The sequence below is a fragment of the Rosa chinensis genome, chromosome 1, assembly GCF_002994745.2.
Source record: "Rosa chinensis cultivar Old Blush chromosome 1, RchiOBHm-V2, whole genome shotgun sequence".
In the NCBI taxonomy this organism is placed as follows: domain Eukaryota; kingdom Viridiplantae; phylum Streptophyta; class Magnoliopsida; order Rosales; family Rosaceae; genus Rosa; species Rosa chinensis.
Window position 1 is genome coordinate 8,070,728 of NC_037088.1, and position 72,089 is coordinate 8,142,816.

General features: G+C 42.3%; 1 protein-coding gene, 3 long non-coding RNA genes and 1 pseudogene across 12 annotated transcripts in view; all 5 read right to left on the reverse strand.

Annotated features, from left to right (window-relative positions):
- Window positions 1-6,411: 6,411 nt before the first annotated feature.
- Window positions 6,412-17,499, reverse strand: LOC121050245. Of its 2 annotated transcripts, none has more exons than XR_005802464.1 (3): window positions 15,885-17,499; window positions 15,671-15,758; window positions 6,412-7,376 (listed from the first exon to the last, which is right to left on the reverse strand). It is a non-coding gene; the product is annotated as an uncharacterized LOC121050245 (long non-coding RNA). The 2 variants fall into 2 exon arrangements; XR_005802461.1 differs by lacking the exon at window positions 6,412-7,376 and adding an exon at window positions 15,037-15,520.
- A 610-nt stretch (window positions 17,500-18,109) lies between these two features.
- On the reverse strand, window positions 18,110-26,489 carry LOC112195258 (putative disease resistance RPP13-like protein 1). 8 transcript variants are annotated; one of them, XM_040509101.1, is made up of 9 exons: window positions 26,015-26,489; window positions 25,130-25,248; window positions 24,837-24,953; window positions 20,460-24,526; window positions 20,306-20,375; window positions 19,961-20,107; window positions 19,435-19,507; window positions 19,176-19,318; window positions 18,110-18,374 (listed from the first exon to the last, which is right to left on the reverse strand). In XM_040509101.1, exon 4 carries the CDS (start codon window positions 24,375-24,377, stop codon window positions 21,870-21,872), a length of 2,508 nt encoding a protein of 835 aa, XP_040365035.1. In that variant the 5' UTR covers window positions 24,378-24,526; window positions 24,837-24,953; window positions 25,130-25,248; window positions 26,015-26,489; the 3' UTR covers window positions 18,110-18,374; window positions 19,176-19,318; window positions 19,435-19,507; window positions 19,961-20,107; window positions 20,306-20,375; window positions 20,460-21,869. The 8 variants fall into 8 exon arrangements, with proteins under 8 accessions (XP_040365035.1, XP_040365031.1, XP_040365037.1 ...); XM_040509097.1 differs by lacking the exon at window positions 24,837-24,953; XM_040509103.1 differs by having other exon boundaries at window positions 19,453-19,507; window positions 24,837-25,248.
- A 1,432-nt stretch (window positions 26,490-27,921) lies between these two features.
- On the reverse strand, window positions 27,922-28,838 carry LOC121050114. Its single transcript, XR_005801972.1, has 2 exons — window positions 28,756-28,838; window positions 27,922-28,151 (listed from the first exon to the last, which is right to left on the reverse strand). It is a non-coding gene; the product is annotated as an uncharacterized LOC121050114 (long non-coding RNA).
- Window positions 28,839-42,366: 13,528 nt separating this feature from the next.
- On the reverse strand, window positions 42,367-45,358 carry LOC112199744 (annotated as a pseudogene).
- Window positions 45,359-64,082: 18,724 nt separating this feature from the next.
- The window catches only part of LOC112182685, a 9,534-nt gene continuing 1,527 nt past the window's right edge, over window positions 64,083-72,089 (reverse strand). Inside the window, exon 5 of the long non-coding RNA XR_002929523.2 lies at window positions 64,083-64,463. This is a non-coding gene — a long non-coding RNA (uncharacterized LOC112182685). The remainder of the gene's footprint in view (window positions 64,464-72,089) is intronic.

Genomic DNA, 72,089 nt, shown 5'->3' on the forward strand with positions numbered 1-72,089 from the left:
ACAAACATCTCGCAATGCATTTGTTCATACACTCTGAATGGAGAAAAACACACAGAGCTAAATTACATTGCTACCAACTAGGATCGAACTGCTAGCAAACCAACCCAGCCCACGTAAGACTTGTAAAGATTTTCATAGAAATTGGATATAAAACACAGATGCAAACATAACCATAACAGAGGATTAAAATGCTAAAAGCAAAGCTAGATATATATATTATTCTATTTTTGGTTACATGGATTGGAGAATTGAACTACCGATCTAGCCTAATCCTAACCGACTTGTTTTGCATCATAAAGAGAAAAACCCGCCAAAATAAAACTTGATCAGACCCACAATGACCGAGAGAACACAAAATTGAAACCATATTATTGATGGTACAATGACAACCTTTACTTGCACAATACACTCAGAACGTCACCGTAGCACCGAAGTTGTCAAGTTGTCAACTCTTTTCTATTCTATTTTTACTCTCAATTAAACATACAACTGATAAGGAGCATGAAGACTTGCAAGAACACACTGAGAAATGATATCAGTATCTGTATAAACACCAAACATGCTGGGTAACATATCAGAGGTCTGTGATATTATGCGCCCCCGTTAGTGCATGATACTATAAAACTGTTTGTACCCACATTTTCATGGCCACTAGGACATAACTAATGTGCATATAGTCATTTCTAATTACAATGAGCCGCTCTACAAGTAATTTGGGCCGATAGCTAGAAATGTTGGCCGATGAATAAGTGGACACTTCAGTTGGTCCAAGATGAGTCAGACGAAGCTAGGCCTTTGGTTATCGGTTGGCCCGTGGTCATTGGTTTATTGTCTAAAAGCCCATTGGCCAATACTCTAATTGGTTTCCAATCCGAACTCAACTTAGAAAGATAGTGGCCGATTGTCAGAAAGGCCGATAAGCGATAAAGATGAAATTTGATCAAGTAGTATTTCAATCGACTTGAAGTTCATGTCAGCCAACGATAAGTATCAAAGCCAATCCGGATAGAGTCCAGCGTCAAGTCAGCCGACGATAAGTATTGAAGCCGAATCAAGATAGAGTCACTGAGCCAAGAGGAGGCCGAATTCCACTCAACTTCAAAGAGTCAAGAGATCAGTTCAAGTCACAAAGCAGCCGATATAAATAGAAGCATCGACAGAAGACAAAACACACACAACTCCAGAAACTCAAGCCATCAAGCTTTTCTTATTTCGTTTTACCTTTTGCTTAGGTAGAATTTCCGTCTGCTTCCTTAGTTTATTTGCTCTGCTAGTTACAATCTCTGTTACTTTACCTTTCTTGTAGCCTAGTATCGATTTTGAATTGTTCTCTTTGAAGCAATAGTCGATAATTTTCAGCCATTCCAGATTTCAGTTTCGTTGTTATTATCTTTTATTTGCTCCTTATTGTCTTTATGCTTTACTTGTTTGACCGTGCTATTTACTGTTCGTAGTCTCATAGTAGCTATTAATCTTATATTTACTCATACTCTCACAACAACACCTAACTCACCCGACCTTCAGCCACCAAGTCCTTAATCTAGAGGCATCGAACCGCAGCCGAGAATAAGTTCCTTCCTCGGCTAACAATTGCTGGATAAGTCAGATCTACATCCACTACACCTACAGTTGCACACTTGGCCTTCTGGCCGTGTGCTGGCATGCTCCGCATCTATTCATTGAGAAGGACTTTTGTTCCTTAATTCCTCAGCTGTATAGGCCGAGGTGATTTTTAGAGGCAACATCTTTTGGCACGCCCAGTGGGACCCAAGATTACTATTTTCTTAATAAGGTTGAATGCAAGGGAAGGAGGTTAGTCAACAAAAACAAGACAACCCATACAATGTAAACAGGGGAAAGAAGTGTCTTCGGTGTGGAGAGTCAGGACATAATTCAACTTTTTGTCCATCACGGCCGAAGCTCGATCTTACTCCAATCAGAATGTCACTTGAGTCAAGTGGGAATGGGACTTCAGACGCTTCGTCGGCAGAGCAATCATCCGATGAACGTAGAGCTTCAGAAGCAGCAAAGATTGCAGCAGCCGAACTAGCCGCAAGACAAGAGGCTACATAAACAGCGGCAGCCGACGCCGCTGCAAGGCAAGAAGACATGAGACGAGCGGCCGTTGACGCAGCCTTGGCCAGGCAATCTACTGAAAGTTCGTCTAAAGGCTCGCCACTTAATGCTTTTCAGAGTGCCTCGAATAGTGCAACCACTCCCGGCGCTATCATCTATGCAGCACGAGATGGTAGAGTTAGAGATACTGTGGAAGGTGATTATTTAGGACCGGCCGGAGTGTCAGCCGAGTATATGTACAAAGCATTGAATGAGGTTTTTAAATTGCAGAAGAATGAACTCGCTATCCGAGGAGAAATCAACAATAGAACGTTGGTAGATCATTTAGCTACTGTTTTGGGAGAGAATACTAACCGATCAATCGGAGGATTGCAAACGTCTCTTGAGCAACTGAACCAAACAATGGCGGCTATGGTGAATGGTCAGAACACTTTGCAAACCTTGCTGATACAAAATCAACAAGGCTAACTCAACCAAGCACTTCAACCTCTATGGCAGCAAGCTCATGCTTATATTCCACAGCCACAGGCTCAGTTTCCTATTGGTGGACAGCCGTTTCAAGCTCAACCCCAATTTGGAATGGCCAATAATTATGTGCAACAGCCGATAAATAACAACAACGGTTTAGGAGGACAAAATCCACCCAGGAATGGGTTGACAGTCGAAGAAATAAGGAGAATTTGAGAAGAGACTGTAGGGCCGGCTCCCAAAAGAACGGCTAGGCCGAGATATACCAAACCATACTCGGAAAGGGTTGAAAACAGAGACTATCCGAGGGGATTCAAATTTCCCGACTTTCCTTTATTCAGTGGAGATGATTACCAATCAACTATAGCACATATTTCCCGGTTCACAGCGCGATGTGCTGAGCATTCTAGAGATGATGATTTGAAGTTGAAGTGGTTTGAGAACTCACTGACCGGCCCTGCTCATGCTTGGTATGTCAACTTGGCTCCTAATTCTATTCAAAACTGGGCCGACATGGAAAGAGCTTTCCATGAGCAATTCTACATAGCCGAACCAGAAGTCACAATCGCTGATTTAGCAAAAATGTATCAAGAAGCACACGAGTCGGCACAAGATTTTTTAGATAGATTTAAAGCCGCAAGAAATAAGTGCAGAGTCAATCTGGGAGAGCTAGAGTTTGTTCGAATAGCTCAGCAAGGTCTAAATTATGAATTGCGCAAGAAATATGAGGGAGTTGATATTAGAGACATCTTTGAATTAACCACTAGCGTGGCTAGATATGAGGCAATCATTAGAGAAGAGACTCAAGCTAGATCAGCTTCAAAGGGAACTTATTTTAAGAATCCTACTGTTCATGCTATGGAGGCCAATTTCAAAGGTTTGAAGGTCGAGGAAGAAGGTTCGGCTGATATCAATGCTGCCGAATTGTTTATAAGCAAACCAGTGGTTTGTAAAGCTCTTGCAAAGCCAACAAACCCAATCAAGGATAAACCTCAGCCGATAACCTACCATACCAAAGATGGCACACCCTTAAGATTGACACCTACCCGCACTTACACTTTTGATATCACAAAGGCTGACATAATTTTTGATCAACTTCTTGCTGAGAAAGTAATTAAATTGCCAAACGGCCATGTTATACCTAAGGCCGATGAAACTAGAAATAAGTCTTATTGTAAATTTCACAATTCATGGAAGCATTCTACTAACAATTGTGTGGTTTACCGTGATACTTTGCAGGATCTCATCGAAAAAGGAAAGCTGAAGTTTCCAGAGACGAGCAAACCAGCTCAGCTTGTCGATACCGACCCTTTTCCAGTCAACATGGTGTACGTCAACTTCCCAAGAGGTCACAGGAGGAATTGGCCAAATATGAACTTGTCTGATCCTAGGGCCCGAATGAGGTATATGTTTCGTGACCAGAGGAGGGAACCAGTTTATGACAGTCAGGATGAGGATGCATACGATATGACAATGCCACCGGCTTTGAAGGCCTCATCGTCATCTACTTCAAAAGTACCACCGGCCAGCGCTGTGATTCTGTGCAGCCGTTGCAACTGTGAGGTAACCCTCAATAATCTTCTGCAAATCAAGAACCAAGAGTTAGCTACTGATAGACAGGTAAAGCCTGGGTTAAAAGCCCCAATTAATTGTGAAGAAAGTAAGAAGAAAGACTCATGAGCGAAACATGCTAGCAATGAATTGAGGACTCCCACGGCCAATATGGCCGAGGATGAAGTACTTAAGCTCTTTGGCCCTCACAGTCCCAAGGGATGTTATCAGGGACAACAAACTTCCCAAAGTGTGTTTAAGAGGATAAAGGAATCTGAAAACGCCGAAAGCGGACGACTTTCGGTGAAGAGAAGGTTGACTTTTGAGGATGATGATCTTGAAGGAAATTTTGCTGATGGTTTCAATGGCCGATGACGATAAGGTTTTGACCAAGATGATCGATTTTATGACCAAGATTATTTTGCTAGAAATAGAGGCCGAAGACCTTATAGGACATATCGGCCACCAGTTACTCATGATAATAGGTGGTATGGCCGAGCGGCCAGAGATCAGCCATTTTCCCCTTTGACAAAAACTCAAAAGAGACGTATGCAAAGGGAAGTGGCGGCCGCAAGGCAGCAAGGGTCAGAAGGGCAGGAAGTCAGATGCTTTACTGAAGCAGATAACAAAGAAGCCCCTATAATAAGAGAGGACTTTCATAAGGATTCAGGAGAACCTATGGAACTTGAGACCATTGGTGACCATTTTGAAAATGTCCTTAGCTTCTCAAAGCTACCCCATCTGCGGTTTACTGAAGGAGGGGTTAAGGTCTTCAAACATCTCAACCCTCCATTTAAGTTGGCTGAATTAGAAACAATGAGAAAGTTTCACCATAAACATTCAGCCCTTGCAATTTATGGGCTTCCAAGGAGTCAAGACTATATTCTCAATACAATAGTAGCAAATTCTGATGCCGATCATGCTCTGATTCGGCAGGGTTTCCATAGCCGATTCATTACACCTGGTTTAAAAGCTTTGTATCAAGCACATCGCAAAGGAATCCAAAAGAAGGATATAGTCGCTCAAATTCCAGTTTCAGAAGCCGACTTTCATTTCCTTAGATGTTTTCATAGAAGTCACTCGGATGAGGAAACCTATGGCATAACGCCAGAAGAGGTCCAGCTCGCAAGGGAACTTGATGATTATTTAGAAAAGAAAGACTTCGCTACTGAAGAGCAAGCGAAAGCCGATGCCAAAGCTAAAGATATTGAACAACAGAAGGAAGTACAGAAGGTGGCTATGGATAAGACGCCAAATGGAAAAGTCCCTACCATAAGAGTATTGAGAGGACAGGATCCGCCGTTCTCAAATCAAGATCTGGGGATGATGAAAAAATATCATAGGATGTATTCAGCATTGGCCACTTATGGCCTAACTGAGGAGGAAAGCGCGATGATGAAAATGTTGGAAAAGGATCTGTCTTCAGAGTCATACCTCATCACTGAGGATTCTAGCATCGGCTTAAAAATCAGTTATCAAGCAATGATGGAGAATTGTGAGATGGAAGCCAATACTGATAACTTACCTATTTCTGATGCTGACCTGACTTACCTCCGCACCTACCATAAACAACATCCTGCTGCTGAGATTTATGGATTCACGTCCGCCGAGAGCAAATTACTAGATAATTTGTCCAAATACCTGCGGGCTCATGCAATCGAGTGGCAAGCAGAGACAGAGAAGGCATCCACCAAGCTAACAACTGGGGCCATTGAAGAATTGAAGAAAGAGCAAGCCAGTCTCAATCAGCAGTTGAAGGATGAAGAAATGGTAGAAGGTGCTACCACGAACAATGGTAAGCAAGACGATTATGGAGACGAGGGTGATGAGGAAGTCGATTATGGGGAAGAAGAGGAACAAGGTGACTATGATAATGAAGCTAGAATCGACTACGACATAGGAGATGACACAGCTTTTGACATGGAAACCTTATCCCCATTTTACAAGGGCGAGGCCGCCTTTGGAAAAGGAGAAGGTAATACAATGGACATCAACATGGTTTATGTCCTACATTCAGAACTCAAAGCTCAACCAGGTCAGTCAAATGAACTGATCGGCGACTTTGTTGCCGATCAGCAACCTCGATTTGAGATTGATAAAGCCGTTGCCCAGTTGAAGGATGAAGACGGCCGTGTGGTACTCACAAAACCAAAGGCCAAAATCGCTCAACATTTGAAGCCGTTATACATCACGGCTTACATAGAGGGATATCCAATAATGAAAGTTTTGGTGGACAACGGTGCAGCAGTTAATGTGTTACCTACAGCCGTTATGAAGAAATTACGCAGAACTGAATCCGATTTGCTACCTTCGGACATCACAGTGAGCAACTTCTCTGGCGGGAAGAGCAGGCCAAGAGGTATCCTCGCACTCGATGTCACAGTGGGGGAAAAGACAAACATGACAGCTTTCTTTGTGATCGATTCATCTGCTCATTACAATGCGTTGCTTGGCCGCGATTGGATTCACCAGAACTTATGTGTGCCTTCTTCCCTGCATCAAGTTTTGATCTTCTGGCATGGAGACAAAATTGAAGTCATTCCATTTCAAGCATCCACCAATGTAGTAGAAGCAAGGTTTTATGAGGACGATATTGGTTATTTCACTTTCAGTGGACGAGATAGCAAGGGCCGACCTACCCAAGTTACGGCCCAGAAAATTGTCAACCTAGGGAGTGAGGATGTTTTGCAAGATGCAGAACGTCCAACCCTGGTTGACCTCTTCAAGGACAATATCAATGTCTAGAGACCCAAGGTCTCTAGAAAGAAAGGCCGCAGTTCGATCTATTTTAGGACGTTTGCTGGCCTATTGGGTCGACAGGATTACCAAGTCTAACTCGGCCATCAACTTGATGGAATATATTGCAGAACAACAGGAAGAAGAGTTACAGTTGGAAGATATCGGCCCAGCCCCGGCCGAATTAGAAGATACTGAAGCCGAAACTCAAGATCCTGTAGACCAAATCAACTTGGGAGATGAAGATAACCCTCGGCTGATCTCTATTAGTAGACTTCTCGATCCAGAACTATGAGCAGCGATGGAGGCTTTATTACTAGAATATAAGGATTGTTTTGCATGGGAGTACCACGAAATGCCCGGGCTTGATAGAAGCCTAGTAGAACATGGATTACCTCTTAGAGATGATTGTAAACCTTACAAACAAGCTCCTCGGCGATGTTCCGCCGAGGTACAAACTGAAATGAAAGAGGAAATTGAACAATTACTACATGCTAAATTTATTAGACCTGCTAGATATGTGGAATGGGTTTCCAACGCTGTACCTGTAAGAAAGAAAAATGGCAAGATGAGAGTATGCGTTGACTTCAGAAACTTAAATTTAGCAACTCCAAAAGATGAATATCCTATGCCAATGGCCGATCTCTTAATTGATGGAGCGGCCAAACATGAAATATTATCTTTCATGGATGGTCATGCCGGCTATAATCAAATATTTGTAGCCGAAGAGGATGTCCATAAAACCGCCTTCAGGTGCCCAGGCTTTGTTGGAACCTTTGAATGGATAGTGCTGCCTTTCGGCTTAAAGAATGCTGGAGCAACTTACCAAAGGGCCATGAATGCCATTTTTCACGATTTAATTGGCAAAACCGTAGAGGTGTACATAGATGACGTGGTTGTTAAATCAAAAACCCGATCAGGACATCTAGCTGATCTTGAGCAAACATTCAAACGTATGCGAAAACATAAACTTAAAATGAACCCCAAGAAGTGTGTTTTCAGAGTATCAGCGGGGAATTTTCTAGGTTTTCTCATTCACCAGCGGGGAATTGAGGTCGACAAGAATAAGGCTAAAGCCATTATCGGTGTACCCGCTCCTTCTAACAAAAAACAGCTACAATCATTCCTTGGTCAAGTTAATTTTCTCAGATGATTCATCTCTAACTTGGCCGATAAACTTCGGCCTTTCTCTTCTCTACTTAAGTTGAAAATTGGAGATGAATACAAGTGGGAGCCAGAGCACCAACAAGCTTTTGACGAACTCAAGAAGTATTTAACACAACCCCCAGTGTTAGTACCTCCACAGAAAGGAAAACCGTTGAAGCTCTACATAGCGGCCACAACTGAATCAATTGGGAGCATGTTGGCTCAAGACAATGATCAAGGAAAAGAGTAAGTCATCCATTATTTGAGCAGAATCCTCACACCCGTTGAGATAAGATATTCGCCGATTGAAAAACTATGCCTCGTGCTCTACTTTTCGGTGATTAAATTACGACATTATATGTTACCATCAGTTGTTCATATAATTTCACAAACGGATTTAATTAAATATATGTTGACTCGGCCGATCATCAAAGGCCGAATTGGAAAATGGACAATGGCGCTTTCTGAATTTACTTTCAAATACGTGGCCCAGAAGTCAGTCAAAGGCCAGGCATTGGCTCAATTTCTTGCTGACCACCCTTCTGTTGGAATTGAAGATATGGAGAACGTTGAAATAGATACTGCACAAGTTGGCCAGATGTATCACGAGCCTTGGCTACTATATTTTGATGGCTCAAGCACCAGTGGCTCAGCCGGGGCAGGAATAGTGATTGAATCTCCAACAGGCCAAAAGCATCAATATGCCTTCAAACTGGACTTTAACTGCACAAACAATCAGGCCGAATATGAAGCCTTAATAATTGGCCTGGAAGTATTAGTGGAACTTGGAGCGACAAGAGTTAAGGTGTTTGGGGACTCACTATTAGTCATCAATCAAATGCTCCAGGTTTTTAGATGTTCAAATCTCTCGTTGGCCACTTATTATGCCGCCGCACAACAACTGCTTAGTTGTTTTCATGATGTGGAATTTCACCATCTTCCGCGAGAACTCAGTCGTGAAGCGAATGAAATGGCTCAAATTGCTTCCGGCGTCAGCATTCCAGTAGGCCAGACTAACAAAATCATCACAATTGAGAGAAAATCGTTGCCATCTTTGGCCGAGAGAGGTATGCCGGCCGATGTCTTTGAGCTTGACGTGCCACTTGGTGATTTCACATAATCCAACACCTTTTGATGAAAACTGATGGCGGTGGGAGCCGAAAAATTAGAATGTTGTCTAGCAAGTTCACAATTAAAAATGGTGAACTGCTAAGGAAAAGTCCTGATGATGACCTTCTTCTTCGTTGCCTCGGCTCCGAAGATGCCCAGCTAATAATGGCTGAAGTTCATGAGGGTATTTGCGGAGCACACCAGGCTGGGATAAAAATGAGATGGTTAATTAGGAGACATGGCTACTACTGGCCAACTATTCTTAAAGACTGTATTGAGTATGCTCGAGGCTGTGCTCCATGCCAACTTCACGGATCCATTCAGAGAGTTCCTGCTTTCCCCATGAATCCAATAGTGAAGCCATGGCCAAATCTCTCCCCCATCTTTCCAAACAGCACAGATGGATACTAGTAGCCACATACTACTTTACAAAATGGGTTGAAGCCGTTCCATTCACCTCCATAAGTAGTGCCGAGGTGATCACATTCATTGAGCAAAACATCATTCACCGCTTCGGTATTCCAGAAACTATAACAACTGACCGAGGATCGGTATTCATAGCTGAAGCCGTCATCAAAAGGATGGCCGAATATAAGATTACAATGCAGCAATCGACACCCTATTATGCTCAGGCTAATAGACAAGCTGAGACCACAAACAAGGTCCTCATCCAAATTGTGGAAAAGATGATTCAGGAAAATCCGCGTGATTGGCACAATCTTCTATCAGAAACTTTATGGGCTTATCGGACCTGCAAACGCTCGGCTACAGGGACAACTCCCTTTGCTCTGACTTATGGACATGATGCAATTTTACCGATGGAAATGACAGTCAGATCATTGAGAGTCGCAATGCAAAACAATCTCACAGCCGACGAATATAGTCAGGCAATGTTGCAAGAACTAGAGGATCTTGACCAGGCGCGGTTGGATGCATATGATCAGCTTCAAGCTCAAAAGAAGGCTGTCGCTCGTGCTTACAATAAAAAAACCAAATATAAGAGTTTTGGCGAAGGCGAGTTGGTTTGGAAAGCAGTGTTACCCATCGGCACAAAGGATCCCAAATTTGGAAAATGGTCACCAAATTGGGAGGGTCTGTTTATTATTGACAAAGTTCTTGGAAAATGAGCATATCATTTGCGAGATAAAGATGGCGAACGACACGCAATGCCCATTAATGGCCAGTACCTAAAGAAATATTATCCCACAATGTGGGAAGCGCGAGCTACTGAATAATGGTATAATCAAAAGATGGCCACTAGTTTATAATGTATAATGTATATATGTTTAGGCCATCTTGATTCTGGCCAATGCAATTAAGACGAAAAGATTATTTTTATCAGATTTCCAGTTTGTTTGCTTGACCATTATACTTCACTTATATTTACTACTATAAGATATTATCTATCTATGACCCAACAATGTTTATGATAATCTACCGGCAAGCAAATAATTAATTAAGTTTTTCGTCGGCCCATAACTTTCAAATGTTTACAAACACCGGCCAATGGCCGACAAAAGAGCCACATACATCAATCATCATTCCTCGGCTAATAAAGCTTTAAGAGCTCCCAAGGTACAACCAGTGTCCTGAAGATCACTCTCAAGTTGCATACACCTAGGCTCGGAATTTTTCAATTCGGCCTCTATTTTTTTCAGTTGTCCTTGGCTTTGGAAACACTGCTTACTCCTTTGAAGGAGCTTTTCCCCCACTTCTTGTCTCTCTTGTTTCAAGGACGCCAATTGTCTTTCCAACCCATTTATCTTGCCTTCAAGAGACTCCACAACCCGTTTTTGTTCCATACACCACCCAAACTCGGGAACCAAGGCTTTCTTCATTTGCTCACAAGCCAAGATTTGTTGTCTCCTTTTTTCTATTTCTTGGTATGAACCAGCTACACGGGATATTTGTTGGGTCAACACTTCTAGCTTCTCACCAATGAGAGCTACCTTGGGAGGGGCAAAGTATTTGGCTCCAAGTAACAAATCCATGGCCACTTTCACTTTTGATAGTTGGCTTGTTTCCACAAATTCTTTTAATGGCTGTGCTAACGTTTCCTTTACCACCTTCAGAGCCCCATCAACTTCCTCCCTTGATGTTAATTGAGCGGTTGGTAACTGCGAAATGGCCGAGCAGCATTCTAGTTGGATTAGAGCATCGGCCGAAAATGCCCTCATGAAGCCTGAAGTTCGGCTTCAAACCCTTGATTACCTTCCTACAATGTCAGCCACTAACAATCAGTTCTACGGCATAATAGAAGGGAAGTAATCACAAAACATGTTTGGTGCATACTTACTAGTTCGTTAGCCAACACCAGCTGTTACTCACTCAGCGACGAGGAGGGAATACTGGCTTGCGTTGAAGTTTGGGTGAGCACAAGTGTCTCCTCCATATTCATTGCCACAACTTCGCTTTCGGCCATTCTTTCAGGAGATATTATCTCCCCCACAGGTTCGTCACTACTTGGTTGGCCATCTTTATCAGTGGTTAGTTCCACGGATTCCTCTGTTTCACTAGGAATGGCATTTTGGACGTTGGCCTTCTGCAAATTCATCATATAAAGTATTTCATATTTATGCTCAAGCTAATAGCCAATTATTCACTCTGCTGCTATGTCATACCTTGAATGTCTCTAGGCAACTTCGTTTGGCCACACACAATTGTTCTTCACTCTCAGAAGATTGCTCGTCTTGTTTTGCCGATTGTTTCACTGGAGGAGATTGAGACGTTGAAGACATGGTGGCACCATCTGTTATTCAAAGGAGACAAAACCGAAATGCCATTAGCCATCGACCATGATTCCTTACATAATGGCCGACTGCAATTCAAATTGATTTCGGCCTACCTTTGGCCGCCTCAGTGGCCGCACTATGAGTGGCATTTCTCTTTGTTCTACCTTTAGCACACTTCTTCAAAGACTCTTGGCCACCTACAATCAACAAACCCCAAGTTGGTGAACAAACTAACAACATGTGTATAAATGAAAGTACACTTGGGGTGGGGGGGGGGGGGGGGGGGGGGGGGGCAACAACTTACTTATAGTTGGGATTGCTTTAGCTACTTTGCTTGTTATTTTACCACGCCTTACAGCTTTCGGCTTCTATTGTGCCCATGGATTTCCTGCAAAAGCCGATCGCCTAGCCGACACCAACCCATCTTTAAAACGGCTACCTACTCGTCTCGCCCACCACTCTCTGAACTAAGAGGAACTCTTGCTAGTTGCTACTCTTGTCTTCATGGGAAAGCTCATGTTGTACACAAACGCCTTATTATTCTGCTCAATGTCGTCCTCGTTGGAAAAAACAGCTCGCAATGAACTATATCGGTTTGACGATTCTGGAACCGGAGCAGGTATGGCTTGATAATATCCCAACTGACGACTGAAATAGGATGGTGCATATAACTCCACTCCACACTTGAGTGTTTTACCAGACAAAGCACCCCAGAAGAGATCCCTCATACCTATTGCACTCTTCCACGCCGAACACGCAGTCTCCTCTCTCGTCTTGCTTTCTGAGGCATGTTGGCTGATATCCACGGCAAGATAGGGTGGATACTTCCTGTTGACACAAACGGCATACTGTTCTGCAGAAAATTCTGGACACCTGAACAAAATCTCAAAACACTCTTCTGCCGAATGAGGTAATAACTCAAGCGGAGCCAACTGTTGTCCAAGAGTGGTGTCTGCGGCCAATGCTATACCTGGCTGTCTGAACGCAGAGAAATAAGTGTGCAGCCACAATTGAAAAATCCACAATGGCCCAGGCCAATTTGGGTTCACTCCTTCAGTCACACAATGGTGAAGACATCTGTACAAGTGGGCTAACACAAATGGACCAAGAGCTAATGGCTGATCACTCTCTTGCACTTCTTTGCTTGCTAATGCTTCAGCCAACTTGTAGTATTCCATATTCACTTTTTTAGAAGTTGTGCACACTAAGAACTTACATATCCAAAAGGCAAGAAACGCCGCATGCTCTACAGGAGTAACTACCATCGTCTCCTGTTGGCTTTCCTCTTTCTCCTTCGGGCTGCCATCACTCTCAGGTGACTTCCTCACCAAGCCGCTGTTAAACACCTCAATCCATGTATTATAATTGGCAACGGCTAGTCTGCCCTTACTTCGATCTCTTAGCTCACCACCAAGATCAATGTCAAACTTTCCTTTTGCAAATACAATGTCCACCACTTGCCCATGTGGCGGCAGGCCTATAATGGCCGCTATATCAATCAAGGTCGGACTAAGTGCACCAAACCGAAGCTCTAGAGAGTTTGTTTGAGAACTCTAAAAACACATAGCGGCAGCCAGCAAAGGACGGTCACAAGGAATGGTAATGGTGTAAAGCTTAATGGCGTCGTAGATCCCAAGCCGTCTCCATACATCCCCAAAACGCTTCTCGACTCGTTCTACCCAAGGAATCCAATTGGCCGTTTCACTAGGCCATTTTCCTGGTTTTGCTCCCCATGCTCCCCATGCTTTTCCTTCACAGAAGTAGCTAGACTCATCTACTTCATGCTGGCTCAAAACTTTTTCCACATCGGCCGGTATCTCACTATGGAAACTTGGGCCAAGTTGACGTACCCCACCTTCATTCGGGACTCGTTGTGTTATTCTATTCATGACGGCCGAGGCATTCTTTTCAGTGGCTTGACTTAGTGCTTCCGCGAATGCAAATGAGCGCCTGGTAATACTTTTCTGTTTGCCTTCATAATTTTCTTCTCCGGTTCCTTTCGAAGCCATTGCTTGGCCGATCCAATCCTACAAGATATAGAGCATCATTAGTTAGCACATCATGTTTCTCGGTGTATTTCAAGTTTCAAGTTATTCGGTGCTATTCGCCGAAAACCACGAAACTTGGGGGGGGGGGGGGGGGGGGGGGGGGCAAAGGCATATCACATGCATATGACCACGACTTTCTCGATATATATAATATATATATATATATATATATATATATATATATATGGCCAATTGCACATGGGAAAGAAAATTTGTGTGTGACTAATTGTATTAAAGAAAGTCTGGGCAAAGTTAGACAAAAGATGCCATGTTCACAAATTGGCATTAATTATACTTCATAGGTTCATGATAATTATGAAGTTGTGTCTGACTACATTATTTGACTATGGGTCTTAAAAACAAAGTCAAAAGTCATCTTTGATTAATGAAAAAAAACTGGGAACTTGGCAACAATGCAGCATATATTAATTGCATGTGGTAGGGGCCTCATATAATTGCTGCACATTTTATAATTGCAATTGCAATTAATTGACAGCAATTGCATCAAAATAAAGCTAGGACAATTGACAACAATGCAACATATATTAATGGGTTAATTACATATAAGTGCATATTTGAATGTTCTTTTAGCCATAAGGCCACTATTTTTTTCCCTCATAAGGCCACTAGAATAAAAAAGGTATTAAATTTTGGATATAAAAATTAATATATTTACATAAATGCCACTAGAGTAAAAAGTTAACAATCATCATTTATACCCTATATACCCTAAACCCTAAAATAAAACCCTAAACCCTACCCTAAACCCTAAACCCTAAAACCCTAAACCCTAAACCCTAAATTAATATATTTACATAAATGCCACTAGAGTAAAAAGTTAACAATCATCCTTTATACCCTATATACCCTAAACCCTAAAATAAAACCCTAAACCCTACCCTAAACCCTAAACCCTAAACCCTAAAACCCTAAACCCTAAACCCTGTGCTTGGAACGATGAGACCTCTCGCCGTTCAGGTCGTACGTTAGGTTGATAAAGAAACCAAGTGGTTAGTTTTCTTAGGTAAAAGGGTAAAATGGACAGAGAAAAAATAATTTAAAGAGGCAAGTGGCCTTATGTGCACAAAACAATTTAGGTGGCCTTATGGCTAATATAAGTCTCAAAATGACACTTGTTTGTAATTTTCTATATATTAATTGCATGTGGGGGGGGGGGGGGGGGGGGGGGGGGGGGTGGTGGGCGTTTGCTAACTAATGTTGCAACAAATAGCTCATATAATTGCTGTTCGTTAGTAACTAATGTTGGGGTTTGACTGGGCATCAAAGCCTCAATTGCAAGCTGAGGATTCACGGCCATGAATAAAAAAAAAAAGTTCCCTGGTGGGCATTAATGGCCTACTTCACTTTCCTTGATGCCACTCAACTTCATCTGGTCATATAATTATGAATTAAGTAATGAAAGATAAAGTTGGTTAGTTGAAACAATTGATACAGTGCTGCAATTATTGATCTTGCGAGAAAACAATGAAAACAATTCTCCCATAATTGCAGTCATGGTACATTAAACAAATTGCTGGGAACTTGAAAGAAGCGCAGCGCATATAATTGCATGGTGGGTTTCATGTAATCGCAACATATAATTGAATATTGCTTAGACATGTTGCTCTGAAGTGATTATGCGCAGAAAACAAGCTGTTGTGGGTCAATGAAAGCTTAATTACAATTATGAACTTGTTCATTTAGCAGATTTCTGGGAAATTGAGAAACAATTGCAGAACGGCATAATCACATATAATGCAACGCCCAAAATATGCACTTGCATTTAAGAACCAAGAGCCGTACCTGCAATCAAGGGATACCCAGCTTCCAAACAACTCTACTAAAGCGGGATTTGCTGAAAATCAAGGGATTCCCAGCTATGATTTCAGCTCTGGAACAATAGGAGAGGTGATTACGCAAAGCCAAATTCGAAATATACAAGGGAGATTCATCAAATTCGTCAGATCTGAGTTTTCTAATTTACAAACTCAAATACAAAATTCAAAATGTGTAGTACCTTTCGTGGTCACGAGGATCCGCTCGACTTCATACCCAGATCACTATTAAGTGGAGGAATTGACGAATTTGAGGATGTGGGAGGTGCAAGATTCAATTACAAGCTTTGACAAAGGGTAGCTCATGTTTTACTAGAAATGGAAGAGAGTTCTCTGTTTGTGGTCATAGTTGTAGATGAAGGGATAAAATGATAAAAGGGAAAAGTGAAAATCACAGATGGGTCGACCCGTAGAAAAATGGGTGCACAGCCAACCCGAAAAAAAAGAGAGAAAGAAAGACGAAGGGAGTAATTGGCTGCCAAGTTTTCCTTGTGTTGGCTACCTATTCTTTCAATTGGCTGCCAAGCTTTTGTCTTTGCGTTGGCCAACTTGAAATTTTCTTTTGTGTTGGCTGACCCTCTCTCTTTGTTGGCCAACTCAAAATTTGTTCTTGTTGGCCAACTCAAAATTTGTTCTTGTTGGCTTGCTTTCTTTTAGTTGGCCAATTTAAAATTTGAACTCTTGAGTTGGCTGCCACTTTCAATTTGGGTTGGCTGCCATTTTCTTTTGTGTTGGCTGACTTGAGTTTCCTCATGCCTTTGGCCAACTTAAAATTTGAAGTCCTTTGTTGGCCTACTCTCCCTCACTTGAACTCATTGGCCAACTTGAACTTTTTCATGTGTTGGCTTCCATGGGCCACTCTCACTTGTTGGCCAGCTCTAGTTCTATCCATCGGCCACGCTCGAGTAACTTAATTGTTGGCTTTCGTTAGCCGATTTGCTTATTTATTTTTCTGTTGGCCGATTTGAATATTATTATTCATTGGCTTCCTTGTGTCTATTGACTTGTTGGCCACCATAAGCTACATTCACATGTTGTCCTACTCAGATTGGTTTGTTCGTTGGCGTACTCACGAACAACTCATTCAACACTCAAGTTGATGTCCCGAAAGCTCATTCGACAAAGAAAATATATTCCAGTCATCGGGGAGGTCAAAAAGGAACATATACTCATGAGTTTTCAGAAGTCGATTCGGGGGCCAAGTTGACTCAAATTTCTCAACCACTCGACGAATGCCGCCGATGCTTAAGAAACTTGGGGGGGCAATGTTTGTACCCACATTTGCATGGCCACTAGGACATAACTAATGTGCATATAGTCATTTCTAATTACAATGAGCCACTCTACAAGTAATTTGGGCCAATAGCTAGAAATGTTGGCCGATGAATAAGTGGACACTTCAGTTGGTCCAAGATGAGTCAGACGAAGCTAGGCCTTTAGTTATCGGCTGGCCCGTGGTCATTGGTTTATTGTCTAAAAGCCCATTGGCCAATACTCTAATTGGTTTCCAATCCGAACTCAACTTAGAAAGATAGTGGCCGATTGTCAGAGAGGCCGATAAGCGATAAAGATGAAATTTGATCAAGTAGTATTTCAATCGACTTGAAGTTCATGTCAGCCGACGATAAGTATCAAAGCCAATCCGAATAGAGTCCAGCGTCAAGTCAGCCGACGATAAGTATTGAAGCCGAATCAAGATAGAGTCACTGAGCCAAGAGGAGGCCGAATTCCACTCAACTTCAAAGAGTCAAGAGATCAGTTCAAGTCACAAAGCAGCCGATATAAATAGAAGCATCAACAGAAGACAAAACACACACAACTCCAGAAACTCAAGCCATCAAGCTTTTCTTATTTCATTTTACCTTTTGCTTAGGTAGAATTTCCGTCTGCTTCCCTAGTTTATTTGCTCTGCTAGTTACAATCTCAGTTACTTTACCTTTCTTGTAGCCTAGTATCAATTTTGAATTGTTCTCTTTAAAACAATAGTCGATAATTTTCAGCCATTCCAGATTTCAGTTTCGTTGTTATTATCTTTTATTTGCTCCTTATTGTCTTTATGCTTTACTTGTTTGACCGTGCTATGTACTGTTCGTAGTCTCATAGTAGCTATTAATCTTATATTTACTCATACTCTCACAACAACACCTAACTCACCCGACCTTCAGCCACCAAGTCCTTAATCTAGAGGCATCGAACCGCAGCCGAGAATAAGTTCCTTCCTCAGCTAACAATTGCTGGATAAGTCAGATCTACATCCACTACACCTACAGTTGCACACTTGGCCTTCTGGCCGTGTGCTGGCACGCTCCGCATCTATTCATTGAGAAGGACTTTTGTTCCTTGATTCCTCGGCTGTATAGGCCGAGGTGATTTTCAGAGGCAACATCTTTTGGCACGACTTTCTCGATATATATAAAATATATATATATATATATATATGGCCAATTGCACATGGGAAAGAAAATTTCAAGTTGGCCAACGCAAAGACAAAAGCTTGGCAGCCAATTGAAAGAATAGGTAGCCAACACAAGGAAAACTTGGCAGCCAATTACTCCCTTCGTCTTTCTTTCTCTCTTTTTTTTCAGGTTGGCTGTGCACCCATTTTTCTACGAAACCCGCCGACCAGTCGTCACAGAAAAACACAGCCAAAGGTATAAACAGGAATTGCTCTCCTGCAGTAAGAATTCCACATTATTCACTGAAAGTGAAGAAAGTAAAGGCCAAACTGGGGTTTGCATGTGAATTCTTTATGATGATTGTTCAATGATACTTAAGTTAAGTTGTTCTTTTTTTTTTTTTCCTGATATGAGTGCCAATTAAGTTAGTATGTAAGCGGTACTACTGATCTCAGACCAAAAAAAAAAAAAAAGTTAGTATGTAAGCGGTACTACTGATCTTAGTAACATGTTTTTTTATTTTTCAAGAAGAATCTTGCAAAAGTTTAGGTAAAGTAATCAAGACACAGCAAGCAATCTTTCACACTAACTACTATAAATAGACATGACTTATGTTAAGCAGATTTTGTCTATGAAAAGATAAACAATTTGTGATTAGATAAAACTTCTATCATATCTTCAGTAAAGTAGCTTACTGGGCACGTCATAAACCACACACAAAGCACAAAAATAAATGCAGTAGTACTCAGTTATGAACTTATGATTACTAAAGAAAAACAGAACATCCCAATGGGGTCACCTTAAGGGCAAATCAATAAATTGATTGGCTTTAAACTTTTTTGTACAAGAAAGAATAAGCTCGGAGTAGAAAAGGACTTTTGCAAAGCATTTTGTGGACTGCAATATGTACATTTTTTTTTTAACTCCATTTTACATCAATGACAAAGGACCTTTCAGGTTTGTTTTAAGATTTGGATAGACACACCAATAGGAATAAACATATGCATGTCCTGATATTCTATTGTGACAGTGTTACTATTGGTACTGTAAACAAAAAGCACAGAACATGCGACTCACCAGGCACCAGCGATCAATGATTTTATGCTAGCATGACCCTCTTGTACCTCAGCTTTTGAACAACTGCACATACATTCTTTGGCTTTTCAGTATTGAACAACATTTTTTGACAGAATATAAGCTGAGGATACTGTCATGCTTTCCTGCGGTAAAGAAGTGACAATTTCACATCATTTATTTGACATAAGCTGTCCAAAAATTTCAAAAACATAAGTTCCTCATATGATACACCAACAGAAAAAGGAAAACAGTAAAGAACCTGAACAACTGCACATACATCCTTCTGCTTTAACGCCATTGAAGAGTTCCAGTGGGCCCGACAGCTCCAGCACCTGGTTTTCATATGCAACAGACCATCTTAAGAATATATAAGAAAGGAAATGTTAGCTTGGAATTTGCATATGAAGTCGGTAAAAGTTTGTATTGATGATAATGATGACTAAAAACAGTGTTAATTAGTGCGTATAATTTTTCTTGGATGAGTATAAGAAGAGAGATTGGCTACCGGAATAACACAGTGCACTATAGCCTTAAAATAGAAACCAGATCTTGAGGTGGTCCATTGCCTAATACTTATACAGGCAGCTGTTGCCCAGAAATGTTTAAAACATCCTAAAACATTCAATTGGTTGAAAATAGACAGTGGATCCTGGGCACTAAACAAAAGGTGCACTATGCCTAAGATTGACTAACCAGCTCATAAAGTCATAAGTTATAGTTCAATTATTTTCTTTTTAAGATGGTCAAATTTATCTGATGATGACAAGACTATTAAATGGACTCACTTGAGGACCAAAAACTGCAGAAAGTAGAATGGTTGATTGGCCTAGGGATTTTAGATCAAAGTGGAACATCTGTGTAATGAATGATTTAGACTGCATGTTGGGATCTTTGAACTTCTGTCATTCCCTACTTCCTCCTTCCTTTTGTCCCTACATGTCACCAATTGGTTAATTCTCAATCGACTAAATGTCATCTAAGAATTTCTAGGGTTCTCTGACAACCTATTAATTAATCATACAAGAGAAAAAGGAACACTCAGCAACATGTAATTACTTATATATGAATGATCGATCATCCCATATCATATTCAACTGATTAGAAATTATGAAAATTGATAGAAAAATTACCCAATGTGTTCAGCATAATCTGGAATGGGTTGTAATCTTCGAACATCTTATCCATATCCTTTAGCTCTATCTATACAAGGTTAGAAACAAGGTAAAAACAGGTAATACATTTGTAGTCAAAGTAAATAAAAATGGTTTGAATTGAAGTAAGTACCTTGAAGGGCCAGGGATGTTAACTGTGAGTCTTCAGTGGGCTCAAATACTCATCTCCAACATGTACGCAAGGGATGTGAGCTATTTTGGACCAGTATGTTGTGTTGCAAGTGTATCTATCTTTTAGCTTCGGACATGCATATATGTGAAGTTTTGCAAGTGAAAGAGGCAGATACTTCTCGGGAATGGATGCTAGCTTTTGACAATCAGCAATCTCAAGATATTCAAGAGAGGTGAGGGACTGAAGGGCCTTCCTGGATAGGCGCCTCAGACTTGGGAAGTTTGCAATGTCGAGTCTACTGAGGGATTTAGGGAGCATCAACTCTATATCCTTTGGTGGAAAGGACACCAGATATGGATCTACACCAGAGATCCACAACTCTTTTAGAGAGGTGAGTTTCTCCAACTGCAAGCCCCACTCAGAGAGTGGCTTACAACTCTTGGGATCCACAATTTTAAGTATTGTTAGGTTTGAGGGAAAACCCTCTTCTAGAATGGACACCAAACCTTTACAGTAAGCGATTGTTAATCTCTGAAGAGAGCTGAGGTTGTGCTTGACCATGCCTTCAGGGAGGGCTGTCAATTTCAAGTCCCAGATACAGATGGTTGTTAGGTTGGAGGCTGTATTTGGCCTCTAGGGAAGGAAACAAGACTTCCACACTGAAAAATATATAACTTTTGAAGATTGGTGAGGTAGCACATGCGCTCTGGTAATGATTTAAGATTTGGACAACGCCGTATATCAACACATTCAAGACAAGTTTTGTCCTGGAACTTATCAGTTATTGACTCCAGTTGTTCACAATCCCACAAGAAAAGCTGTTCAAGTGCCCTGGGCAGTTGGCTTCTGTCCAATAAGGAAGTCAAAGATGGACACTTCCATATCTTCAAGTACTCAAGAGAGGATGCCTCCTCATTCATCAAACAAGAAGAAGAGGACGACGAAGACGCTTCTCCCTCCACTAATGATTTAAGTTCCAAGCAATCTCCAATCTCTATTCTTCTTAGCGTTAGGGGCATATGAGATCTAGTAAAATATACAAGGGAACTGCATGACTCAATCTTCAAGTGTTTAAGAAAAGGTGGCAAATCAACCTCTGGAAAAGAAATTAGAGTTGAGCATCCAATGATGTGTAGTTGTTGAAGTGACACCAGCTCTTGAACAAAGTGAGACTGAGAGTTGCCAATGTGATGTTGCAGCCATCTATTCCTACTTTTCCATAAAGATGTCAGCTCTTCACAACCAGTAGTCTTTAAATTTTTAAGCTGTGTAAATCTTTTCAGGAATTCTTCTGTTTCAAATCCGAACTCTGAAATACTTGAAAGCTCCATGGCCTCTAATAACTCAAACTTTACCCCACTCCTATCCACCGCCCATTTACAACCCCATATATTTAACTCGTGAATCAGTTTATAATATATTGGTAGTTGAAACAACCAACTGCTCACATCCATCAATCCCAAGCTTTGTTAATAAATGAATATTCTTGGGTAAGCTACCTTTCAATTTGGGGCATGTGGAGATGGAAAGCATTTTTAGGCAGGGGAAAACTCCATTTCCTTGACTTTGTTCCCAAGGAAACCACTCCTTCCAATCTTCCATATTCTTGAACTCAAGAGTTTCTAATACTGGAAAAGGCACCCCAGCCTTCCCATAAAACTCAGGACCCACACTTTCAACACTAGACATTCCTTTTATAAAGAGTTGTTTCAGAGAATGTAATTGGCCGAGTGCTGGCAAGAATCGACATTTGTTACAATTCTCTAACACCACAAGGGTCATTTCAGAGAACAAAGGATGCTGAATCCATGTTGGAAATTCCAAACCGTTATAACCCTTGATGATGAGCTCTTTAAGGTTTATGTGTGGTTTTAGCACTTCAAGAATTTCTGATTCCTTTCCATCAGTGCCACTCCATTCTAGTTGTAGTGCATCAAGCCCTTGCTTGCTCAATAAGTTTGCCCTTGTTGCATCCTCAACATTAGTCACATTTTCCAATCTTTTGAGGCACAATGTCCAGCGAAGCGATAGAGGCCCTATCTCTCCTACCCTTGACACATTTCCTTTGCCCACCACAAAATTAGATAATGTTTGGAGATTAGTCAATTGACTTAGCTGAGGAGGCATTCCTTCCAATGAAGGCACACATGAGTTGTTCAGATGACGTAATTTTGCCAAATTCTTCAGTTTTCCAGGTAGTGCCTTCAATTGAGAACAATTTTCTAATATCAATGTCTGCAAGTTGTAAAGGGTGGTTGTTGATTTAGGCAAACTCGTTATGAGTGTGTGAGACAGATCAAGGTACCGTAGATGCTTCAGATGACCAATTGATTCCGGCAACAGAGTTACTTGATAGCCATTCAAAGAAAGTACTCGTAAACACTCCAACTTTGGCAACTTCTCAAAAGTAACCTTACAAGTTAGATAATTCTCATGACCATGTGAGATTGAAAGTGGTAGGAAAGTTCGCAGACTCTTTGCTTCAGAGAATGCCTTTTCAAATTTGGTGACCCCATCAAACTTACCGGAAATGTAAGAAGAATGACGAGTCTTTGAAGAGCATTTGCCATCCACCTTATCCTCCAATCTGAAATATGTATCTCCAGAAGCCCACCGTGCCAAATCACCAACAAGGTCATGCATTACATAAAGTGAATTACTTTTGCTTGACTTTTGAAATAATGACCTCGATAACAGCTCCTCAAAAGAGTTGCCACCAATATCTTCCATCTGGTTACTTCCTTCTGGCTGCTGAAGAAAACCCTCTGCCATCCATAGAAGGATTAATTGCTTCTTCCCAAATTCATAGTTATTGGGAAATATTGAGCAATAGGCAAAGCACCTCTTCAAAGTTGAAGGAAGATAATGATAACTCAGCTTCAAAACTGGGAGTCTGTTGCTCTCGTTATTTGATATACTCCACAACTTGTCATCCAATACTTCATTCCATCTGTCAACTTCTTCACAACGTAAAATACCACCAAGAGTTTTTGCCGCCAATGGCAGTCCATTGCATTTTTCAACAATTTTCTTGGCAAATACTGCATCAAAATTTGGTGGTCTGTGATTGTTAATATGTTGCATAAATACATTCAGACACTCTTCATCTGAAAGAACCTTCAAATTGTACACTTCAGTGGCTCCAATCAATTTTGCAACTTTTTCTTCACGTGTTGTGACAAGTATTGTACTTCCTGGTGCTCCAACACGGAAGTGGGACTGCATTGTTGTCCATGACTCGCAGTCACATGTGCTCCAGACATCATCTAAAACAATCAAAAATCTTTTACCTGCTATTGCCCTGTTCAAATCATCTTGCACTTCACTGAAATCATTCTGATCACATGGCTGGGATGTGACTTTCCTACAAATAGCTCTCGTCACTCTTTCAAGATTGAAGTTATGAGACACAGATACCCACACCTTTGGGTAAAACTGTTCCATAGCGTCAGCAATGAAGACATGTGCTGCAACTGTTGTCTTGCCAACTCCTGGCATTCCAACAATGGCAACTGAATGAAAATTGGTGGTACGAGAAGACTCATAGTCTCTTGACAATAATCCAACAATCTTTCTTATTTCCCCATCTCTTCCAGCCACAGGTGTATTCAACACAATAGAACTTGGTGACCTTTGCAATGCTGGTAAGGAAGTAGCCTCAGTGTTTGAGCTTACATTCTTCAATAGCTCCTTTTGTTTTGTGGATAATTTCCGTAATCGATGAGAAATGCCCTCCATTTCAGAGTTATTAAAGTACAACTTAGCTTTGGGAATGAAGCTTTGTACCTTACTTGAGCCAGCTCTAGTTTCATCCATTCCTGTCAGCATCTGAGTGGACAACTTGTCGAGTGTGTCATTCACATCATAGGCCAAATGCGTGAGCTCAATCAACCAATGGTGCATTGCCTCATTGATCATCAGTTGCTTCTCCTCTGCATCACTGAGAAGCTGCTCAATTTCAGACACCGTCTCGCTCCATTTCTGAAGCTTTTTGGCAACTCCTTTCTGCCGTGCATAGTTGAGGAAGTCACGAGAGGTCAATCTCTCCAACAACACCTTAAGGAATGCTGCAAGAAAGATTTCTCCCATTGTCATAGTGATTCTTTCGTCGTGAGGAAGCAATCAAAGTGAAAACAGCCAAGATGATAGAGAACAAAATCAATGAAATATGACGAGATTCAAGGATGAGTTTTCTTTTGTTACATGGGGGTCAAAACAAAAAACCTACACCAGGACAGACCTGGACCGAGAAAAGCCTTCACGATCAAACTTATATATATATACATGCAGTGTCATCCCAAGAATCAGTATTTAATATGCACAAAAGTCAAACAAACAGGTGCAGATGCTATGATCATTGCCAGTTGATTAGTATACCTTTCCATTGAACTCAAACTTAATTGTTTTTTTCCGGCCAGTTGTTAGTGGTGAGCTCACATTCATATAATAGTGTGAAAAAGTCACCGCCTGTCCTTTTGAGAGTTGAGACTTCTTCTTCATCATCATCATCATCATCATCATCATCATCGTCATATGTAGATAATAAATAAATGAATAAATCTGTCTTGAAGTGTATAGTTCTAATTATAGCCTCCAGTTCCGATTCCGATTCCAATTCCAAACCCAAACCCAAATAAAATTGTAAACTTTTTACCGGACGAAAAATTTACCTCAGAAGATTGAGGCTCCTCTGTATTCTCTATTGTTTGCCACTTGATCTCCAGTTGGTGTTGCGCGCTCTACCGTTGCAGTTTTGAATGAAAAGCAGCACCCTCGTCTGGTCTTGGACCTAAGGACCAATTGCAACAATGCACTAGGGTCAATTGCCAATATGTCACGTAAATTTGTAATTGTCAATTCACTATTCATCCAAAACTAGAATCTCGGTTTGTCACTGGACTCGCTGCAACAATCATAGATTGAGGTTTGTTTAGGATTTTATACTACTAGATTTGCAAGTGAATCAAAAGGTATACCCTCCTCTGCCCATATTTGAGTAACTCAAAGAGACATATATCTAAAAATATACATAATCTGATTAATCTCTAATCCCACAATCCATCAAATGCAAAGCAATTAAAGATAAAACACAAACACGCCTACACAAACTCAAATTGGAAAGGGAAAAATAAAATAGAAAGCTGCATAAGAATATCACAGTGACATCTCTTTTGTCCTCCTGTTCTTCAATAGAGAACACCAAGTACACTTAATCTCAATCTCACTCTCACTCTGAAGCAAACGCAGATAATTAATCTGACTTACTCGAGAGAAGAAATAACACAAGATTGATTCTACCAAAATGTTTGCTCTTAAGTTCAGAAGCCCTGTAAGAACATGCATGTGATGAATAATGATCACCAATTCACCATGTTCAATTGCGAGTTCCAGTATTTCACTTGCAAGAAAAAGTTACCGCGACTTGATCAAAGTAGATGACAGGGTTCCAATCAGGCATTTAGTAATAATTTAACCTTAAGTCTGGAATCCCTCACCCAACAACATCCATTTTTTTGAAACCTCAATCTAGTATGAACTTATCGAAAAGAAATTACCTTGTGAAACTCGGCCTGAATGTGCCGATTGATTGTCTTTGCTGGCTTTTGACTCAGAATACGAAGAGGCCCAATTTGAGCTGTCGACTGGTGGATCTCCCGCCCTCACTATCTGTCTCAAGTTGGTGCTTCGCGCTTACTCGAACATTGATTTTACTGGTCTTGTGGTGGGTTCTATAATTAGCAGAAGGGGAAATAAAGGAATTAAACTTGATTCATTGCATAGATGGCTCGACTGAGCAGTAGCATACATATGTAGGGGTGTCCAATACAACAGAAAGAGGACACGTGGCACAGGACCGCCACTACTAGCAAGAGAACAAGATGCAGCTAATGCATACAAGGAGCAAGGGGCAATCTGCAGAATTGCAGATGCAAGTTGTGTGACCTAGCTGGTACTATTGTACTAAGATGCAGGTGTTGTCTGATGCCTAATATGGTAGTGGGCTTTAGTGCTTAACTAGCAAACTTGCCCGCACTTTGCTGCGGGAATTACTGTTATATGTTATTGGGATAATTGAAGTTTATTTAGCTAATGTTATTGGGATAATTGAAGTTTATTTAGCTAAAGTTATTGGTGGAGGTTGTTGAAAAGAGGAATTGCTTTAATAGATGATAATACAATTGATCTTATAACATTACATAGCAGAATGTATGTTAATCAACTAAGAAAGCAACTGATGTAGAAGACTCCGTCAGTAGAATTACTTATACGTTGTAGCTGCACATAAATATATGAAAACAGGTCTTGGTAAAAGGAAGAGAAACCAAAAACCAAAAGTTATATGGCGGTTGTGAAAAAAAGTAATAAACCAGACATGTCTATCCTAATTATATCGAAAAAGAAAAAATTTTAGCTACTATGATTCATTCTCTATTGTTGTCCCCAGTTAACAAAGTAATTTGCTTTTTGGATTTTTGCAAGCTTCACTTGCTTCAAATACAAAGACATTGAATAATCATTAAACTCATGTATTTCAGGTCTTTCTCTAGTTATAACTTCTCAAAGTTTAGGTACTTTTCAACATCCCTAAACAGCAACAACATGTAATACATTAACAAAAAGTACAGTTGTTGTACATGCTTTTCTCAATTTACTCTATTCAACCCTAAACCCAAAAGTAAAGAATAAGCAGAATGTCTCTTTATTCACAATTGAGAGAAGTAGGCTTTTCAAGGCGTAGAATTTACTGAGATCTTCTTATTCACATTTGAACTTTGATTTATTCATTCACAGCTCTACCTCAAACACAAAAACAAATATAGTATCATTATTCGAATTTTTATTCATCATCTATAATACAGTGACAAATGTAGACCAATAAACTCTTAGTTAAAGACAGACAAACTCTATTAAATTGGAATGTCAGTATAGATAGGTTTTCATCAAGTCTGCTGTTCTTCAATCCTAAGATAACTACGACCTTAAAGATATGAGGAAATGACCCTGAAGCTCTTTATGAGTTTCGCTTGTCGATGCGCAGCTCTGGCAAGAATATGTAATTCTGCTCTAAAGTTTTATACTTTGATTTTGGCATCTGAAACCCCATTTTGACCAGTGATAAAATAGACTCAGTTGCCAAGCGTGTCTGCAAGCTATAGTGGCACATGAAGTTCCAGTGATCCAGAATTCTTTATCCCAGAATTTAACACAACATGAAATCATTGAAATGCTTATGTCATATTTTTATCAATATCCACCTAACTGGAGGTAAATATACTTTCAATGAAAACTAACAAAGTTAGATACATGATCACATACTTTTAATGTGAAGAAAGTGGAGAAGTAAAAGAGAAAATATTTTTACTAATCAAAGGGGCAAAATAGTTTGGAGAGAAAACTCACCAGTTGAAATTCACAGATTTAGTTTGAGGGCAAAGTCCAGAAAATATCCTAAACTCAAAACTAAAACCAAAATTGCAGAAATAGCTTCCTTTCAAATTTTATCTTTTTCAATACTAAATGTTTAAAGTTCAAACAATTTTGACATCTTCTTTCATGTTACCAAAGATATACCCAAATTAAACACACAACTCTTCGAAAACCCAGCAACCTCTTCGAAGACAAACCCAAACCTTCCTCCAAAAGTCGACCAAAATCTTCAATCTCTCCTCTTCTTTTTCTTATCCCAACGATCTACCATCAAAATCAAAAACCTTACATCAAATCCATAACTCAAAATCCCAAATTTCAACCAAATACTCTCAATCAATTGCATTTTCCTGCAGGACATGTTTACTCATTCTTCTATTTCTTATTTTAAGAACAGACATCACCATTACATGTTGCTATTTAGACTCTTTGGTGAAAGAGATCGAACACATATACTAATATATATGGGTAGAAGGGAGACTACCATATTATTATCCAAAAAAAAAAAAGGACACGGCCATATTACAAAACTTCACTTCAATTACCATTTCAATTAATCATATTAGCCAACTCTTCATTTAAGCATAAACACAGCAAAGCGACAAAACTCAATTCCCAGCTTTTCAGCAAACTCGGAATCGAAACTCTAAAATTAGAAGTCAAATTCAATCACCCAAGAAAACCCCCAATTCAGTAACCCTAACCGTAAAAGCTAATCAAACAAAATCAAGGCCCCAACCACAACCCAACCCAACCCAGCATAACTCAATTCCCAATTTCCGAAACCCACAATCAATAACCCGAATCAGAACAGAACAACAAAAAATCCAATCAAAACGAAAAAACAAAAAAATTTGGGAAACAATACCTTCGATAGCGAAGCTTTCAAGATCGATCCAAACAAAATGCAGACTCTCCCGATTCCAACAGTATATTATCGCCTTCCACTGCCAGTCTCTTCTATTCTAAAACACCACCATCAGACTAAAAAAAACGGTCGCGTAAGAAGCGAGTGGAAGAATGGCAAACTTGTAATTGAGTGAAACAGCAAGGGCAAAAGTGCCACTTCATTTTGCACAGCGATGAACAGTTAACCGGGCTTTAGATATATGTATAATTGGGCTAGGTATGGGCTTGATCCCAACAAGTCCTCCCCACCTGAGAACGAGCTTGCCCTCAAGCTTGGAAGTGAGGAAATTTGCGAACAATCGAGTGGGCCTCCTCCCACGTAGTATCCTCAAGAGGCAGACATGTCCAAGCGACGAGCCACTTAGTGATGGTCTTTTTGTTCTTAGTGCAGATGGCCATATCCAACACTCTCTCTAGAGTCCACTCGATGATGCCATTATCGTCAAACTGAGGTAGAGTGGTGGCCACAGGCGCGTTATCCCCAATCCTGCGTTTAAGCAGAGAGACATGAAAGATCGGGTGCAGTTTGCACTTGGCAGGGAGATGGAGCTTGTAGGCAACGCGGCCAATCTTTGCAGCGATCTGGAATGGGCCATAGAAGCGTGGAACGAGCTTCTGAGATGGGCGGCGCACCAGGGACTTTTGGCAATAAGGGTGGAGTTTGAGGAATACCCAATCTCCCTCTTCAAATTCACGCTCGGTTTGGTGTTGATCAGAGTGCTGCTTCATCCGGTTTTGTGCCATATGCAGGTGATCTTTGAGTGTTAGAAGCAAGGAATCACGATCTTGCAAGGCCACGTCCACCGCATTGTTAGAGGTGGTGCCGGGTAGGTACTGTGTGATCGACGGTGGTGGGTAACCGTAAACAGCCTGGAATGGGGTCATCCTTATGGCTGAGTGGAAGGTTGAATTGTACCACCATTCAGCCCAGTGAAGGAGATGTGACCAGTTGTGCGGTTTGTCCAGGATGAAACAGAGGAGGTAGTGCTCGAGGGTGCGATTGAGGACCTCCGATTGCCCATCGGATTGTGGGTGATAGGCGGAACTCCAACAAAGTTTCGTGCCCTGCAATTTGAAGAAGTGTTCCCAGAAGTGAGAGATGAAAATCCGATCACAATCACTCACAATTGATTTGGGCATGCCATGAAGTCTAAAAATCTCCCTAGTGAATATTTCTGCGATCTGAATTGCGGAGTAAGGATGGGTCACAGGGATGAAATGGCTGTATTTGGACAGACGATCAACCACCACTAGAATTGATGTTTTTCCATCTGAGGGGGGAAGACCATCAATGAAGTCCATGGCGATATCCATCCATATGTTTTCCGGCACCGGAAGGGGTTGTAGTAAGCCGGATGGGTGAATGGATTCATAATTGTTGCGCTGACACTGATCACAAGAGGCGACATATCACTTGACATCACGGCGCATCCCCGGCCAGGCAAAATTTTGAGATAACCGTTTGAAGGTACGAAGGAACCCGGAGTGGCCGGCTGTGAGAGTGGAGTGGAATTCATGCAGTATCTTGCAGCGCCAATCCGAGCTCTGGGGTACAAAGATGCGGTCTTTGTAGAGAAGTTTGCCATCTTGGAGACGAAAGCCCTTTTTGACAGCTTGACCCGTTTCCAACGCGGATATGAGCTCGCTAGCCTCTATGTCAGTTAGACAAGCTCGAGAGATAGCGGCTATGCTGTCGAAGATCGGGGAGGATACACTCTGGATGCTGAGGAACTCATGCTTGCGTGAAAGAGTATCAGGTACAGTATTGAGATGGCCTGCCCGGTATTGCACTGTATAATCATAGCCTAATAACTTAGAAACCCATTTTATGCTGTGCTGGTGTACTGATTCTCTGGGTTAACATGTGTTGCAATGGCTTATGGTCTGTGATGATGGTGAAGTGATGACCCAAAAGGTATGGGCGCCACTTGTCGACCGCTTGAAGTACCGCAAGCATCTCCTTTTCATAGGTGGACAAGTCGTGATTCCTTTGGGAGAGAGTTTTACTGAGGAATTCAATTGGGTGGTGGTTTTGAGTGAGCACGACCCCAATTCCTTCACCACTTGCATCGGTCTCGATGAAGAACTTTGCAGAAAAGTTGGGCAAGGCAAGCACAGGGGCGGAGGTGATAGCGGCCTTGAGGTCAGAGAATGCTTTCTCAGCCATGGGTGTCCAAAGGAAATTGTTGTTCTTAAGCATGTTGTTGAGTGGCCGTGCAATGAGGCCGTAGTGTTTCACAAAGCGGCGGTAGTAGCCAGCAAGACCGAGAAAACCGCGCAGGGCTTTAGGTGTTTGTGGTTTGGGCCATTGCAAGATGCTCTGCACTTTATCAGGGTCCATAGAAACACCGTGGGTTGAGAGGATGTGACCCAAATATGTAACACTGTTCTGGGCTAGGGAGCATTTAGAAAGCTTGACATGTAGCTTGTGAGCTTGCAAGATGTGTAAAACTTCTTTCAAATGTAGCAAATGGGAGTCCCAATCTTTACTATACACCAAGATGTCATCAAAAAATACAAGCACATATTTGCGAAGTAGATCATGGAAAATATGATTCATGAGTGCTTGAAAAGTAGATGGTGCATTAGAGAGGCCAAAAGGCATTACCACAAATTCGTAATGGCCTTCATGCGTCCGAAAGGCGGTTTTATGGATGTCCTCCTCGCACATGCGTATTTGATGGTATCCGGAACGGAGGTCAAGTTTGGAATAGATGGAGGAGCCATGTAGTTCATCGAATAACTCATCCACTACGGGTATCGGAAAATGGTCTTTAATGGTAACCGCGTTCAATTCCCGATAGTCAACGCAAAACCGCCAAGTGCCTTCTTTTTTGCGGACAAGTAAAACTGGGGAGGAGAATGGGCTAGAGCTAGGCTGTATAATCCCTTGGTGTAACATCTCGGCCACTTGAGCTTCAAGCTCGGTTTTTTGAGAGTGGGCATATCTATAGGGACGAACATTGATTGGGCCTTTATTGGGCAGTAAGGGGATTTTATGGTCAACAGGCAGGGGTGGTGGAAGGCCTAAAGGTGGTTCAAAAAGAGGTCCAAATTGTTGGATGATGGTGGTGATAGAAGGGTGATGGGTGGAGGTGGGGTCGTCGGGTAGAATAGAGCACAGTGGGGTGGTTGGAGCAATTTGGTCAGATAGGATGAGGTCAAGGAATTCAATTTCATCAAGGGTTTTGCTGGGTTTTGAGTTGATACCACGTAGGATGTGGTGCTGCCCATTGACTGAGAAGATCATGATTTTGTCAAGGAAGTGCCAGCCAATAAAGCCTAGAGTGTCAAGCCATTGAGCACCAAGCACCAAGTCACAGCTGGCAACAGGGAGGAGCAAGAAAGAATCGGTGAAGCTGTAATTTTGGACAAAGACTGTGATGTTATGGGCGATACCCGAGGGGGTGAGGGTGTGACCAGAAGCAGCTGTGAACTGAAGAGCCTCAGGTGGAGAAATGGGTAGACCAAGTTTGGTGACCACAGCTGGGTTGAGGAAGTTCATGGAGGCGCTGCAATCGATGAAGATATCAATCGGGATATCGCCGATAGTACCTCTCAAGCGCATCATGTCACCAAGTTTGGTGTGGGTTATTGTGTGGAGTGGGTAAATGGGTGTTTCATCCGGCGGTGGTTCGTCATTGTCCGAGGGAGTGTGGTTATCCTCAGATGGCTCATCAGGCAGATCCTGGTAATCAAGAATGGCTAGGAAAGGGCGTTTGCATACGTGGGTGGGGGTGTATTGCTCATCGCAATTAAAGCAGAGGCCCTTTGCTCGTCGCTCTCTCTGTTCTGGGTTAGAAAGATGGCGAAATGGGGGTTGTCGCTGTGGTGTGTTGGTTTGGGTATTGGTGGGTAATGGACGGATGGGTGTGGGATTAGTGGTTGTGGGGTTGGTGGTCTGGTAATTGGTGGGTAGATGGGTTGGGAAATTGGGTTTGGGAGAATAGGAGTAGTGTGGTGGTCGGGGTCTGTATGGTGGTGGGTATCGAAATTCATTGTTTCTGGTTTCAAAGCATTTGGCCAAGCGTTGTGCCTCCAGCAAGTCAGTGGGCTTCAAGGCCTTAACGTCATGCCTCAACTCTGGTTTCAGTCCGGCGATAAACATGGGCAGTAACTCACTATCCGGCCAATCCGGAGCTTGACACGACAGTTTGGAGAAGGTGGATATAAACTCCTCGACTGTACTAGTCTGTTGAAGGTGTGACAACATACCCTTGAAGTCGGAGTTGCTGCCGGCGCCAAAGCGAGTGAGAAAGGCGGTGACAAACTCCTCCCACGGTAGGTTGGGGTGGCGGAGTTCATACGCGCTCATCCAAATCGAAGCGTCGGGGCCGAAATGGTTGGCGATGAGTTATACACGGTCATGGGGAGGGACATGATGGGAACGCAAGTAACGCTCCGCCATGGTCATCCATCCAATCACATCGTCACCGTTGAAACGGGGGAGTTCGATTTTGGGGGTACGGTAATGGTCGTGGTCAGGTAGAAAGTGGTTGGGTGGACGGTGGTTCTGTGGTGGTGGTGGATGGAACTGCTGAGGTTGGGGGGTAGGTGGCTGCTGTGGTGTGGAAGTGATGGTTGAGAAGAGTGGAGTAGTACTTAGAGGGGGTTGTGAAACAAAATGGGAGGTTGGTGGAGATGATTGTGGAAGTGGAGGTAGTGATCCGAAGGTGAGCTGGGCCGTGTGAGGTGTGGAGGGAAATTGGGGTTCGGGGTTGTGAGTTGGTGGTGGGTAGGGCGGTGTGAGGTAGCCCAGAGAGGCGGTGGTGTTGCTTGGACCCGGAGTAGTTGTGTGGGTGGTGGTGGTTTGAGGTTGGCCATGGCCAATATTGGAGAGCATGTGGTTCTGGAATGCTGCAAACTGGTGTGTTAACAAGGTTTGGCTTCGGGCAATTGCTTCCAAGGTGGTATGGATGTCTTCATGTTGAGATTGGAGGGACTCATGTTGTGATTGCAGGGTGTCTACCGCAGCCTGAAAGGTGGTTAGGCAGTCTGTTGCGATGGGAGTGGTGGCGGAAGTGGGAGGTGGTGGGGTGTGGGTGGGTGGAATTGGCGGGACTGCTCCGCCGGTGACAGCCGTGGAAGGCTGTTGGACTTGGTTGCCACGCATCGGTGGCTTTGATACCAGATGGTGGGTTCTATAATTAGCAGAAAGGGAAATAAAGGAATTAAACTTGATTCATTGCATAGATGGCTCGACTGAGCAGTAGCATACATATGTAGGGGTGTCCAATACAACAGAAAGAGAACACGTGGCACAGGATCGCCACTTCTAGCAAGAGAACAAGATGCAGCTAATGCATACAAGGAGCAAGGGGCAATCTGCAGAATTGCATATGCAAGTTGTGTGACCTGGTACTATTGTACTAAGATGCAGGTGTTGTCTGATGCCTAATATGGTAGTGGCCTTTAGTGCTTAATTGGGCTAGGTATGGGCTTGATCCCAACATTTTGTCCCATTTTCATCGCAGATATAACTTTTTTTTTTTTTAAATAACAAAAATTGACTGAAGTTACTGGGTATTTTTGGCCAAGACCAACTTTTGGATGTGGAGGATATAACTTTTTTTTTTTTTTAAATAACAAAAATTGACTGAAGTAACTTTTGGTCTTGGCCAATTTTCGGATGTGGAGAATTTTCATGCCTATTTAATGTGGGCAAGAAGAGATTAGGTGCTTGCAGCCCATTTAAATGTGGACAAAAAGAGATTAGGTGTGTGTGGGTGCGTAAAATATCATAATGGGTTCCTAATCAAGAAGTAGGTGATTGGAGGAAAAGCAACCTGATCTATTCTAGAATTTCCCTCAAGAACAAATCTATTCAAACTCAATCTGAGTAAGGAAGAATTGGTAAGTTCGAGGTGAAATCCCTCTAAGGCAGATCTGGATAAGGCGAAATCGAGTTTTAGTCTAGAAATGAGCAGAGAGAGAGGCGGCCCGACCTATTTGATAAATTGCTTGAGGCGAAATCTTTTCGAGATGAATCTAGATACCGCAGAATCGGTTAGCTCGATTGAATTCGTAGCAAGCAAGAAACCTTCCCCAACGTCATCTTAAGAATGGAGTCATGGACTCACTAACGCGTGGCTTGAGGAAGTTACACACCACTACGCGCCCTAGTGTACTATGATATCCGCTCAGGCTCATTTATAAATACTTAGTAATGTGAACAATCGAGGTAAGCAATGAATTACCTAGTTAGACACTCGAGCTACCTCGCCATAGTGGAGATAAGAGGGTATCTTGCAGGGAGGCCGGCCACATTCCCATGCTCTCTAAAATTCTTCAAGACAAGCAATTCTACTCTACATATCCCACATCGGAAACATGTAATGGAGAGGAGACTTCCCTTATCTATAAAAGAGACCCTCTCCCTCTCATCTAGGGGGCTTGACCCATGATCTCCCCATACTTGTAGCACTACAATGGTTACTTATTATAGTGAAACATTCTAAGTGGACGTAACATCTCTTCAGGAGCGAGGTGAACCACTATACATTTTGTCTCTCTATCTCTCTCAGGCATTTTACCTAGTCTCAGTGTTATGACAGCCGTCTGTGGGATCCCATACATGAAGTCATCTTGCTTGCCTAAGCTCTCTTCGTCACCATAACATGACACCATGGCACCTATGCATGATCTCAAGGCCTCCTTTGCAAGATCTCAGTGCCTACCATACGGGATTCAAGGCCTATGTCTGATCTCAAGCTCTCCTTTGCGAAATCTCAGTGCCTCCCGTACGGAATTCAAGTCTCCTCTGCATGATCTCATGACCTCCTGTTCGAGATCTCATTGCTTCCCAGTAAAATTCATTGTCGATCTCTAGGGCAAGATTGATGGTGTCACGCCCTAAATTTTGAATAACAATGAATTCAATTCCGAAACATGAATACAACAAAAACAAATAAAGTCTTGAATTTTTTTCTCATAAACAAACCACACCACACGCCACTCAAAATTCCAAATCCTGTAATCCTCGAGTTAAAATCTACAACTCCTACTCGCAAGGTAAAATTGTAAAGCTCTAAATGAGCATGACAAATCTCACAAAAGAAATGAGAATAAATTGAATGCTGCGACCCTAGACAGCTCGATCATCGCCCTGATTCTCCTGACCTGCAGGAATAACCGCTACACCATAGAATAATACACCGGGATTGCAAACAACAAACCCGGTAAGCTTTTTAAGTCATATGAGTAAACTCAAATAAAGTGACTCACGTCACGCATGCTTATAATTTCTCAACTCGTGAGATAAATTAAAGCAACAATAATCAACTCCACAAAACACATCTGAATTTAAAATCAAATAAGATAAAAATCAGTAATACCTGCGTAGAAAATTAGTTCAGGAGATTACATTAAAAATCACCTCCACAATTCATTCGAAATCAAGTCCCACAAGAATGACAAAGGAAAGGACACCGACACTTTCTTGTAACACAAATATACCCATGGGCACACGATAACTCAAAATTATCCCCCATGCAGTATATTGGCTGACAAACTAGAGCTCTAACTGAATCGTAACATGTCAGCCCTGTCGGGGTTCAGCCTTACGATAATAATTGCCTCGTTACCAATGTGATAAAAGGTCCTTAGACCAAAACATTCAATGTACAATTTCATCAATCACTCACATGATGGATCGTACCCCGATATTCAAGTACAATTTCATCAATCACTCACATGATGAATCGTATACCGATATTCAAGTACAATTTCATCAATCACTCACATGATGAATGGTACAATGTCATCAACACCATAAAATCAACACTTCCCCAAATACCACACCATTCAATATATATTTCACTTAAATATATATATATACACACACACACACATAGTCACCCTCACAGGAATGACCACTAATACTAACTATAGTTCACATGCGTTCAAAATCGGGAAATTCATTTTTATAAGAAAAACTTGTGTTTACTTACCCATGGTTCGTAGGGATCAAGTCCATTTTATTTAAAAACAAATATTTATTTTCATAAAATAATTTCCACAATTTATTGAATAAATAGTAAAAAATAGTAAGATTCGGTTCGTAAATGAACCATGTGAGATTTACTCACCTCTAACTCCTGCTGTGTCTTCTATCAACCAAATCACAATATCCCAATCGCTCGTCAACTCAAACCTTCAAGCACCTAATCAAATGCGGTCTTAACTTAGCAAACGATTCATAAAATATACTTAAACGATGATCCAACGGTCTGATCCTCACCCATGACCACACAAAGTCATCTGGACAGTCATCCGATCATCATATCAAAACTACAAGTCGATCAGACGGCCCGATCCTCACGGATCACAAACCGAATGATCGAAATCGTAAAATTCAAAACTTAATAATACGATCTCCAAAAATTAAGTGTTGTATGTTGAAATGATCGTATCGACATGTAGAACATAAAAATGGGCAGAAACTGCCCTTGAGGTGGCCGAAAGTGGTCGCCGGGATTATAGGCAGAGCCGCCACCGACCACCGCTAATGGTGTCGGGGCCAGGTTTCTCCTCTTAGTTTCATCGAATTGAACAACTTTCCTAACTAGCTTGAAGTCTGAAAATGAAAGGAAGTGGTCGAAAATTACCAAAATAGTCGTGTGTGGCCGGAATTTTTTCAGAAACCGACGATGCTCCGACGAACATGAAAACCTTCACTTCAGGTGTTGTCCTTCTTGGAGCTTGATTAGGAGGTTTAGGCGAGTTCAACAAGCCAAGAAACTCTAGTTTTGGTGGCCGGTAACTCGAGATATCGCCGTCGACCTCAAATCGGACCAAAACCAAAACAAGCTTCCCACCGCCGCTACAGGTCGTGCCGCGGCGCAAGGCTGCCACTGGCAGCTGCGCAAGGTCAAGGCGAAGCTAAGGGAAGAAGTTTGGTGAGGATTGGTGGTCGGAGGAAACGTGCCCTTTTTTTGGCTCGGGGAGAGGAGAGAGAGAGAGAATAGGGCCGGCTGCCAAAAATGGAAACTGACCCTTTTGGAAAATTTCCAAAAATAGTTAGGTATTTATACCCGAAATGGAAACTTTTCCAAATGCGATAACTTCTTCATACGAACTCCGATTCTTGCGTTCCGCTTATGCATGCACTCGTATTGACGGGATCTACGACTTTCGTGAAGGAAGTTTTCCCAAATTCCGTACGTGTAAAAAGTCGACTTCGTAACCCCCCCTAAAATGTGCATTTCGAATAATTATTCGTCCGAAATATAATTTCACTTCACCCTCGAACCATGAAATCATACTAACGAACACTTTATTAATTCAAAGAAATTCCAAGACATTAATAACGAATTTCCGGGGTCTTACAGATGGCCTCGTGACCACCTTTACATGATCTCATTGTCTTTTCAGTCGAGATTTCATAGCGTCTTGGTCAAGATTTAAGGCCTCCTTGACATGATCTCTGAGCTTCCTTGTCAAGATTGATGGTCATATGGTCACCCTTCGTAAAATCTCATTGCCTTATTGGCGAGATTGGCCTCCCGTTCAACATTCATGGCCTTATGGCCACCTTTACATGATCCCATGGTCTTCCGTGTGAGATTTATTGTCTCCTGCTTGAGATCCTCTCAGCGAGATTCATGGCCTCCTGGGTGAGATTTATAGCCTCGTGGCCACATTTGCATGATCTTATTGCCTTCCCAATGAGATTCATTGCCTCCTCGTCGAGATGTAAGGCCTCTTTTGCATGATCTCATGACCTACTTGGCATGATCTCAAGGCCTCCCTGTCGAGATTCATGATCTCATGCTGGGATTGAATAACAACTATTTGTTTCAAAGCAAGGTAATTACGCTACCCCTTATTTTCTCACACCACCAAATAAAGCTTCTCAAGTTCCTAATATGGTAAAGGAATCGCATTTTCTAAGATATAGGTACCTAATTGAATAATTTTGCTTCAGAAATGCCAAATTTCATGCCTATATTAGCAAAATCAGAGCAAAGCATAAATAAATTGACAACATTTTATCTCGTTAAACTTCACACAAAATCTTTGTATCTCTACCCTAATGCGACTCTGAAGCCGCTCCCAAACCCTATTCCTCCTCCCCACGGCGGTACACTTTATGGCCCCTGATTACTGCAAAATGACGTCCATTGACGATGTTACAGCGAGTTTCGCTACATCCCTCGCCTTGGCAGGCTCTGATGTCGTTGACATCTCACACTTGAATGGATCCGAGAGGCGCTCAAACTCTCAGGCTTTTCTCTTGGCCAAACCGCTGACAAAGAAACCGTTTGGCACTGAAGATCTGCTTCGCCATTTCAGAAGCATCTGGGTCACTGATGGAGCCTTTAAGGTTCAAGATTGTACCCAAGATTGTTTTGCCTTCTCCTTTGATATGAAACGTGACCGAAATAAGATCTTAAGGGGAGGGCCGTGGTATTTCAACAAAGCCCCGGTTCTGATACAACAATATGATGGTCTGGAAGATCCACTCGGCATTCCCATGAATCTGCTCTTCTTCTGGGTCAAAATCACAGGTATCCTGCCAGCCCTAGAAGATAAGAAAACTATCATGAATATTGCGTCTGTGGCGGGTAAGTATCTGGATTTAGACCAAAGATTGCTTGACAATAAAGGTCAAATTAGGGTTCACGTTGCTCATGCTATATCTCATCCTTTTTTTCTGAAGAGGACTCTCAAAATCATTCCTGGAGTAGTGAAAGAAATTACTTTTTTCTTTGAGAACTTTCGTGGAAAATGTAGGGATTGCTATCTTTTGTTTCATGAGCAAGGAGTATGCCCTAATGCTGATGCACAAATTGTGCATGAAACTGCTGCTAGTTCGAAGACATCGGGGAAATCTCTGACATCCCAATTTCCAGGTTTTTCTAATCTTCATTTCCAGAGTGGAACGTTTCGGTTTCAGGGAATACAAACCCCTCTACTGCCCCCAGTTGCACGCAACCTGCTTGGCACTCCTGTCATGCATAAGCTCCGCAAGCCTATTGTGGTGCGTAGTGAAGACTTAAGGCATGATGATGATGCAAATGCTTTAGCCTTGGTCCCTGTTGAAGTGGAGTCCTCCAAGGCGAAAAGAGGCCCGCCTACATCGCCATATACATCACCAAAACAACTGAAACTTCGGTTTAATGAAGGTGAGACTGCTGCTAGCTCATGTATGTTGCCCAAGAAATTGAAAGTACCGGAATTCCGCACCAAATTTTCTGCTAAATCCCTAGGTCTCATTGAAGCTCCGAGGGGTGTCTTAATTCCTAAGGAAGGCTCACTCCCTAAGGAATCTATGCAGTTGATCAAGGTGGAACAAAAAAAGAAAAAAGGCCGGCCTCTGGGGTCGAAAAACAAAAACCCTTCAAATAAGAAGGTTGCAGCTGAAGAGGTGCTTAGAGTGCTCTTCCCTGGAAAACCTCCTAGCCCTAGTGTTAAGGGCAAGGAGAAAAGTTAGTTTTAATTTTCTTTGATTTATGCCTATTTACTTGTCATTGGTAACATAGTTTATAGGCTTTCTTTGAATAAGTGAGCATGGGTACTGTCAAATGATCGGACCTAATCTATGTATCGCTGTGGTTTCACCACAAACTCTTTATCTGCTTAAAGATGGTAGAGGGAGGATATGTAATGGTCCTTTCTGGCTTAAGTATTATTAATATATCGACATGATATTTTTCAAAAAAAAAATTATTAATAAATAAATTGACAAAATATGAAAAGGACAAATAAGAAAAATAAAGAATACCTGAATGTTATAGACCTTTCCAAGCAAGTCAGAGCCAGCAGCCTTAAGATGATTCCACGCCCAATTGTCCCAATCATCACATAAGGGCACTTCCAGTGGCAACGGACACCTTGGCAGCCCCTCCAAAGGTCTAGAGTTTCAAAATTCCCAATTGAAAAAAAAAATAGAAATTGAAAAAGAAAAAAGAAATATAATTTCATAGCACTAAGACTCAAAGGCAGCTACGGCAATGAAGAAAACGACGACGCTTTGCTTTTCCTCCTCCGCGTCGTACAGCAGTGCTTCAATTGAACTGTCCGGTCGATCTCTCGCCCTCACTATATGTCTCTAGTTTGTGCTTCGCGCTTACTCCAACTTTGATTTTACTGGACTTGTTCCATTTTTACCATAAGTTTGATTTAATTGAAATCTTCTGCGAACTCTAAGTGTAAATTTTTTCTTTTTTTAAAGGGTCATTGACACAAAGCACCAAAATGAGACAAAGTTATCCCACTTACCCCAGCAAATTCTCACTTATCCAGTTTATAATAAAATCACAAATTTTCCCTTCGTATAATTAAGAAATTGCATCCACCCACTATTTCCTCTCTCTCCACGCCGCCGGTTTCTCTTTCTCTGTCCCCTCTCTCTCTCACCGATCTCCACCTCTGGCACGGCCCTAAACCCGAACTCTAGCATCACAGATCCTTGTCGAACTGCTTCCCAGATCGTCCAGCATCATAGCTCCACCTCCAGCATCACAGCTCCTGCAGAGGAGAATGATAAACTGGGTGCCCAAATCAATTTCTTTCTTTCTTCCTTTTTTTTTTTTTGGGTAAAATGGGGGTAGAAGGCCCAGAATGAAAAAAATTATATTGGGGCAATAGAGGTCTGTTAAAGGTCTATTACAAATTTTCAGCCAATTTGAAAATCGTTAAGGTATCAAACTTGATTAAACCAATGAACGAACCGAATCTATCCAACTTGAACCGTTCGTGTTTATAATGGCAAATTGCAGTTTTGGATGCCTTAACAATCATCAATTTGATTGAAAATTTGCAGAAGTGATCTATACATTAGGACCTAAAAATTAAACGGTTAAGATGTGAATTTATGATAAAAAATTTGTCAAAATATAGAAATCCGTTCCTTAGCTAAGGAACGGACCTCCGTTAGCCTTTATATATATATATTATACGCTACCACCAAATACTTTAATGCTTTGCAACCGGCATTCCATAAAACCCACCACATATAGTAGTACAAGGCTCATCATTTTCTAAATTCTATCCATTAAGAAAAAAAAGTTTGTTCATCATTTGAAGCAACACAACTAAGATATATACCAGGTGTTTTTGTTTTGGAGTATTTGTTTCACATTAATATTTTTCTCAATATTCTGGATGGTTTTCCCTCCAATAGACATTTCTTTATTTATTTATGGGATCTTGAGTCTTCCAAGTTTGTTCATTTTGGAATAATGTAGGTATCCTTCCTAAACTTTAGAGCTATCATTTTCTAAAGTCTAAACACTAATGTGTATTTCATGTTTTTCAGAGTTTTGGGCCACGCATCTTCCAAGCCTGCCAAACATAATTGAGCCCGGCCCGTATAACCGCATGTTAGCAGTTATATAGGACCTACTTTGTTAGATGCCACAAATCTGTTGTAGTCTAGTTGGTCAGGATACTCGGCTCTCACCCGAAAGACCCGCGTTCAAGTCCCGGCAATGAAAATTTTTATTTTATACCCATGTTTATGTAGTGCAACCACCTTAAATAGAGATAATATTTTGTCCACCATCAATAAGCGACAGTGTTTGCTTTAAGAAACTCACTCAATTAAATTTTGTAAAAACCTTATAACTATTTTGAAGATATCTGATTAACTGATTTGATTGTCTATAAAGACTACATATATCTCGTGATAAGCTTATTGATAAATTACAATGCTCCATTCTATACCTTGCAGGGTGTTATTGATCCTGGCTGCAAGCAAACAGGAACAACAATTATCAAAGTTGTTTTATCTTCATGAACATACTTTTGCTCACCAAAAACTCAATTAGGCCAGATGATGAAATGGAATATATGATGAAGAATCATATTTCATATCTTACCACACATGCATGGACATCGTTACATCCACATATGAGTTCTCCATTGAGAGTGTCTGTAGCTTGAAACGATCCCCCTCCTCCACTCCTCTGTGTCACAAAACCAACATAAATATAATTAATTCCAATTACGTTGTCAATTTTCCGGTGGTTAATTACTAAACCAAGAGAAGAATTATGTGCATATTACCTTGTAAAAATCAACCGCACAAAATTCGCCCATCGGTTTCTAGCAGCACCATAGCAAGTGTTAAGCATGCTAACCAAATCCTCAGAATTGAATTGACATGAGAGCTGCTTAATGGGAACTGACCCAAAATAGTTAACCAACACCAATGATTTAGTCTTGTCATTTAGAGGCGACGATTCAGCTCTATTTGAACAGCTTCCCGCTTTCATTCCATCATTTCCATCTGCAAAATTGTGTGCACTCCAATAATTAAGAGACAAAAATAACACAACATTTCTGAAACAACGAAAAAAAAATCCTATGTTGCTTAATTTAGTTGGTTCTTACACTGGTTTTCAACCATATAGTTCCACTGGTATGCAATCCCTTCGGATTGTTCCTTCTCTTGTTTTGAAGTGAATACAAGTAGCCTTTGGTTCTTAGTGACCATATCGCTAACCAACGGCCAATCCTGACCACTTTTGGGCATGTTTGATACCGGAAACCAGTATTTCATCAATCCGGCAGCTTTGAAAACATTTGTCAATCCGTTTGGAGCTTCAACATAGTCCTCTAATATCAATGTCACAATTTCTCCTGGGTTTGCTGATAAAAATGCTTGGATTTCATTCAATGTATCTATAGCTGGCTCCTGCAATTTTGAGGTAATAGGTAACACATTTTGGCAACATCTGTAATGAAAAGAAGTGAAACAGGGAAGTTGGTTTGCTTACAAATGCAGTGTAGTCATGACATTTTCCTTTGAAGGAATGGCACAACCAGACATCTCCTTTAAAATCATAGGTATCAAGCATTAGGGCTCTAACTCCATTGTTAAGTTGTTGAGTGACAGTATCTTCTTGATTCGTGAAGGTAACACGAGGGACTCCTGTATGAGATGGCTCTCCTTCGATAGCAAAAGCATTGTGGGTTGTCAAAAATGCATATTTGTTGAATGGTAGAGAATTATTCTGTAGAACCACAAATAAGCAAATCTTACTTAAATCTCGCATTTGAGATTAGCAATGCTATTGGAAAAAGAGTACTAAGTTTGCGTAGCAAATGATGAGGTGACATTCCATGTCTTCATATCTCACAAATCAATTTCAACAACGAAGTTAGATCGTATACACTATCATATCATTTGACAAACAAATTCTTATCTCTATTTGTTAAATCATATAAAAGTACAAGTTCAACTCAAACGTCACCATGTGATGAAACAAAACAAGTGACTGCGAAATCCATAGTTTTTATTTTAAAGTTTAAGGACTATATAAAAAATATAAAAAAACACATGTATTAACATTTGAATGCATTGATGCAATGACACATCACCTTAACCCATATATATTGGCTGGAGCCAATGAATAATCTGTCCGAAGGTCTAACCTCACTGACAAGAAAGTCAGAAACTCTTCAATCAAGGTGCCTAAAAAAGATGCTTGTATGTGATTGTCAATTCTACCCATAGAGTGTTCACGATTTCAAAGGATGAGAGACTGAGAGAATATCTTAGGTGTATGGCACGACAAACATGCGGTAGTTTAATTGTTAAACTTTATACTTATAAAATCTAATTGGTAATTTTGACGTGTGAAAGAGTGAAATAGTGGCTCACCCAAGATTTTGAGTCCTACTGGATTGAACACAGATGACTACGAGTCAATTTCTAACAAGGCCTATATATACAACGAGGAGTCGTTATGATTTATGACTCTAAGCCCAATGACAGCAGTTAGCCCCTTTAAAATTACTGGAGGACACTTTCCCCGAAAAATTGTTGTTTCGTCATGGAGAGTTGGAAACTTCACATAGTAAAGTGTGTGTCTGTATCTGTGGAGAGATAGAGAGAGAGAGAGAGGATAACGTACCAAAAGCTGGAATTGGTTGGTGGTGGTTGATCTCACACATCTGGAGCCAGAAAACTCCGAGGGGCAACCGAAACAGTAAAGCCCCGCCTCACAATCTCCGTCCGTCGAGCACTGATCTAAGAGCTACGTACACCACATTCGAACCAAGTTATATCCCTTGAAAAATTATCATTATACATGATTGATACAAAGAAGAATAAGAAGATCGATTAGCTAGCTAGGGAGGCGCAAACCTTGCACTGTCCATCGGAGCAAGCTATGACGACACATGAAAACACAGCAAAAGCCATAACCAGAACTAGAACCAGAAGGAAGCTATGCCGAGTCGTCTTCATGTTAGAAGGGAAATGATAGGGAGTGGCTGCTGGCCGGGTTTTGATTTTTGAAGCGGCCAATTAATTAACTTGGGTTTCTCAATTTTTGATATGGCTGAGAAAATGAAGGAGCTAACTGTACTGCTCAGCGAATGTTTATTTGGAGTTGACAAATATAAAGTGCGAGCTAGCTAGAGAGAATCCATATAAAGTTTATGGATAGAAATGCCATAAGCTAAAGCAGGAGTCAAAATTCAAATACGTTGACAACAAAAGTGTCGAAGACGTTTAATTGGAAGACGGAGATGAAATTTTATGATTAAATTAGAATGTTAATTAATAGGTTTTGATTTTGGCCATGAGGGGTCTTACCAAAAATCAGACGGAATCATTACGGAAATCCATCGCTCCCATGGCTTCATTATTTGTTTTTGACTTTTAAAGTAGAAATTGGATTCATGAATCCAAATTGTAGAGGATATGCAATTTATGAAATATCTTCAAAAAAAGGAGGATATTCTTTACCATTTGTAAATGGATTGTTTACATTAACTGAGAATATATACATAAAGACCAAAAATAAACTCTAGCAAATCAAAATCAAACCCAATTCTTGCAATCAAACATGTATATACGCAATTTTGATACCCGTGGAATAATCTGACCTCTCCTTCCTCCTGGAATTCGAGTCCCTCAATGAGTCCCGTTTGATCTAAGCACATGTTTAATCACTACCCAAAAAAAAAAAAAAAGGCCATAGACTACGAATTTGATTCATGGATATTGGCCCACTTGGCCACGATTATTCGTGTGCATTGCGTTCAGCGATGGTGCAGAGACAATTAAAGATTACGTGCCCATAGATGCACTGACTATTGGCCCCTTGCTCACGTTTCACAACATTCATGAGACCCTTTACCCCGTTATGTGTCCCCACCATCATACAAACATCTCACGAATAGACCTGACAAAATACCGTGTTGTATCCTGTTCATGTCGTGTTAAATTCGTTTTGTATATTTTTTCATAGAACATGATAATAAACCATTAAATTAACATATAGAGGATGCTATAACTAAAACCGAACTATTAAATTTCTTGTCAATCGTTAAAACCATTAAGAAAATAATAAATCTTTGCTTACCACATTTTTTAGACTTAGAGTAACATAAGAAACACAAGTAAATCTTATACAGTTGAGGTACCTTTTCCTTTTTGAAAATTGAGAGTTGAGGTTATTGTCATAAAAATTGAGAAAGAGATTACGATGAATTAGGGAGATGCATTAGAGATTCTAATGTATATTAGACAGAGAAACTTAAAATTTACAAGAATATTCTTATGTTAATGGTTTTTATCGTGTTAACAGATTAACACTAAACCGAACAATTAAAATTTGTGTTCTTATCGTGGTGACCCTATATGGAACCAAACAATAAACCTCAAACCAAATCCTTATAATTCCATTCGTATTCATGTCATGTTATCGTATCGTGTGTAATTTGTCAAGTCTACTCACGATTCTAGTCTGTTTGTGAATGACAAACATATATAAATAAATAAATAAATAATATTGAAATTCTTTTTATATTAAATTCCTTACAAATGATTACTTTTACTCTGCTGTGATATACTCCCAGAACCCAGTAGTCGTGCTATTTTAAAGAGACAATAACCAAATAAGAAATTGGATCCTTGACCCAAAGCACCAAAATAAGCAAAAATTATCTCACTTATGACTTATCCCAACAATAAAGTTTTGTTCCCACATACACAATTTAATATCAAATGACCATTTTGCTCTCAACCCAATTAAAGAATTACAACCACTGCCACTCAACATCAATCTCTCTCTTATCCCGATCTCTCTCTCTCATCCATCTCACCGGAGCCACCACTCTCACCGGACCCTTCCTTGGAGGATCCAACAAGCCCAGCCCTGATTGCAAACCCGATTCCTGCCAGCTCCACATCCGAGGCTCCCAAACGAATTCCAACGAATCGGAGGCTCCCTGAATTGGAGTCCAACACCTCCGATTCTAGCTCGCAGATGGAAGCTGAGATTGGGAACACCTCCACACTTAAAATCCATCTTTGGACAACACTATGCCCAAAAAACTATCAAAACACGCATCAGACGACAAAATGCTGATTTTCTGTCATTTGAGATTTTGAGATGACAGATAAATTTTAAGTGTGGTCTGAATACAAAGAAAAACCATACTTTGAACTTTTTGAAAATATGGTCAGATTCAGACAACAGTTATATGTTGTTGTAAAAGACGGAGATTTTCTACATTGAACCCTAGCAAAAATTTTAGAATTCCCCCTAAGAAATTTACATCTTTCCTTCTCAAGTGCCCAAACTCTGTAGCTGACTAGTTAATGGGGTGATATTTAGATGACACAAGTGTGTTGTCTGAATATGGTGAATTTAATATAAAAAGAATTTCAATGTTTTACCAGTTGAGGTGATATTTATACGACACACGTCTACTCACGTAAATCTTATACAGTCTAGGTACCTTTTCCTTTTTGAAAATTGAGAGTTGAGGTTATTGTCATGAAATTGAGAAAGAGATTACGATGAATTAGGGAGACGCATAGAGATTCTAATGTATATTAGAGAGAGAAACTCAAAATTTACAAGAATACTCTTACGTTAATGGTTTTTATCGTGCATGTTAACAGATTAATACTAAACTGAACCATTAAAATTCGTGTTCTTATTGTGGTGACCCTATATCGAACCAAACCAATAAACCTCAAACCAAATCCTTATAATTCTATTCATGTTCATGTTGTGTTACCGTATCATGTGCAATTTGCCACGTCTACTCACGATTCTAGTCTGTTTGTGAATGACCAACATATATAAATAAATAAAAAATCATCGAAATTCTTTTTATATTAAATTCCTTACAAATTATTACTTTTACTCTGCTGTGCTATATCAAAACTCTCATAACCCAATAGTAGTGTTATTTTAAAGAGACAATAACAATAACCAAATAAGAAATTGGGTCCCAAAGCACCAAAATAGGCAAAAATTATCTCACTTAGCCTAACAACAAATTTTTGTTCCCATATACACAATTTAACATCAAATGATCATTTTGACCTCAACCCAATTAAAGAATTACAACCACTGCCACTCTACATCAATCTCTCTCTCATCCCTGCCACTCTACATCAATCTCTCTCTCATCCCGATCTCTCTCTCTCTCTCTCTCTCTCTCTCTCATCCATCTCACCGGAGCCACCACTCTCACCGGACCCTTCCTTGGAGGATCCAACAAGCCCAGCCCCGATTGTGAACCCGATTCTGATTCCGGCCCACTCCACGTCCGAGGCTCCCAGACTGATTCCAACGAATCGGAGTCCAACTCTCACCGGACCCTTCCTTGGAGGATCCAACAAGCCCAGCCCCGATTGTGAACCCGATTCTGATTCCGGCCCGCTCCACGTCTGAGGCTCCTAGACTGATTCCAACGAATCGGAGGCTCTCTGAATCGGAGTCCAACGCCTCCGATTCCAGCCCGCAGACGGAAACCGAGATTGAGAAGATTGGCGGCGGCGGCGTCGTTCAAGTCACGGGTTAAAATCCATCTTCGGATAAGAGAATTAATAATATCTCTATGTTATCTCTCACATCACAGGTCGTTGGCATCCAGTGAGCCTCCTTCTCTTTATATGTTCATTAATTGTAGCACACGCGAATTCGCTGGAATTGAGAAGTTTGTGGTATGGGCTCTTCCTTGTTATTCCTCTCACAGTCTCACCTATTTCGAATCCATTAACTTTTGTTCCATCCTTTCATGAGTTTTACGCTGGATGTTGGTGTACTTGTATAACTGTGGTTTTACAACTTCAATTCGTCAATGAACTTTCTATCTTTGTGATAAGTTTTGGATGTTAATTACAAAATTCACATTTCTGTTGTTATATTTCTGCAAAAATGAGTTTCATATCAGCTAGCTGATCTTTTTATGCTGTACATTTATTTATTGGAATCTAAAAACTACTGTTGTTTTATCTAGAAAGTCCAGAAGTAGGGAGACTTGTGAATGGATGTATATTGATATGTACTCACATATATGGTTTATTGCCCTTCTATTAGGGGGCAATAGACGTCTATTATAGACGTGTATTGGGAGGTAGTAAATCAATTTTTTTTTGGGTAAAATAGGGCAGAAGGCCCAAAAGGCTAGGAAAGAAAAATGAAAAAAAAGAAAAAAAGTTCTATTGGGAATTTCTCCTCACTTGGATTCCACTCCTCATTCAAATTTCTCTCCAAGGGAATACTCCTCATTCAAATTCGATTTGAGGAGACTTCTCCTCATACAGTTTTTCATTTAGAGAATTACTTCTCACATGCAAGGTTTTAAATGTCTGTGATGTTTCCGATATATCCCCCAATATCTTTTTTTTTTTTTACTGACCGATATATCTTGGGGGCTAAATATCTTATCTTCTACCGTTTCTGCGAAATTTCTCCGACATCGTCAAATATCTCCGATATATTAGATATTTGCGATATATCCCCGATAAAGTGAAAAAAATATCTGTAAAATTTGATATAAAAAAAAAATTCAGTAATTCTCTAAATGAAAATCTGTGTGAAGAAAGATCTTCTCAACGCAAATCTGAGTGAGGAGAAATCCCCTCAAGGTGAATCTAGGTGAGTAGAAAATCCCCTCAAGGCGAATCTAGGTGAGGAAAAAAATCCCCTCAAGGCGAATCTAGGTGAGGAGAAATACCCTCAAGGAGATTTTGGGTGAGAAGTAATTCTCTAAATGCAAACCTGTGTGAGGAAAGAATAATGTGGTCAATGAAAACGACTATATAGATCTACTTCATGTTGCAAGCGAGCCGCTTGATAATGGCATTGATCCACTTCATGATTGGATTATGCCTGCACACCTCGATGATGAAGCTGGAAGACCTCTTACACAAGTTGTAGAAACTGCAACTAATGCTGGAATCAACGTAGAGAGAGTGTACCTACATGTGCTAGAACGAGCATAATTAGCTATAATGAGCCACACTCATTGTACCGCCAGAGGTACCGACTCCCACCAAAGGGGGTGACCTATGAGGCACGGCCAGGTGGGCTACCGCTCGAGCCCTGGATTGCCCCCAGATCACCGCTGACGCACCGCCACGCACCGTGTCAAGATAGCATCAGAAGCTCCAGACGCTGGGAATCGAAGTACATCAGTCCCACATTGAAAACAAGAAGAAGATCAACCTTCTCCTTACCTATAAAAGGTTCTCTCCTCTCTCCTCATTAATTACGCATTTACTACTCATTTATTGTTATACTACCTATATACAGTGACTGACTTAGGCATCGGAGAAGTGAAGACCGCCCAACGCGGTCTCCCTCTGACGCCCTGTCTCTCGTGTTGCAGCAAACGGAGGTCATCAAATCCTCAGGGTAGTGGTCCACCCACCGAACCCTCGTTAAAACGAAGAATCGGCTACCGCCGGACTTTGGCATTAACATTGGCGCCGTCTGTGGGAAATCTTGAACAAAAAAAGGTCATCCCACCACAACCACCATGACTAACGGTAGCGGGGAAGACGCTGGCGAGCAGGCAGATCAGTCCGCCATACCCCAACCCCCCAACCCAGCGGTAGGCATCAACCGCGCGCTATTCACCACCCCGGCAAACCCCGACGGTGAGACAAACCCAAGTAGCAGCCGCCCGCCAGGCCAAGACCTCGCCTCTCTATATGAGCTGGCACTGGCGGACCTTCACAAAGCAAACAGAGAGCGCGAACAAGAACGCAAAGAAAAGGCCGAGGCCCAAAAGCAAGTGGCCACGCTTGTGTCACGCTTTGACGAGCTAAAGAGAACGCTGGAGGCAACCGCCAACCCGGCATGAAGCGAGCAGTCACGGAGCACCAGGCACAGCAGACCTAGTACCGGCGCATTGGTACCAGCACCAGTGGTGCATATGCAGGTCCCGCTGTGCCCACTAGAGCTAGCGGGAATCGGGCCGCCCCCTGTGCCCCAGATAAAGTTGGAACAGGAGGCAGAGTCATCACTGCACACCCACCGCTCGAGACCTAGGGCAAGAACCGAGGGAAACCCACCCGCTCCCAGGCGGGGATCAGTTCAGCTGGATACCCGGCTAGGTCCCGCCGGCGATGCAACCGCTCAGATACTAGAAAGGATGCAGCAGTTGGAGCAAAGATTAATCCGAGCGGAGTCAGGCACCCCAGCGCCAATTTCAAATCCACTTTTTGCGTCCTGGCCAGGACCATTTACTGTTGCGATTTTGCAGGCTGTCAGACCGGCATACGCAAAGACTCCAAAAATGTCACATTACAGCGGTAAGACTGACCCCTTCGTCCATATGGACACCTTCAAGAAGGTCACCAACAACAAAGGATTCGATGATGCCACCCTGTGCCACTTGTTCAGCGAAACGCTGGACAATGAGGCAATGAATTGGTTCTTCGAGTGCCCGCTAGGATCCATCGACTCATTTCAGGCATTGTCACACGCTTTCCTTTCTCGGTTCATCCTACTATCCGCTGGACACCACAATACAAGCCAACTGTTCAACGTCAAGCAGGGTACGGAAGAAACACTGAAGGCGTTCGTCACAAGGTGGCGAGCGGCGGCATCTCAATGCCGTGATCTTGATAAAACAATGGCTTCGGCGGCTTTTAAGCAGGGACTCCTCAAAGGGCCATTCCTCTATCACCTCAACTACAATCATCCAAATGCGATATATGACCACCTCATGAGTGAGGCGGTCATTCATGCTCAGGCAGAATTCATCACATATGGAGAAACCCCACCGCCACCAGTAGCACTAGTAAAGTCGACACAACCCTCCTCTAGTCAGCAGGGGACCGCTAACAAAACCAGCACACCGCCAATTGACAAAAAGAGGGAGTGGTAATAGGGCCAGTACCAGAACAAGCGGCAGAAGGACCAACACTACAAAGGAAACCGCCCATCCCATGGGGACAACCACAACAAACATACGGAGTCTTCTCAGCGGTATGCAATATTTACGTTCCTCACAGCCTCGTATGAGGAAATATACAATCAGTGCAAAGATCAGATCCCACCGCCGCCCCCGGGAAGGTACCCAAAGGCGGGCAAACCAAGGAACACCGGCAGATGGTGCAAATACCATGAGGACAGCGGTCACAACACCAACAACTGCAATGCTCTCAAAACGGCCATTGAGACCTTGTACCGTGAGGGCAAGATGGAGCAATTCAAGGTACGCCAACCACCACTCGTGATCGCCGACATTGAGCCCTTGGGCAGCATCAACACCATCGACGGGGGTGCCCCAATCACCAACATGTCTCACAGGGAAAGAAAGCGTTATGCACGAGCTAATCACCCAAAGGAAGTCTGCAACATCCGCTATGAAAGATCCGCAAAACTCCCAAAATCTGGTTGGGAACCCATTACCTTCTCAGAGGAGGAGGAACGTGGAGTGCATCTGCCACACGACGACCTATTCTTGATCGACGCCATTCTTGGCAAAATGTCAGTCGGAAGAATTCTGGTTGATAGCGGATCCGCTGTCAACGTCATATTCAGCAGTTGTTACAATGACCTTAAGCGAAATAGAAAACTACTCCAAGACCATGAACCACTGCTCAGTTTCTCCGGTGACGTCACACAACCGCTGGGTTCTGACTATATGCGGCTGGTTATCGGTACCAGTCCATGTATGGCGGAGGTACATACGGAGTTCATAATTGTCGATTGTTTCAGCTCATATAACACCATCATTGGCCGGCCAGCACTCAACAAACTCAAATGCATTATTGCCGGATACATGCTACTCATGACGTTCCCCACACCCAACGGCACAGGCTGTGTCAGGGGAAGTCAACCGTTGGCACGCGAGTGTTATTCAACTACTATAGCACAATCAATCCGCTGCCATGAGGTCCTAGCGGTAGGCAGTCAGGCACCGCCACCAAATATTTTTGAGGACCCTAGGGATGACGAAAAGAAGTACGTAAGGAAGGAGCCGGTCAACCCAGAAACATCATTAAGGGTCGTCAGCATCTCTGACGAGCACCCTGAGCGGAAAGTCCGCATAGGCGCTCAATTAGACCCAGAGCTGGCGGCGGAGCTCACTCAGTTCCTACGTGACAACGTTACGGTCTTTGCCTGGTCATATGCAAACATGCCAGGTATCTCCCCTGAAATCATTACACACAAGTTGAGCATCAAACCATCCTTCTACCCTATCAAGCAGAAGCGCAGAGCCTTCGACGAGGAGAAGTACTGTGCTATAGGAGAAGAGGTTGCCAAGCTGCAGGGCATTGGGTTCATCCGCCAGGTCATCTATCCCCAGTGGATTTCCAACTTGGTTATGGTCAAAAAGGCTAGCGGCAGGTGGAGGATGTGCGTCGACTTCAAAAATCTTAACAAGACATGCCCAAAAGATAGTTTCCCACTACCCCGCATCGATCAACTGGTCGATGCAACCGCTGGACACGAGCTCCTCAGCATGATGGATGCTTTCTCCAGCTATAATCAGATCAGGATGCATCCCGACGACCAGGAGTGCACCACCTTCACCACCGACAAAGGTCTGTATAGTTACAATGTGATGCCTTTCGGTCTGAAGAACGCAGGGGCAACTTATCAGCGACTGATGAACGCTATGTTCGTGGAACATCTGGGCAAGATAATCGAGGTCTACGTAGACGACATGTTGGTTAAGAGGGTAAAAGCCAGCGGACATGTGGCAAACCTCAAAATCATAATAACCATCCTCTTGGCCTATGGCATGCGCCTCAACCCAGAAAAGTGCTTCTTTGGCGTCACCGCCAACAAATTTCTGGGTTATATTGTCAGTGAACGGGGCATCGAGGCTAACCCTGACAAGGTATAGGCAATCCTCGACTTGAAAGACCCAGAGTGGAAGGTGCATGTCCAAAGCCTCCAGGGCAAGCTAACCGCCCTGTCTCGATTCATCTCCAGGCTGACCGACAGCGGTGAGTTGCGCCATCGTCCGGCGGGAAGGCCAGGACAAGCTCCCGGTGTTCTATGCCGGCATGGGCATGAACGGAGCAGAAACATGGTATCCTCCCTTGGAGCAGCTTGCTCTCGTACTCATCGTTGCCGCCAGACGCCTCCGCCAGTACTTCCAAGCCCATACAATCCATGTGCTAACCAATCAACCACTGAGACAAGTAAACCCTGAACATTCGGGGCGCCTCAGCAAGTGGGCCATTGAGCTCAGCGAGTTTCACATGGATCACAAACCAAGAACCGCCATGAAGGGCCAGGCGGTGGCAGACTTCATTGCTGAGCTCACCGAGTGTCAGCCCGAATCCAAGATCGATGTACCGCCCGAAACGGAAATACTGACCGCCGAGGAGCCTGCTCCCCAAAAATCGGACTGGAACCTACACGTGGACGGCTCCGCTAGCGCCAAGGCCAGTGGCGCCGGAATCATCTTAACAGGACCAGGGGGACTTAGCGTCGAGTACGCATTGAAATTCAACTTCAAAGCCTCAAACAATATGGCGGAATATGAAGCACTCATTGCCGGCCTACTCCTCGCCATCGATTTAGGGGCGGACAGTGTCAACATCTTTAGCGACTCTCAGTTGGTCGTTAATCAGGTCAACAACAGTTTTCAAGCGAAGGACCAGCAGTTAGCAGCATACTTGGGATACGTCAGGACACTGCTCAATAAATTCAAGTTCCACACCATCACACAAATCCCCAGGGAAAAGAACGCCAAGGCTGATTCACTGGCGAGACTGGCAACCGCCCAGCCACATCAAAGTCCAACGGACACACGAGTGCAGTGTCTCGACAGCCCAAGCATCACAAGAACCCTGGCAGAGATCTTCAGCATTGAGTCCAATCCTAGCTGGATGGATGAAATTATTAAGTACAAGCGGCACGGGACATTTCCAGAGGACAAGGTCAAAGCGCGACAACTCCAGCGGAGAGCAACCCGCTACAACATCCAGAACAGAAAACTTTACCGCCAGGGATTCACTCACCCCAACCTCCGCTGCCTAACCCCAGAGGAGGGAAAGGTCGTGCTGGCAACAATACATGGCGGTGAATGCGGAAACCATTCTGGCTCCAGATCCCTGGCTAATCGCACAATGTGACAAGGCTACTTTTGGCCTACGCTCGGTGATGACGCCCGGCGGATATCAAAATCTTATCACAAATGCCAACAATATGCTGATCTTCCACATGCCCCGGCGGAACCACTGTCGGTTATCATCGGTCCCTGGATTCACTCAACGTGGGGCCTAGACTTGATGAAAAAATTCCAAACCGCCGAAGGTCAGTTCAAATACATCATTGTCGACATCGACTACAACAGCAAGTGGATAGAGGCGGAGCCCTTGACGGCAATAACTACCGCCAAGGTAATTCACTTCCTCTGGAAGAACATCTACTGCCTCTACGGTGTCCCCTATACAATCATCACAGACAACGGCACACAGTTCAACAATAAGGAACTCATCTCTTTCACCGCCAACCTGGGCACCAAGATGCGTTTCGCATCCGTCGCTCACCCCCAAACCAAAGGCCAGGTCGAAGCGGAAAACAAGATAATCAAGAAGCTGTTACAAAAGAAGCTCGACAAGGTCAAGGGTTTGTGGGCGGAAAAACTCCCAGAAGTTCTATGGGCCATCAGGACAACCCCAACTTCCGCCAATGGTGAAACCCCCTTTTGTATGATGTTTGGAACTGAGGCCGTCCTACCTATCGAGGTAACCCAACCAACCACTAGGGTCCAAGGCTACTGCCCTGAGACCAACAGCGACGGCGTCAACCTTGATAGGGATCTCATAGAGGAAAAACTAGACGCAGCCCATTTGCGCAACCTTCAGAACAAGCAACGGGTCTCACGTTTCTACAACGCCAGGGTAAGAGCCCGCAACCTGCAACTGGGGGACTGGGTAATGAAGAAAGTCATACCACCACCAACGAAACTCTGCCCAACTTGGGAAGGTCCATACAAAATTGTAGAAGTCGTTAGCCCAGGCACCTTCTACTTGATGGACAAGGATGGCGTCACTACGACCCACCCTTGGAATACCGAGCACTTTCGGTATTACTACAAATAGTCATGCCGCTACCCAAGAGCATCTTGACTTAGCTAAAATTTTGTTCAATATTTAGCTAAGGGAAGCTACCCAACGGGTACTACCCCGCTTTTGTAAACGCTGATCAGTCAGCTATCAATGAAATGAGGAATTATTCAAACCATTGTTACCAAGTCTAGCACTGGGGGCAACTGGCAACGCCAGTCAAAGGACCACATCCGCTACATTGTGCACTTGGACCAATTTTAATTCCTTTAATGTTTCATTCGTGGCCAAAAGCAAAATTGTCAAAACTCTAGCGGAACAAACATCATAAAAAAAAAAACCAAATGCAGAAATTTCATTAACTTAAGGGCTGTTCATTACATCAGTTAATACGCCTTAGCGGCTACAAAATGGGCACTTCCATCTTCAGGGGTTGGTAAGGTTGGCTTGGCTGCCTTCGGCATTTCCACCTTCAGCGTCCGGCGGCGGTTGCTGGCGGCTTATCTGGTCAGATCCGCGGGCTGTAGGACTGGGGGTCTCTATGGTACCATCCGCCCGGGTATGGCCCACCAAAACCCAGGCACGGGAAGCCTCTGATTGGGTAGGGGTCCGCAGGGAGTCATCCGCCGGACAAGCGCCACTTTCCTCGCTACCCGAGCGGGTATCATCAACCTGAGAGGGGCCATCACCCTTTGCAGACGGAGCTTCCCTAGCTGGCGGCACGACAGGCATGGACACCTTCGCCCAGTCAATAGCGCCCTTCTGCTGCAGCATTTCCACATTGGCCAGAGCACCGGCCTTCGCTGCTTCGGTCAGCGCCTTCTTGTACTCCGCCGACTGCTTTTATGACTTAACAGCGGCGGCCGCAGCACGACTCCCCTCAGCCTCCAGGCGAGCGACTTCACCCTCTAGCCGTTTAACCTCGGCCTGTCTAGCGGCAGACTCCCTCTGAAGGATTTCAACCTTCTTATCCTTCGCGGCCACCCGGTCTTGCAGCAGGGACATATCTTGCTCCAATTTGGAGAATTGATCGTTCCGCTCCAGGTCCCGCTCAATGGCGACAACCAACTTGCCGCTGGCATCCGCTGCATCACAATCGGCCTTGGTCAGGCGTCGCTCCACGTCCGCCAACCTGCCCTGGGCCTCCCCCAACTCCCTTTGGAGGCCTGCCACCTCCTCCCTTAGCTCCCGCTCAACCCGGGGCTGTTTCGACGCCGCCAGAAACATCTCATGCAGGCCGACGGAAATGTGCCCAAATGCCGTGCTGAAGGGAGATTGGTTAATGGCGGTCGACCTTACCATTCCCTCCAGGCTGCCGAACCCCAGCCGCTCGCAGAGGTGATAGAGAAACTCCCGCTCACCGTCATTGAGGAACTCGGCGCAAGCGGCAAATGAGTCTAGCTCGCTCGAGGCCGCCTCTCTCGCCACATCCGCAGGAACCTCGGTCGGACCCAGCCTTGTTTTCTTCTGCTGGCGAGCCCCAGTAATCTCCATGGCATCCTCATTTTCCCCGCCGGAGTCAGGTTGGCGGCGTTTTCGCTGAAGCACCTGCGTGCTTCCAGCGAGGGCAGGCCTCGGACCCCTCGTCAGTGGCTCGAACCCCGCGATTGTGACACCTTCCGCTGGGAGCGCTGCTTTCTTCTGCACCCCACGCCGTGTGGCCAGCGCCCTCTCTTTCTGTGGCACGGCCTCCCTTACCGCACCAGTCGCCGCCTGGACAGCAGGCAGCCCGTCACAGCCAAGATGGGAGTGGTGCGGCATGGATAGCACCACTGGAACTTTAGACGGGCTTAGCGCCAGCGTCTCCGGGTCCACCACAGTCTTCTGAACCGCTAGCCCAAAAGCGTACATGGATTCCAGGAAATTGTCAATTTCAGCGCGGTCCATGGCTTTCGCGAAGGCGTCACGGCTCGCTTTGTTCCCCGGCGGAGTTTCTACAAAAAAAAAAAAAAAAACAAACCCATCAGCATGGGACAATCTCACCAAGGGTGTGCTATAGCGGAGAGTACTTACCAACGGCACGAGTCAGTTGTTGATCGACCAACAACTCCCAGCCTGTAAGAAGACGAAAGTCCAGCAAGTTGTGATTTCGCCAGCAACCTCTGATGTGTGCCACGCGACACTCTTCTTCGCGAGTCAGGTTGTACCGCAACCCTGCTGCACAAAAAGGTCATTGTCAGTACAGAGTACAAGGCTGTGTAAAAAAAAAAAAAAAAAAAACCCCCGCCAGTCATGTTCAGCGGAGACGACAAACGACCTCGGATGGGCTGAAACTCCGACTTAATTCTAAATGTCGGCTCCCCCTTGTTGGACCCTGCTTGGTACTCCCACCCCGTCGTGACAACGCAGAAAGTACCCCGCTAGTAGGACATGGAATCCCTCAAGTTCTCAATCAACTTCGGCGCTCCTTGACGGCGACTCAGGTTTACCTGCCCTCTGCAACCTTGACGGTTCACGTACACCAGTTCGTAGAAGTGCAGCACCTCCGCCACAGTCGGTCCCTCGCAACCTGACAACCGCCATAGCGAGTTCAGCGCCAGCATCAACCGCCACATGTTGGGGCAGATTTGCCCAAAGGCAACGCCAAACTCGCACGCCAAAACTGGCACCAGCGGGAAGGTCACTCCCTGGCGGAATATTGCCTCGTGCACGGCGGCATGGCCCGCTGGCAGGATCGAGGCCTTCTCCTCCACCGTCGGCCGACGCAGCTTCACCACGCCGGGTAACCGGAACATCCGCTTCAGCCGGTTGACGACAACAGCAGTCATCTTACCTCCCGCCTCATCAACGGGGGTGCCGTCCTCAAACACCCACGCTGACTCAGTATCCTCTCCCGCTACATCTCCCCCCCAGCGGAATCGCTGGCTGCACTATTGCTTTCTAAACGCTCTTCGTGCATATTGTGGGCAGCGGCAGCCTCCCCTGCCCTAGAACTCTCTGGACGTGGTGCACGACCCATAATTGCGTCCCACGGTATGGTCTGTAGCGGCTCAACCTCTAGCGGTTCTGGCAGTGAGGTTCCTGCACGGGCAGACGGACGCAACGAGTCAATAAAATTTCTATCCGCTGCGCTGAACGACACTTTAGATCCGGAATCCTCACTGCTCGAAATCTCTATGATGTCGGCCATCCCAAAACCCTAAAACCCAAATCAGTTAGCTCACACAAGATCTAACCTATACCTATATCATTTAGTACCCAAGAATATCAAGAACAGTTACCCAGAAAATGCCAAAACAAGAACACACACACTCAACCCAGATTTGGCCACCTACCAAATCACTAAGCCTCAACCCCCTCATAAACACCATAACCCATACCCAAAATCCACTACATCCTCATAACACATCGGAGAAAAGCATATCACACAGAAAGACCCAAAACCCAGAAACTCGCCATATCAGATATCCAATGAAACAGGGAAAGGGGTTTGAGTACCAACCTTAAGGAAATCTCCGGTGAGATATTAGGCGCTTATCCTCGACGCAAGGGGTCGTCGTCTCTCCAGGTATGGTAACTCCACGAAATCGCCGCAGTTTGCTTCTCGAGTCTCAGGTGACCAGAGCTTGAAGACGAAGAGTAGAGGTCGAGGTTTTGAGCAAAATGTCAAATCTCGCTAACTTCCCCCCCTTTTATGTCAACGTCAAATAACTCTAGGCGGTCCAATGAAAAACGACATCAAATGTCAGCCGTACACGTGTCCCACGACTCCAGTTACTCTACTGATTATCCAAGGCGACGCCTCAGTTACAAAATTCATCATTACTCAGCATTAATGGCAGGGAGACGGCTAGGCGGAGGAAACACGCCTCTGCACGCTAACCCTCTAGGGGTTCGCCACGTGTCAACCACCATCAGACGAAGCGTCTAATGGAAGCCTCCACTTTTGGGAAGAAAGCGCCAATCGTCGGCAGTATCCGCTGAGCGAACCCCGCTAGCGGAGCTTCTCACTTATTACCTTCCAAGTGTCGAAGTCCCTGCTGAGCGAAACCCCGCTAGCGGAACTTCCCACTTGTCACCTTCCAAGTGTCGAAGTCCCCGCTGAGCGAAACCCCGCTAGCGGAACTTCCCACTTGTCACCTTCCAAGTGTCAAAGTCCCTGCTAGCGGAGCTTCTCACTTATTACCTTTCAAGTGTCGAAGTCCCCGCTGAGCGAAACCCCGCTAGCAGAACTTCCCACTTGTCACCTTCCAAGTGTCGAAGTCCCCGTTGAGCGAAACCCCGCTAGCGGAACTTCTCACTTGTCACATTCCAAGTGTCCAAGTCCCCGCTGAGCGACACCCCGCTAGCGGAACTTCCCACTTGTCACCTTCCAAGTGTCGAAGTCCCCGCTGAGCGACACCCCGCTAGCGGAACTTCTCACTTATGACCTTCCAAGTGTCGAAGTCCCCGCTGAGCGAAACCCCGCTAGCAGAACTTCTCACTTGTCACCTTCCAAGTGTCGAAGTCCCCGCTGAGCGAAACTCCGCTAGCGGAACTTCTCACTTGTCACCTTCCTGGTGTCGAAGTCCCCGCTGAGCGAATCCCCGCTAGCTGAACTTCCACCCATCAACTTGCAAGAGATACAGCCTCTGCTACACGCAACACTGCCGGCAGAGCCCCCTCTCTATCTTGCAAATCCCGTACTTTGTTGAGCCCCACACCGCTCAATAAAACACCGCCAAACACGTCCACGCGACGATGTTTCCTGCTACAACTAGCGGGGAGTATCCACCAGTGGCGAATCCCGAGGCTACGCCTCACTCTGACAACGACCGCCACGCGGCGTTACGGTCAGGTAGTCCCTACGGGACACGGGGACTAGTCAACAGTCTACGATGACCCTGATCAGGTACGTTGACCCCCGTCACTTGGGTACTAAGATTGGGCCCGCTACCCAACACCCTCTGCTCAATGTAGCTCCCCCTCAACAAACAATCTCACCGACCATCCGGAGGTTCGTCTTGGCTGGGGAGTGGGGGACTCCCTGGCGGGCCTAGCAGGGGCCCACCTGAAAGGGTATAAAGCGTTCGCTCAGTAAATCCATGGTTGACAATGCACTGACGCTAATTATGCTGTTGCAAGTCTAGCGGAAGTAACGCTTCACACCGCCGATCAACTCCCCAACCAAGATTGCCCTCCTTGACTGGGGACTTGGGGGACTTGTACCTACATGTGCCAGAACGAGCATAATTAGCTATAATGAGCCACGCTCATTGTACCGCCAGAGGTACCGACTCCCACCAAAGGGGGTGACCTGCGAAGGCACGGCCAGGCGGGCTACCGTTCGAGCCCTGGATCGCCCCCAGATCACCCTGACGCGCCGCGTCAAGATAGCATCAGAAGCTCCAGACGCTGGGAATCGAAGCACATCAGTCCCACATCAAAAACAAGAAGAAGATCAACCTTCTCCTCACCTATAAAAGGTTATCTCCTCTCTCCTCATTAATTACGCATTTACTACTCATTTATTGTTATACTGCCTATATACAGTGACTGAATTAGGCATCGGAGAAGTGAAGACTGCCCAACGCGGTCTCCCTCTGACGCCCTGTCTCTCGTGTTGCAGCAAACGGAGGTCATCAAATCCTCAGGGTAGCGGTCCACCCACTGGACCCGCGTTAAAACGCAGAATCGGCTACCGCCGGACTTTGGCATTAACAAAGAGTCTTATCTGAAGAAGTTGTTAAAAACCCAAAAGATAATTCAGATAGTGATGATGCGTGGGGTGGTACAGCAACTTTAGATAGTTCTGATGATGGTGGAGAGGGTGGAAGTGGAACAGGTGGTGGAGGTGAAAGATATGAATATGGACAATCTTCTGTGGATTGAGGATTAAACCAATTTACCTGTGAAGGTAATTTTGATCATACCACCCAAGATGAAGACCACAGAGTGAGAATAGCTGGTCATGTTGCTCAAGAGAAGACCCGATGTGGGAGGAGGACTAGAGGTGCAACTGATGATCAAAGTATTCCATCTGTTGTTTCTTCAATTGCCTTAAGTTTTGACTCTATCAGTTTCGACACAGAGCGCAATGGGATCTCAAATGAATCTCATGAAGGCAACAATAAATTTGGTTATGATGCTTATGGATATAATCAATATGGAGAAGTATATGATCAGTCATCCAGTTGAGTTCATCCTTATTATCCTCTTATAGGGGAAACAGTAGGCAGCTCTAAAGAAATCTATAACTATTATGTTCATCACTACAATTCGCAATATATGGGTCATATGTTTTGGTCTGATTATTGCATTTTCGTAGACCAGCGAGTAGCTTTTCAACCGTCTAGAGTCTCTTTTTGGATGTAGATGAAGTTGACATTCATATGTATTTATATGTAATTCTAAATTTCTAATAAATTGACTTTTTTCAAAAACTATATATTTTCTCCTTTATCCTCGATATATCCCCGATATTTCCGATATCTCCCTTTTTCAAAGTACCGATAGATATGAAGATACAGATATTTAAAACCTTGCTCACATGCTTCTCATCTGGATTCACCTTAAGGGGATTTCTCCTCACCCAGATTTCCCTTGAGGAGATCTCTTTTCAAACACATTTGCATTTAAAGAATTACTGGGTCTTTTTTTTTCATTAGATTTTACAGATAATTCTTCACTTTATCAGGGATATATCCCAAATATCTAATATATCAAAGATATTTGACGATTTCGGAGAAATTTTGGGAGAAACAGTAGAAGATAAGATATTAAACCCCTAAGATATACTTAAACACTCTTATATTGAAACATTCTAAGTGGACATAACCTCTCTTTACGAGAGAGGTGAACCACTATACATCTTGTGTCACTCTCCATCTCTCTCGTACATCTTACTTAAACTCCATCTTATGACATAAACATTTGGCGCCGTCTGTGGGAATCCCATACATGAAGTCATCTTGCTTGTCCAAGCTCTCTTTGTCACTTTACCGTGACACCATGGCACCTCTGCATGATCTCAAGGCCTCTGTCTAATCTCAAGCCCTCCTTTGCGAGATCACGGTGCCTCTCGTATAGAATTAAGGTCTCATCTGCATGATCTCACGACCTCCTAGATCTCATTGCCTTCCCGGCAAGATTAATGACCTCCCGGGCGAGATTAAAGGCCTATTATCCACCTTTACATGATCTCATTGCCTTTTCGGTCAAGATTTTATGGAGTCTCGGTCAAGATTTAAGGCCTCTCTGGCATGATCTCAGAGGTTCCTTGTCAAGATTCATGGTCTTATGACTACCCTTTGCAAAATCTCATTGCCTTCTTGGCGAAATTTGCCTCTTAGTCAAGATTCATGGCTTCATGGTCACTTTTACATGATCCATGGCCTTCTATGCGAGATTCATTGTCTCCTGATTGAGATTCAATGGCCCTCACGATGAGATTTATAGCCTCCCTAGTGAGATTTTTGGCCTCATGCCCACTCTTTCAGTTATTTTTATCTACTTCTATCATTTTGCTTCATTTGGTTTGTGGAAATGAAAGTTTTTCTTTTATCTTTCTTATGGACTAGCCTTCCTCCACAGTCCGCACATGCAGAAGATTTTTTATTTTTTATTTTTTTTTAAGGAAAGAAAAAAAGATAATGGAAAAAAAAAAAGTTATTGTAGAGAGAAGTTAGTGGGAGACAAAAGTAGGTTATGAGATTTTTTTTGTTAATTTTTTAAATAAAAATATATTTTATAATTATCATAATTGCCCTTGTGATTTAATTAATTCTCAAAAAAATTTAATATTTCAGGATTATTTCTGTCAAAGTTTTTAGTTTTGGCTAATAAAGCCTCTTCTATTAATTAGGAACATAAAATTAAAATTTTATTTTCCATTTTGATGTCAATAAACACTTGAAAAATGTTGGAAAAGTTAATGAAAAATTTATAATTTTTGAGTAAAAAACGAGTGAGAAAAAAATAATTTATTTGAGCGGGAAAATTCACTCTCATCCACTTTTTCCCTACTCCACAAAACTTATTTTTACTTTTGTGCTAATCAAACACAGAAAAGTAAAGAGTTTCCTTTCCTGAACTCAGATAGGTAATTAAATTGAAGTTGGCGCTTTTTTTTTCTTTCCCCCTCAATTTCTAGGCTTTTCTTTCATACCCATCAAAACAAGCTTCAGATGGTTGGGAAAAAAAAAAGATCTCTTATTTGGCATGTAGTTTCAGGGAGACTATTTGACACCGCTTTCGTCCGGAAATGGAAACAAAATGAAATCAATTATGAAAAAACAATCATACAGATAGGTTGTTATGAATACATGCTTATTATATCAACAAACCAAAAAAGAGATAACAAAGGACTGGTTACCAAAATTGTAACTAAAAACTTAAATGCATCAATTCCCTATAAAATTCTGTTTCTTGCTGGCTGTGTTCATGTACTGTTTGAGGACCCATTCATTCTGGGCTTCATTCTGATCCACTGTTCCTAACTTTATCTGCAACACAAAGCCAGAGTGTAAAGTTGTTAACAAAGTTATATCAATGAAACTTCCCAAGAGAACATTGATATCAAGAAATCTCAAACAATGTGACACATAAACAAAGAAAAGTACATTATTTAACAAAGAAACTGATTTTCATCAATAGAAGAAACTGGCAAGCAGTTTCAACTCCATTCCAAAATTTGGTAATGCTGAGGTAACTTTTTGGCAGTGTAATCATTTTCATTTAACTTTTAAAGGAACGCATACTCCAACCTTTGAAAATGATTGCTTGGTATGGCATGAACATTTCGAGTTCGAAGGCTATGTTTGGTTGAGCTAAAATTGGAGAAAAAAAAACTCAAATTCCCATCTTTCAAACATTACCTAAGAAGATAACATATCCAACATAAAGCATTCTCCTAACCTAGATGGTGATCTTAAATGTAAAAATTCTTTTGGGCCATAGGGAAGGAAATTAAGGAAGGGTACGATTAAACTACAACATAGAAGTACAAGATATATAGAAGAACAGTAAATTAAACTACACAAAAGAGAAAAACAAATGCCGCAGCCACCGTTTTATGAGGGGGCAGGGGTGTTTATAACATATATCTTTAATAGTTGTTTCCAAACAATGTCAATTGTAAAACCATAATTACATGCTCACAATATATGCACACAATCATAAAAGGGATTAAGGCTTACCTTCAGCAATCACTGGCATAGATTCCATCTTATGCAGCTGCAAACACGAACACTGAATATGGCCTTCTGTTACTTACCAACTTGCTTCTCAATGGACAGAACTTATGCAATAGTCGTGGTAGTAATCAGGGACCAATTCATCTGTATATATATAGGTGACTTAACCCTCAAGAAGCTTCCCATTAAAGCATTACTCATCGGATTAGGTTTCCTAGTTAGATTCTTAATGTATCACAACTTGTAGCCTTCCTTGTAGACTAAGCAATGGATTACTATCCTTAATGAATTGATACACTATTCATTAAGTCACTAGTATTGATTTACTGTTTGTATCCATGTTAAACTAGGATTGATATTAAGCTAATCATCAATTACTTTATGATGATATGTGTTATGTCCATATTTGATCTTACAATCTCCCCCTTGGACTCACACATATCATGCTCGATGATCAGAGAACATCAAAACCTACTTAACTTACTGAAGTGCGCGCCAGATAACAAACTCAAATCGAAAATCCATTCCAACATGGTCAGATCACAGTTACTTATGTAGAGCAAGAAACAGTATACATTTTAACAAAAATGCAGAGTTTCAAAACCACTAACAGAAGCTCCTGCAATCCACATATGTCAAACCAGAAGTGATACAATATATGTTAATGTGTATCAACAAGTAAACATATATTAGGTCCTACTTTATGTTTCTTAAACCAGAAACTCAAGCAAATTTACTGAACACTGATGGCTTAAAATTATTGCTTGAACCTCAACATCATGCTATACATGATTTAAGCCATCTGATAGCAAGTATGATATTCAAAACAAGATGATAAATTCCAAAACAAAACAATAAAGCTGCAGCAAAATCATAACTGGAAATACCTCAAAATTTTATTGATAATCAAAACTGTCATTACAAATAAGTTGTGATAAACAAAAATAAAAGATCACAACTAAAACACAAGAACTCAAAAAACCTTAGAATTTTAAATGCTCCAATTGGACTAACTCTCTACTGAACCTAAGCATCTAAATTAGCTAAAATTCCAATACTTGCTATATGCTTCTGGAATGCAGCCACTGACAATGCCTTGGTGAAAGGATCTGCTAGCTGTGAATTTGTGTCAATACTCAAAACAGCTATTTCACCATGCTTTACTCTTTCTCTAACACTGTAATACTTTAGATCAATATGCTTGGAATTATTTGACCTTTTACTGTTCTTGCTAAAGAAAACTGCAGCCTCATTGTCACAATAAATCACAAGTGTTCCAGCCACAATGTGACTCAATACTTTGGTCTGCATGAGAAAATTCCTAATCCAAAGTCCTTCACACACAGTTTCATATACTGCAATAAATTCAGCTTGCATAGTAGAAGTTGAAACAAGTGTTTGTTTCATGGTTTTCCAAGCAATAGCACCTCCTGCAAGCATGAACACATATCCACAAGTCGATTTCTTGGAGTCCGGATAATTCCCTGCAAAATCTGAGTCTGAGAATCCAATGAGTTTCAGATCCTCCACTTGTCTATAAACTAGCATATAACCCTTAGTTCTCTGCAGGTACCTCAACACTTTCTTCCCAGCTACCCAATGTTCATGGCCTGGATTAGATTGAAATCTTGACAAAATCCCTACTGCAAAAGACAAGTCAGGCCTAGTGCAGACTTGTGCATACATGAGACTTCCTACAAGTCTGGCATAAGGCTTTGACTCCATATTTTCCTTTTCAACATCACTATTGGGACTTTGCTTCTTGGTTAGTTTATCTCCTTTGGACATGGGGACTTCTCCAGTTGCACACTTCTCCATACCAAATCTCTTTAGAATTTTGGTAACATAATTTTGTTGAGACAAACCAAGTAGTCTCTGTGCCCTATCTCTTTTAATCTCAATACCTAGTACATAGGATGCTTCTCCTAAGTCTTTCATGTCAAAATTCTTTGACAGAAAACTCTTGGTATCTTTAAGCAATTTAATGTTACTGCTAGCCAAAAGTATATCATCCACATAGAGTACCAGAAAAATAAAATTGTTCCCAACTGTCTTCAAATAAACACACTCATCAACAAGATTTTCTGTAAATCCAAAAGTAGAAATCACAGAATCAAATTTCTTGTACCACTGTCTAGAAGCTTGTTTTAGGCCATAAATTGATTTTCTTAATTTGCACACTAAGTTTTCACTTCCAACTCGCACAAAACCTTCTGGTTGCCTCATATAAATCACTTCATCTAGTTCACCATTCAAGAAAGCTGTTTTAACATCCATCTGGTGCAGCTCCATATCAAAATGAGCCACCAAAGCCATGATTATCCTAAACGAGTCTTTTGTAGAAACTGGAGAAAAAGTCTCAGTAAAATCAATGCCCTCCTTCTGTGTAAAGCCCTTGGCAACTAACCTTGCTTTATGTCTCTCTACATTGCCATTTGCATCTCTTTTGGTTTTGAAAACCCATTTACAACCTATAGGCTTCTGTTTGGGGTCAGGTTCAACTAATTCCCAAACTGCATTTTGGCTCATGGAATCAATTTCTGCTTCCATTGCTAGCTGCCACTGATGTGATTCACTACTCCCAATGGCCTGATTAAATGTAGTTGGATCATTGTCCTCTGCACAGTCCATTTCAATTTCTGCTTCTTGTAGATAAACAATGTAGTCACTCTCTTCCCCCCCATAAGTTGGTTTTCTTGCTCTCTGTGATCTTCTAGGTTGAGCCACTGGATGATTTTGAGGTTCAGTTACTTGACCAGTTACGTGGTCAGTTACTTGGTCAGTGACATGGTCAGTGACATGGGCAGTGACTTGACCAGGCACAGTTACTTGGGTAGTTACATGGTCAGTGACATGGGCAGTGACATGGTCAGTGACATGGGCAGTGACTTGACCAGGTACAGTTACTTGGGTAGTTACATGGTCAGTGACATGGGCAGTGACATGACCAGGTACAGTTACTTGGGCAGTTACATGGTCAGTGACATGGTCAGTGACATGGTCAGTTACTTGGCCAGTTACTCGACCAGGTACAGTTACTTGGTCAGTTACGTGACCAGTGACATGATCAGTTACATCTTGTTCTAAAGGCAATGCTACACTTATATTCTCATCTGACACAATTTCCTCAAAATCTGAGGTTAAATCCTCAAGGTTTGTATTGTGAACTTTTTCACTTAGAAACTTTACTTGATGTGTTTCAAAAATTCTAGGTGAATGATGAGCAGAATATAATTTATAGCTTTTAGATTTATCTGGATAACCTATAAAATAGCAACTAACAGTTTTGGGGTCAAGTTTATTCAAGCTTGGATTATAAATCCTAACTTCTGCATGACATCCCCAAACATGACAGTGATGAAGACTAGGTTTCCTGCCACACCAAAACTCAAAAGCAGTATTTTCTATGGCTTTGCTAGGTGTCCTGTTGCAAATATAATTTGCAGTTTTTAAAGCCTCACCCCACAGAAATTTAGGCAAACCAGTCGTACACGTCATGCATCTAACCATGTTCAAAAGAGTCCTATTCTTTCTCTCTGCAACACCATTCTGTTGTGGATTATAGGGTGTTGTGTATTGAGCTTTAATTCCATTGTCTTGCAAAAACAAGGCAAATGGACCCTTTTGTTGGCCGGATTTAGTGTACTTTCCATAGAACTCTCCCCCTCTATCTGACCTTACTGTTTTGATTTTCTTTTCTAGTTGATTTTCTACCTCAGACTTAAATATTTGAAAGGCTTTCAATGCTTGTGCCTTTTCTGAAAGTAGATAAATATAACTGTATCTAGAAAAGTCATCAATGAATGTGATAAAATACACATTCCCACAGATAGTTTGATGCCTAAATGGTCCACATATATCAGTGTGTATGAGTTCTAATAAATTTTGGCTTCTATATGCAGTCTTCTTTCTAGTATTAGTTATTTTTCCCTTAAAGCATTCAACACAGTCTGTTAGATCAGAAAAATCAAGTTCATTTAGGATGTTGTTTTTCACCAAAATTTTCAGTCTCTCTTTTGAAACATGGCCGAGTCTTCTATGCCATAAAAATGCAGACTTTTCATTTAGTTTGGTTCTTTTAACACCTGTTAAAGTGTTAGTACTGTTTGTGTTATTTTCAACAAGTAAAATTTCTTGTTGAGCCATTGAACAATTTAACTGTAAATAATCATTCATAATAACACCAGAATCAATTTGAACAGAATTTTTAGAAATAAGAATTCCATTACTATCCATAACAAGTCTACAACCAGATTTTACTAAAAGAGAAACCGAGACCAAATTCCTTCTCATGGAAGGTACATAAAAAACATTGTCCAAAACTAGCAATTTTCCTAATCCTAAATCGAGCTTTAAGGTTCCAATAGCCTTGACTGCCACTCTCATGCCATTGCCTACACACAGGTTCACTTCATCACTTTTTGGGATTCTCCTCCTTATGAATCCCTGCAAAGAATTAGTAATATGAATAGGTGAGCCTGAATCTATCCACCAAGACTGTGGTTCAACATTTATAAGATTAATTTCTAAAGAAAAAACTGTATTAGAAAAAATCTTACCCTTTTTGGCTAACCAATTTTTATAGCCAGTGCAGTCCTTTTTCATGTGTCCTACTCTTTTGCAAAAGTAGCACTTGAACCTAAATGGCCTATTTTCCTTGGCCACTGCAGCTGTTGAACTCTTAGTTATGGCTTTGATAGGCTTGAGCTTATTTTGGGGCTTTTTCCTTTTAGGCTTCTCAATGAGGTTAATGGTTGTAGCAGGTTCTTTTTCTTCCTTGATCCTAGATTCTTCATCCACACAGATGGATATAAGTTCATCTAGAGTCCAGTTTCCCTTTTGAGAGTTGTAACTGGTTCTAAGATGACTAAAACTGTTAGGCAAGGAATGTAGTGCATAATGCACTACCTGCTCATCCCTAACCCCCATCAAGAGCTCCCTGAGTCTGCCATTTATATTGATCATCTTCATAATATGCTCTCTAACTCCCCCTGAACCCATGTACTTCAAATCATGAAACTCCTTGGTTAGCCTAGCAGCTTCTGCCTTTTCACTTTCTTTAAACTTAGCACCTATGAGTTCCAAAAAATCTGATGCTAGCTCAGGTTCTTCTATACTTCCTCTGACAGTCTTGGACATAGAAGTACGAATGAGGTTCTTAGCCATTCTATTGGATCTATGCCACTTCTTATAAAGATCAGTTTCCTTCTTAGTGCTCTTTTCAGTTAACTCTGCAGGTTTGTCCTCAGTGAAGCAATAGTCTATGTTCTCATGCATTCCCATATAGTTCTCTACAGAATCTAGCCAAGCTCTATAGTTGGTTCCAGTTAGCATCAAGACACTGTTCAAGTTCATGTAAGAGTTACCTAAGGAGCAAAACAAAAATTCGTGTGAGTTCTCAATTTGTAAAGAAAATAACTATAAGTTTTCTGTGTTTTATTTAGCTTTAAGCAACCAAAACAAGAACATACAGAAAACCTAAACAATCCATACTTGCATTCATATCAGTCCATAACCAAAAATAATGTTAAGCAACACTTTTGAGCAGAAGCATAACATCCTGGAGTTCTTTATCAATATACCATGTTCAATGAAAACAAGTTATCCAAAGAAATTTATCCACATCTTTAGACAGAAGAAAAATTTCTAAGTATCCGTATTTATTTTCATCAAGCACGCATATTGCTGTTTTGTATTCTAAAACCATACTTGACCACTTCTTTGGAAGATAAAACTGAAGCATAGTTTTAAAACACAAAACACAATTTCAGTTTTGTTACTCGATCAGTTACATGGTCAGTGACCTGACCAGTTACGTGGTCAGTGACCTGACCAGTTACGTGGTCAGTGACATGACCAGTTACGTGGTCAGTGACATGACCAGTTACGTGGTCAGTGACATGACCAGTTACGTGGTCAGTGACATGACCAGTTACGTGGTCAGTGACATGACCAGTTACGTGGTCAGTGACATGACCAGTTACGTGGTCAGTGACCTGACCAGTTACGTGGTCAGTGACCTGACCAGTTACGTGGTCAGTGACCTGACCAGTTACGTGGTCAGTGACCTGACCAGTTACATGGTCAGTGACCTGACCAGTTACATGGTCAGTGACCTGATCATTGTTTTCTGCCAACATCAATGAAGAATGCTTTGTGCATCATAATCACTTATGCCAACAGAAAACCACAAAACTCATGAGCTTTTAACTTTATATTCTACCCAGATTCATCCTTGTAAGAAAATTAAGCTCTCGTATCTGTCAATTTTAATTGTGTAAACAAATTCTGGGAGATTTTTGTTCTTCATGCAATTTTACACAATCACAGATACAATACCATATCATCAATCAATTCATCATGCACATTCAAGCACAATCAAAATTGTTTCGATTCCAAGAAACCACAGAACAATCAAGAAATTGTAAATTTCATCCGGTCACCATCTACTCTAACCTAACGCACGCCGGGAATGCAACTAGGGTTCTTGAGCACAATCAAAAACTCAATTATCATGCTATGAATCGAAATCAATTTCACAGAAAAACCTGTTTTTGCTTTTTCCCCAATTTGCTGCTAAAAATCACAGCGGAAGCGTGAATTTGATAATTAACCAGATGTAGCAATCGACTTAAGTAACTTACTTTGATCAGTTACATGACCAGTTACATGGTCAGTTACCTGATCAGTGACTTGGTCAGTTACTTGACCCGTAAAGCAAAAACCTTTTTTTTTTTTTTATGTTTGTTTTGCAAAACCCTAAAACGATTTTGATATATGTGAGCCTATGCTCTGATACCAATTGTAAAACCATAATTACATGCTCACAATATATGCACACAATCATAAAAGGGATTAAGGCTTACCTTCAGCAATCACTGGCATAGATTCCATCTTATGCAGCTGCAAACACGAACACTGAATATGGCCTTCTGT

Coding starts and splice junctions, on each gene's coding strand:
- LOC112195258 (XM_040509097.1), bottom strand. CDS start 24,377: ATGATCAATGAGGCAATGCACCATTGGTTGATTGAGCTCACGCATTTG.